This window comes from Parasteatoda tepidariorum, chromosome 4, assembly GCF_982258835.1.
Source record: "Parasteatoda tepidariorum strain Cologne lab strain chromosome 4, Ptep-v5.0, whole genome shotgun sequence".
Classification (NCBI taxonomy): Eukaryota; Metazoa; Arthropoda; class Arachnida; order Araneae; family Theridiidae; genus Parasteatoda; species Parasteatoda tepidariorum.
In genome coordinates, this window is record NC_141758.1 from 65,451,736 (window position 1) to 65,523,824 (window position 72,089).

A 72,089-nucleotide genomic window follows, 5' to 3' on the forward strand; every position below is an offset into this window, starting at 1 on the left:
AGATTTCCGTTTACGCAACATCTGCAAAAGTTGTTTAATTTCGAATTTCTTACATTTATTTTCAAAAAATATACATGAAATCGTTGGAAAGATTTACGTTTACGCAACATCAACAAAAGTTGTTTAATTTCAAATTTCTTACATTTATTTTCAAAAAATATATACATGAAATCGCTGGAAAGATTTGCGTTTACGCAACATCAACAAAAGTTGTTTAATTTTGAATTTCTTACATTTATTTTCAAATATATACATGAAATCGTTGGAAAGATTTGCGTTTACGCAACATCTACAAAAGTTGTTTAATTTCGAATTTCTTACATTTATTTTCAAAAAATATACATGAAATCGTTGGAAAGATTTGCGTTTACGCAACATCAACAAAAAATTGCATAAAAATTCATTAATTTGTCTGCGCTAACGTTGTTACACTATTCGTCCCTAAGAACTTAATAATCGGCAGCTATATGATTACGAAATACGTCTAATGCTTATAACCATAAAATTAAGAAAGGTAGCGATCTTAATTTATTTCTAGATCCATAGCTGCTAACTAGTAGCATTATACAAGTGGCAGTGAAATAGGAATTTATTCTTTTTTATCTTATAAAATGTGTTAAATTTTTCAAGCAATATCCAAAAATTTCTCTTTCGCGGAGAAAAAAGCGTAATTTTTCACTAAAATTTCAAAATTTTAAGTGCGATACAGAAACAAAAGATTTATTCCAATTAAAAAAAATATTTTATTCCTTTTCACTAAACCCCACAAAGAAGACTTTTCGAAAAATTAAAACAGTTTGGAAAGCATAATACTTTTAAAAATATTAGGTAAGTCCATAAATGCATCGTGCTTAAATTCAAATGTTTTATTTAAAAATACTGTCGAATTTCTAATTAATTTTGATATGTATGTTTAGCAATTAAAATTGTTAAATGAAAATCAAAATGAAATTTCATAACCATAACTTGAGTCGATTGGAAAAATTGAAAATAATTCTTCCATAGGAAATTTAATTCTCGCTTAAAGAGAGAAAAACAGTTTCGTAGTATTTCGGGAAAGATTGAAGATAAGCCTATAAAGAAAATCAAACAAAGATTTTGTCAAAATTCTTTTTAAAAAAGTAAAGAATTGTTGAGATTTTAAAAACAGGAGTTTTCCCAAAACTGCTAAACTTGTGTCTTAAAAAGTCAATGTAGCAACAGCAAAAATAATAATAATAGTAATAATAATTCACAGAAAGTGATTAAACTTGTGAGTAAATTGAACGAAGAAGTCTTTCCTCAAAATTAAAACACAATTGGAATCATTATACATTTCAAAACATTAGGAAAGTCCAATAAATGCAGATTGTTCAAATTTAAATGTTTTAATTCAAAACACTGTCGAATTTTCAATTAATTTTGATACGCTTGTTTAGCAATTAAATTTATTAAATGAAAATTAAAATGAAATTTTATAACCATAACTTAAGTCAATTTTGAAAATTGGAAATAATCCTTCCATTTGAAATTTAATTCCCGTTTAAAGAGAGAAAAAAATCTTGTAATATTTTGCAAAAGAATAAAGATAAATATATAAAAAAATCAAACAACGATATTGTAAATATTTTTTTAAAAAATAAAGGATTGTTAACATTTAAAAAACGTGAGTTTTCTCAAAACTGCTAAACTTGTGTCTTAAAAAGTCAATGCAGCAAAAAAAATTTTCAGAGAAAGTGATTACACTTGTGAGCGAATTGTTTTTCTTACCAAACACGAGGTCTCTTACGCGTGACTAGGCTTTACCCAACAATAGTAAGCACACGTTTAGTGCTGCATTCGACGTAACTATCTTTTACCCATCCAGCCGGAATCTGTCGCCACAGACGACATAACAATAACAGAACAGGATATTTCATAAACAATTCAATGCAGCAGACGTTTATTTACACAAACAAATGTAAATAAAATATGTAAAATGCATATTTTTAGAGAATTCTACAAAAAAAATCGTAAATAAGGATACAAAGAAAGTGTTTGATTTCTCAAAGAGGAATTGTCACCTTTCAATCAGTACACGTGAGGGCGTTTAACTTGATGACTGTAATGTTATACATGGGAGAAAGTGTTAAGAGAAGCAATTTGTGTCAAAATTATTTCATCAAGCTGCTGATAAGATCTCAAAGCAAATGACGAGGATCTATATAAAAGCGTAAATCAATACCTCATCAAGGAAAGATCTTAGATCTAATCAAACTACTTAAATTATCGCTAAATATACTCCGCAATTTACACTTCTTTAATATTCCATTTCATCGGATTCTAAAATCGAACGGAGATGATGGCTTTCAAGATCCTGATTGTTTCTTTCGTGTTTATTTTTGGAAGCGTGAATATGTCTCCGTTTGCCCCTCGAACAATAGAACCTGATGAAAATGAAATCAGGGACTTGTTTTACATGAGTAAGCAAGAAGAGCTGTTTTTGGAAGAAAATTCTGTCGATAATACCGTTGTCGAGAAAGTAAAAACACGAATTTTGAAAGGTCTCAATATGACAGAACCACCGAGAACTTTTCAACCCATTCCTCCACTTCTGCATTTTATTCCACAAAATAATTCGTGGTCTGGTTTTATCAAAAGCAAGACTGCATCTAAAACCAGTGAAAATGGGATGAGTGAGTTCTTCTTATCAGAACTTGGTGAGTTAAAACTTTCATCTGAATTTGTTTTAAAATTTTAATTTCATTTTTTTAATCCTTTGACGCAAATGGGATGCCGATGTTCCTTGCCTACATACATTAATTTTCTTAATTTCTTCGCTTTTCTCTCGTTTCATTTTGTCTTTTTTGTAGTTTATATATATATATAGCTTTATCCTAGTTGCAAGCAAAAATATATTTTAAGTAATAAAAAACAGTCTAATAGTTACTTAAAAATATGTGAGATTATCGGAATTATATTTGTGCTGAAATATAAAATACAAAAGAAGTAGTTTCAATTTTTTTTTCATCAATATTCAAATATTTATCAACAATTGATTTCTGCAAAGTCAATAAATTTCAATGATAAATAACTGTTTCTCATAGACTTAAATAAGTACAAATTTAAAAAATTATTGTTTGTAAATGTGCCGAAAAAGATTTGAGTTTTTACACAGAAAAAAAGCGCCGTTATTTCCTGCTGTATTTCAAACCCATGATTATTTTAAAATGCAAAATATAATATTTTTCATTTAGTTTGACCTAATACAAAAGAATGAAAAAAGCATGCAAAATATGCTTTATAAAATTTATGCGTCAAAGGGTTAGTTGTAAAATGATTGAAATAATTAAGCTTTTAAAATATCCAAAATTTTAACTGAGGTGTTGAAATACAAATTTTTTTATTTCTGAATGGTATTTATAGGATAGTTTATTAATTTAAGAATGCAGTTATACAATTCATAATAATCAAATATATCATATTCATTTAGGACATTCTGGCCGATGTGCCATGCAGCGGTAGCATTACCGTATCATTTTCTTACTCGGTCTTCATACTGTCCTAGTCTCCATAATATTAATTAAATTATTTTTGGAAGAACTTAAGCTACTACTACAATAAATTTGTAATAATAAATACTTACTATTAACTTGATTAATCAAATAATATGTAATTTCATGGATCACTTGAATTATAACGAAATTATTAGAGCACCGATCATCCGGACCAATCGGGACCTAACCCTATCCGGATAATTGGAAAACTTTAAGAAACGGCTATGAGAATGTTTTTAAGTAACTTAGGTTTGGCAATTGTGGTAGTGCCTATTGTAGCATATTACAAATGGCGCGTTTAAAAGCTTTATTTTTTTAAAAATTTTATAAGGAACTACATTCGACCCATCTTGAAACTTGGGACAAAAGAAGCCGTTTTTCCTCCCCTTTCTGATATTAAAAAAGGAAAATAAATAAATAAAAGAAGAAGAAGGTGGGGAAAACACAGTCCTTGAACGATCCGGACAATTAGACAATCCGGTAAATCAGCGTTCTGAAAATCGACGCTCTACTGAAAATCTTCTAAATTTTACGAAACCCAGGTGAAAACTTCTTGATTCGCAGTTAAATTAAAAAATTTTAGCGCATTTCTGGAAAAACTGAGTAATTATAAAAGCATCGAAAATGTGTTTTGTCACTTTTTGGTCTTTAACACTAGAAAGACTGAAATACCTCTATTGCCCAAAAGCAGTCAAAATGACTGCATTGTGAAAGAATAACTAATGTGTAAAGAAATTTGTTTAAAATTAATTTTTAATATTTTTTATATTATTTACAGTTTATAACAAATTATTAATAAATATTAACAATAAAAAATTTACTTCACTTGAAAAGAAAATATTAATTTATGCATTATTATTTGTGTATTTTTTGCAAATGAAAAAGCAGTTAAAAAGCAGTCAGAATGACTTCCTTTTGGCAACCTAGTGTTAAATAATTTGCAAAATATTTCCATCGTCGTTTAAATATTAAACTGGCTTTTACACTTTTTTTCATGATTAAGGAAACCTTAAACACCTCTTAGAAAATAGATACTATTATTCATGATTTTATTTGCGCACATCAGAAATAAAGTTCTTAAATCTGAGGATTTCTTATTTTATTTTCAGTAGAATATTTAATGAATTAAAATATCAGTTTACCCTCTCCCGAAAAAAAGGTTCGCTGGTATTTTCATTTAAACGACGACGTACTTTTCTCTCAATTTACAAGCTTCTAACAAACTTTTTTTCATTTTTTGATTCCAGTTCCAAACACGTGCTTTGACCAAAACGTTGTCCGTTGCATCAGATTCCAAATAGATTTGAAAGGCGTGAAAATTGTTGGTAAAACGGCTGAAATATGGCTGTACAAAAGAGAAGGCATCCGACAATTTACGATAAGCCAATTAAATAAGGATTCAACAATCAGAGAGAAATTTAAAGTCACCGATTTATCAAAATTGGCAAAATGGATAAGATTAGATGCTACAGTACTTTTAAATTCGGACGTTCTAGACCTTGAAGTTTCAGCACTAGCTCTTCCAATAGAGACAGGAAAAGACAAAAATCCTGTTTTAATAGTAAAAAATAGCAAAACGCCACAACGAAACAAACGATCGCCAAATCTCTGCGAAGACGGAGCAACACATTGCTGCTTGAAAGATTACCACATATCCTTCAAAGACATTGGATGGGATAGCTGGATTATTGAGCCAAGTGGATATAAAGCAAACATTTGCAAAGGATCGTGTGAAAATCGAATGGACATGGCGGAAAACAACCATTCTTCGATCATGATCACCCTGCTGTCCAAAGGCAAGATAAAAATACCTGATGAAATTAAAAATAGCATCCACTGTAGTCCAAAAGAGTTTAAAGCATTGCCCATTATCTATATCGCTGAATCAGGGATAAAAATTATTACTAATCTACCTAATATGACTGTAACACATTGTGCTTGTCGCTAATGCTCTTATTATCAGTATTATTTCCATGATCAGTAAGATTTAATGACAAAAACCATCGATTTTTCGAATTATTGTAATAAATCATTATCCTTCTGTTACTTTATACTAATTTAAAATAATAATTGCAGTTTTTAAAGGAAAAGAACATTAGTTTCATTTTTCCCAGAACTACTTTGTTTAGTCAATTATAGTCAGAAAAGAATCAAATTTTTCTTTAAAATAAGAAAAACACTCTTTAAAATAAGTTTATTTTAATTTTAAATGCAATATTTTCTTTTTTTTTTTAATTATTTAATTTCAGTTTTAACAAATTATTAAGCATTTTTTGTCTTATTTTTCATTTATATAATCAAATTATTATGCAACTAATCTTAAAATTTTACACATTATTTGTGCATTATAAGATCAAATTTGCTTACAAAAGGAATATTCACAATGGTTACTTTTTAATTATGTACGCGACAATAAACCAAAATGGCCTATTGTCCCGATCTCTAAATGCAATACTAATTTTTGAGTATATCTTTAAGAAAATTATCATTTATCTCAGGAGGATATTAGATAAAACTGGAAAGAATCTTAATAAGTACAATAAAATAAAGATAATTGGTCATGAAACACTATAATAACGGTATTACTAATTTGGTTTTGAATTCTATCAAACGATATCTTTCAAAATCAGTAGCAAACGATATTTTTTTCAAAGATGAAATTCGAATTCCATGAAGAATTGAAATATAAGATATTTCAACCCACCGCTCTTCAAAGAATCTATTTATGACTGTGATATTGTCTGTTTAACTATTTGTATTTCATATATATTTCTCAAGATGGTGTATATATTTAGCTATTTGTTATTCATAGGTTATTCTCAAGATGGTGTACATATTTAGCTATTTGTATTTCATAGGCCTGTCTCAATGTGGTTCATAAAGTTTAAGTATTGTTGTTATTTAAATGAGTAAACCAACTGGAGTTTTCTTTAAAAAAAATTAAAACAATTTAACAAAAAAAAAATTTTTCGAAAAATATAGACTTTATATATATGATAGACCAAATTTAAAACATGATTGCTCTAAAATTGCTTTAAGATAAGCAAAATAAACCTTATAAATGCAATTTTAAACTAAACTTTCATTGCAAAGGACAAGAAAATGTAATTATTTATTTGAATTTTTTTCTTCTTTTAACGGCCAGAAACTTTAAAATAAGTTAGAATGTGGTTTATTGTTACATAAACAAATGTTCATATTATTCTGATAACAATAATAATATAAATTAATAGTAAGTGAAGGGCCGCAAGCCTTTCACATATTATTTGTTTGATTTTATACTTTAAGACACTTTGGTTTCATAATTTTGCATAGTTTAAATCATATACTTTTTTCTCTATAAAATTAAAAAATTGGAGTATATAACTTAAAAATTATTTCATATTTTTTACATGTGAAGTTGAATATTGTACATCATTGCAAATAATTTATAATAATAAAGAAATATTCATACTAAAACTAAACTTGTTGAAACAACATAAAGATAAAAATTTTATTTTCTGTAAAATTATTCATCCAGTTTATTGGAACTATTCATTGATATGCAAAAAAATAGCGTCTCTACTTAGTGTGCAAAAACTAGTTAGTAATCTAACAGAAACAATTTAGGATTACCTATCGCATTATACATGTGTGTGTTATGATTTGTCATTTGTATTTCATCTTTATTTATGTAATTTCTTTATATTGCATTCAGACTTTATTTCTTACATTTTTAGACCCCAACAGTGTGTGTAATATTTAATTATTATAGGATAATAGTGTTTTGATTTGAAAAAATTCCTTAACTAATAAAAAGTATTAATAAATTCATGTCATTAAAAATTTAGCATTTAACATAATAATGCTCAACATAATTTTTTTTAATGAAAATATTAACATACCTAAAATTTAAGAAGATTTTTTTTCAAATTGTTGTGAAGGATATTAAATTAACAACATTTATATTTTTTATTATTATCATTTATTATAATATTTCATTAGGAAAATTTTAACATTAACATATAACGTGTAAGCACTTAGTGCGGGAGAAGTTAAAATAATTAAATAATAAATTTTAAATGTATTTCATCTTAAAGAACATATTTTTAAAAGTAGGAGAACATGGGGTTAAATCAGTATTATATGGTATTTATGTGAGAAAATTTTCATTTGCAAAATATATAATTGAAAGTGATAGTTAATGCTTGTTTTAAACTGTATAAAATTACATAGCTTTGTTGTGTGTCTTATGTATAATTAATATTGTAATCAGTAAAGCTATTTATCATCGATTGCTGAATTAACAATAAATGCTTTCAGTTTTCCTTGTCTATATCATCTTTCTTATATTTCTTCTTTTATACTTTTTTTTAGCCCTAGGAATGAATATATTACATTAAAAATCGACAATTCGAATCAAAGCCCAAATAATGAAAAATATACATAATTTTAAATTTTTGTGAGCTCTTTTAACCTAAAGATAGCTGTAGGCGACAAAGAGCTTAAATAAATTTTAAGTTGGAAAAAAAGAGAAAATAAATAAATGAAATAGTACTTATAAAGTTTCTCGAGAAATATTAATTAATTAAGCATGAGTCGTTGTGGCTCAGGGAATAGAGCGTTCGCTTCCAATAAGGTGATCCAGATTTGAAACCCGGCTGTGGCTGAATGATACGAATTCTGCTCCCGTCTCGTGCCAAACACATTGCTAACATGAAATATCCTCAGTGGTAGAAGAATCATGAGTTAGAATCTCTTTGCCGTCAGGCTAATTGTGGGAGGTTTAAGTGTTTTTTTTTTTTTTCGTGTAATGCAAATGCTGTTTAAATCCATCAAAAATTCTCCATGCAGGATAGTTTCTCCAAATTTTTGATCTAGGAGTTACTTTGCCTTCTGGGTTGGGTTGAACATCGATAGTCATAAACTCAAACTTGGGTTGGCTTTTCAACGACGGTTATAAAATAAGATTAACTATAACGAACGAAACTTAATATGAATAAAAGAATTTTTGCCGGTAAAAGTATCAAACATTTGACTCAAATCTGTATTTTGCCTGTATAGAATATGCATATTACCGCTAAAATATAAAAATTTATTATTCTACAGCTTGTGTAACTAACGTGGAGATTAACTAGGGTAATCCGTTAAAGTGCCAAAAAAAGTTATCCATTTCTAAAACTACTTCACGGTGCGCCTTAACCAAAGTTAAATAAAATGCCCTTACACCTGGAAAATTAGAAGAGATTCTGAATTTACAATGTTAACTGATAATAAAAATCAAAAGATCAAAATAATCTGTGGAGAGATTTTTAAAAAAATCCACTTTGAACATTTTTGCGCACGAAGTATGATATTTTGGAGAATCTGGCGTTGTTTTATATCAATAGAAAGGAAAAAAATGATATAATAATGATTTTTCAGTTGTAATTAAACTTTTATTATTTAAGCATTTTACTGTTGATAAAATATGAAAATGTAACATAGTTTAATTATAATTGCATCAATTTAAACATATGAAGCATTATATCTACAAACAGCGCTCGAAAGGTGTTTAGGATAATCCGGATGATTTGCAGCAACCTTATTCATTTCCCAGGAAGACTTTAAGAAATCAAAATGTACGGACTCCATCGCCTGCTCCCCAAAAAATGCTAATCCTTTACCGTTTTTGTCACAGAACTGTTCAATGTGAAAAAAAACTGCATGAACCTTTGGTGTAACGCCGACACCTAAGTCCATGTAGCTCTTTTTGAAAGCTTCTATACATGCTTTGTAATTTTGGTCAAGATTATTTCCGAAGCATGCAGAAACCACTTTTTTGAAGTCGTCAAATACTTTAACATACTTCAGTATTTCTAGATTTTTAAACTGGCGCAGAAGTTCTTTTTTATTCAAAAGTGTTTTGCATGCATTTCCCTTAAACCCAGAACATCCTCGTCTGATTTCACGCTGAACGTGACAAGCTTTTGTCCATGTCAGAGATTCATTTTTACACTCTTTCAACATATGCGTGAAAACAGTGTTAACAACACCAAGCATAAGGTGCAATTCTGGAGGTGGAATAATGTCTAGGAATGTTTTGCCTCCAACAGTTGCAATTAGCGGTGGATGAATGCAATTGAAATAATCTTTCGCTTTGATTTTTGAACCTTTTCCTTCAGTCAGTCAACTTGTATAATACGATGAAACATTTTCGGGGGATCTCAATTCGCCACAGCTGCTTAGCTCATCTTTCTTGGCATAGCAATAAGTGCATGGGTACGCGCTGTTGTGCGACATTATACCAGCTAAGATATTCGCTAACTTCAAATCGGTTGCAATTGTGCCGTAGAAAGGACTTATATTCAACGTTGAAACGAGTTGATCTACATTCTTATAAGTTTCTTGTGCACTCGGAACGGCTGCTAGAATGAATAGTCGTTTAACTCCAGAATCCCTAAATTTTCTTGCAGCTATCCCCTCATCATACTTAGCACGCTTACCGCTGCACTCGAAGCCCAACTCATTTGATTGTACAGAAAGACATATTTTTAAAAATCCACCTCCTCCGTCAATACCCATTTTTAAGTGAACATCCAGTACATCTCGACATCTCGTTTATTTTTCACATACTGAACAAAAGCAGGAACATCTTTGCAGTTAACTCCAGGCGCAGGAGCATCCAAGACTTCATTGCCTTTTATAGAAACGAAAGGAAATTCCTTAAAATCAAAATAATCGTCGACAGAATGAGCTGTGATATTAAGCTTTGATTTTTATCCTGGTTCAATTGCTTTTCTACTTCGTGTACACACACGAATGGAAACTGCCATTTTTAAAGTCACAGTGCTTGTGTCGCTGAAGTCGATTTAAGTTTTTATTATTCTTGTTTTTTAAATAGTGGTTCATCGACTATAATTAACAATTAAAAAACTTCTAATAATTATAAAATTTATTATAAACGGTTATTATGAATATTTAATACAAATATATTATATTTTATTTTATTTATAAGTATAAAATGATGCTAACATTTTTGAAATATCGTACTTCATGAGCAAAAATGTTCAAAGTGGATTTTTTTAAAAATCTCTCCACAGATTATTTTAATTTTTCGATTTTTATTATCTAGGAACATTGTAAATTCAGAATCTCTTCTAATTTTCTAGGTGTAAGAGCATTTTATTTAACTTTGGTTAAGGCGCACCGTGACTTAGGTAGTCTGCAATCCATTTCTAAAATTTCTTATGTAGTCTGCAGACTACCGAGATAATCTGCACTTTACCTGCTAGGCTCTCGTTAAAGTGAAAACAAGATCTTTGATGGAGCAACAGCAACGTTTTTTTTTTTTTTTTTTTTTTTGTACATTCAAATTAACATAACGCTTATTTATTCATTTTCAATATCAAAAAGATCAAGTTACTACAGTCAAACAAGCGACACTTAAGTTGATAGAATCAATAATGAACCACTTTAAATAGTACATATAATACAAAGAATCAAACGGTTTAAAATATTGTTACCATTAAAAAAAATGATGTCATATAGAAATCAATATCTAAAGAATCAAGTCACTAAATACAATCAAAACATCAGTAAATTTGTCGATAGAGTGAAAGACACTAACTTTTAAACTTTAACAATTCGGAAACCGTTAACGCACAGGTCACCTAGGTTAATTGCGGAAAACCCTAAATTCCGCACTTCAGATTACCCTATTAAATCTGCAGATATTATAGTAGTGACAATGTTTATCTCATTCATTTTTTTTTTTAACAACATCAGTGACTAAAACCTACGAGACTATCAAATAGCCGCCTGTCCTTTAAAACATTTCGAAACAAAACGTTGCTTAATTAAGAACTATTAGAGAATTAAGTTGCATACGTCAATTATACCATCACCATGAATCAATGTGATTTGAAAATTAAAATCAGGTATATTTGCTTCAAAGTTCTTACAAAAAGCTCACGTGTATAAAGATTATTTCTAAATGATAAAAATAAAGTTAATTTTTAATAGTATGTAACTATTTAGAAATGAGAAAGTTTTACCTCATGAATATTTAAAAAACGAAATTCGAATATGAGGCTTAACATTTTTCACAATAAATCCTTCAATTAAAAATGACAGCTCTATAAATAGCCTTAATCAAATAGAAACAAGAGTGAGAAATAAATATATCTGCAACTAACTTCTTTTGATAAAGTTTTTAAAAAATTAAAAGCAATTTCAGCAATATATTAGGATAAGAATTTCTGAGAAGAACAGAATATCTTGATTTCAATCAAAATTAGCATAATCAATATCAGAGTTCATTTTTTATTTAATTTCACCGGTTTAAAGTTTCTGCTGTTTAGGCAATTATATAGTTAAAGTGAACATCACCCTTTATAATACTGGTGCAATCATTAAAATAAAACATGAACTCATTATGATAATTTAAGTATTTTTTGTTAGAAGTACATCAGAACTTCGACTGTACATAATGTACTTGATTTGGTAGTTTGCGAGGTTATTAATTTTAGAAATTTCGCATTAACATAATGTTAATTTTGTGTTTATAAGAATGGTGTTAATTATGATTATTATTACAATATAATGTAATTACATATTGTTAATTTTTATAATCTAACATTAATTATGCCTAATTAATATTAGACGTCACTTGTCTAAATCAAGGTGCATAACCAATTTTTTCAACAAGAAATTAGTACATTTTAACCACTTCAAGAACATTTTTAAGCACTATAAGAAAATTGTGAGCAAATAAAAAGATTTTCTTTCTATTATTAAAAGTTCTAACTGTAATTAACATGATTCTTCATGTTAATTTTATGCATTTTCTTCATACATAAAACTAAACTAATTGCAAATTGTTTACATAATCATGACAAATAAAAATTTGTTTTCGGCAACAAACTCTGCTTTAGAGTTTCAGCCAGCATAAAAACATTTTAAGCATAATTTTAAATCTATTCAACACCCAGTATTAAATAAGTTAAAGGCCCCTCAATTCATACTTTTATAAAATCTTGCCTCTAAAAAATATAGAATTTCTCCATAAAATAACTCAATAGTACAGAACATTTAAATAACAAATGCAGAGCCGAGATGGCTCAAGGGATAGAGCTTTCGCCTTCTAATGAGGTGAACCGGGGTTCGAATCCCAGGTCGATACGAATTCCGCATCCGGCTTGCACAGACCACAGTGCTGACGGGAAATATCCTCAGTGGTAGACGGATCATGGGTTAGAGTCCCTGTGCCGTCAGGCTAACCGTGGGAGGTTCCTGTGGTCTTCCTCTACATGTAACGCAAATGCGGGTTAGTTCTATCAAAACGTCCTCCACGAAGGCAAAATTTCTTCAAATACTTGATCTCGGAGTTCCATTGTCTCCTGGATTTTGTTCAAAATTAGAAGGCTACGTAGTTACGACCATTAGTAGTCGTAAACCCAAAATTTGGGTCCGCCGTTCAACGGCGGTTATAAAAAAAATCCAATGATATAAGACTAATGATAATCCTATGATATAAGACTAATGATAATCCAATGATATAAGACTACAATAAAAAGTCCAAAATATTTTATACAATTAGTGGACTAGCAAATTTCTGCGATTATAAAATAGTAATTAAATCTTATCCTTATTATATCAAATGAATGAAAGGGAGATAAATTTTTTAAAGCGATGAAGTTCTGCAATTGTCGATTGCTCTGTACCCATATGAATAAATTTAATTACTGAACAACCCCCAAATCATGCTCAAAGAATGTCGTACTGATCTAAAAATAAAACAGTGCTAGAACGTCAAGGGGTTTCGAGTGACGTAAACAATATCGTTTCACCAGTGAAGAAATTATCAGGAAGAGAAAACAAAATTTTAATTTGCTAATAGGAAAAATATTTGGTAATGGTTAATCCCCGTGATTGCCCAAAATTCGTAATTATTTCGGTTAGATTTCAAAGAGCATGAGATGAACTCTGAAATCGGAAATTTCTTGTAAAATGCAGAGAGCAGCACGCGTTTGTGCTGGAATCTTTTCAAAGAATCCGATTTAGCTTACATGCTTGCTAACCCGTAAAACATCCAACATGCATAATGACGGAAAGGGTTGTTGTTGAATGACACCGTTGTGAAAACCACACTTTTTGCGTGACTCATGGTGACAATCATCATAGCAAAGAAAAAAAATCTCCTTTAGGAAAAAGAAAATTAAGCATTTTTTATTTATTTTTTAATATACCAGGGGTGATTGTGAGTCCAAGTCAAAATTCCGGAAAATTTCCTGAATTTGAAGAAAAAAAAAAAGAAACAGTTTAAATTGAAAAATATTTAAACAAGGTTTTTTTTTTTTTTTTCCTTTTTCTCAATATTTCTTAGTTTACTAAAAATATATTTAAAATTTTACTCATACTTATACCATTTACACATACCTATGATAACCTGGAGAAGTAATTAAAATTTACAAATATGCCTTTTTTTTTGAGTTAATGATTATAACAACTATTTAGTGATAAAAAATGAATATTAATCATGAATATAAGCTTATAAATTATCTCTGTGGCTCTCCCTTACATACAAATTAAATAAACTGTGTTTTTAAGTTCCACCTTTAAAAATTTGATTTCCGGAAACTTAAGTGATCAATGATTTTTTGAAACGTCTGGACTTTCGATCCCCGGAAACTTCCGGATCACTGTTAGCGAAAAATCCGGAAATCAGGATTTTTTCCGGAGCACAATCAGCCCTAATATATCAAATACTGAATGAAAGTAAGCACCTTTAAGGGTTTTTGAAGTTAACATCTTTAAGCACTTCTGAGAAACGCTATGCAAGTTTCCTCCTTTTTTTGAACTTCTTCCTCTCAGAAAATTTAAGATAACAGATAAAGGTTATCAAACTTCACCTGTCTATATACATACCTACCAACATTGGAGAAATAAAATAACGGAGATTTTACTAACTGATCCAGTTTTGGGTTTACGACTCCTGATGTTTAATTTCGTAGCCCTGTAATTTTGAACTCAATCCAGAAGACAAGGGAACTCCTGGATCAAGTATTGGGAGAAATTTGCTCTTGTGGAAGACTTTTTAATGAAAATAATCGGCACTTAAGTTACATGGAGAGGAAAACGTCCCACGGTAAGTCTGATGACGAGGGGACTCAAACCTGTGATCAGTCTAGCGCTGAGGATATTTCACGTCAGCCCTGTGGTCGGTGCAAGTCGGATGCGGAATTTTTATCGACCAGTCATAAGAGAAGTATTTTCGCCATCAGTGGATATTTTTTCACTAATTTTTTTAAATTTCTTCAACAAATACAGAGAAATTTGGGAATATACAGGTAAACAGGAGATAATTGTAAAATACAGGAGTCTTCGGTAAAAAACAGGAGACTTGGCAAGTATTTAGCCTAACCCAAAAATTTTAAAACAATTACAAGTTGTACCATAATTAATTCCGTATTCAATTACTAAAAAGTTTTTTATCATGTTAAAAGCATCATATCTCTTTATTTATTTTAAAGAATAGTTAAGGAAAATTTTTTAGCAAACACACCAAAACAAGAAAAACGTCAGTTAAGTTTCCTAGAAAGTGTAAATTAAATAATAATTATAAAACTAAAATTTATAAAATGGCTGTAACTGTTCTTAAAACTTACAAGCAGTATACTTTTGGCTTGAAATATAATTTTCCTCAGAAAAATGGAAGCTACTGAAAGTGAGGCTAAATTGTAAAACATGTTCAGAAGAATTAGAAAAGTTGAAATTGTTACTACCCAATACTGAAGAAACAAATTCAACATTCACATTTTGTATAAAAAACTTTCAAGGTAACAACTTATTGATTTAACTCAATTTATAACCAAACCCTGATCATAATTACACTTATCTAAAATTAAAAGAAGTCTTGAATTTTAAATTTTGTAAATAATGTCATTAAATAAATTAAAATTTGTTTAATGACAGCTAGCATGTTGTGCCAAATTAGAATGCTGATTCTAGCGTTATTTATAAAAGAAAATAAGATAGACAATCATCATTTAACATCATAAGTATTGTGTACTTATTTTACATTAAAAGAGATAGGTGCAGCTAAGCTACACCAAACACAAAAATGATTATATGGTTAAGACAATAAAATTAAATGGAGTTATGTTCTAAGCGTGGCACGAAAATATAAGGAGGAAAAATTAGGTTAAGAGCCCAATATTAGCGTGATGAAAGTAAATCAAATCCAATGTAAAATATTTTTATTGAGGAAACAGTGCTTTAAAAATAGCGAAGGCTCTCAGTAGCAATAGAACTTAATTTACCTCGCACTAGAGCTATACAATATGCTATTGGCCCCAGTTTTGGAAACATCTGAAGATGATAGGAAGACATTTCACCTTAATTTCGGCGAATCTGAAGAGCAAATGGCATCCTTGCTTTGGCAGCCCACTGACATGCGCACAATATTGAGCAATTTACACTAGAACAGCTTAATGAAGACTGATACCGATTGCCCTCATTCCCTTCAGAAGCTAATCAAAGTAGTCATCTAATTGCTCACTGACTACAACTAGTAATACTTGACTACGGAGATTTAATGAGAATTAGGGTTTACAATCAGCTCACTGTGAGAAAAAGTTACTGATAAAAAATAAATACAACGCATAAATTGTAAGACAGAAATAAAATTATATTTCAAAAATGAAAAGATAACCAAAACTATGAAATGATGTCTTTTATTTACAAGTATTAAAAAAACAGCAAAATTTTACAAATTTTATTCATCTACGTCTTCGATGCTTTGTCATTCGTTGCTTACCAAATTTTGCATTCTGAAAATATAAAGCAAAAAACATAAATTAAATTTGCAATAAAGTAAAACTACTGCTAATGCTAAAGAATAAAAAATATAAAAAGAGGGTATTTGAAAAGAACATTATTCAATCGAGATTATCAATTCTAAAAGTTTACATCACATAAAACATGAGTAATATAATTCAAATCATATCAATGGTCTTTTTGGGTTAAGCCTCAAAGAAAGAAAGAAAAAGCTGAATAAGTCAATTTAGGGGAAAAAAAAGCATTCTTTTTGGAATTATTTTAAATATGTTGTATAAAATGGAAAACAAATCTTAATGATAACAATGAAAATTAATGTAAAGTTAAGATTGTATCAATTTGATTTAAGACACGAAAAAAAAAATTAAAACTAACATTTGCTATAAAACTTTGATCTACACTGCTTAATAATCTATTTAAAAAAAAATGCCAGTTCCTATGGTATCCTTAAAATTCAGTAGTAGTTGTAGAGCTTGGGGTACAAAATAAAAAGAATATTTTACTCAAATGACTTTCTATGTAAAATAATAAATTTTGCATAATATTAAGACATAGTGCGTAGCCAAATTTTTCAACAAAAAATAAGCACCTTTTAAGTACTTTTTAAGCACTCGAAAACTATTTTTAAGCACTATAAACATTAACAAATGCAAAATAATTTTCGAAGGCTTTACATGATCATGATAAAATAACTAGTTTGTGACAAAGAATTCTTTTCTTGATTATATTAGTCACCATAAAAATATAGAGAGATTTTTCGGTTCAACAAGCAAAATGTAGCAGAGTTGCATATGAGAGTGCAATAATCTCACCGAGCCGAGATCAGTAGACACACATGCGAACTCTCAAGTATTTCATCAAACATGTAAAATGATTGGCTCTTTCATATGCTATGGATCGAAGGTACGCCAAAATAGATTGTGGTTGAATGAATGGGGAAAAAGTTGAATAGAACAATGTGAAATGCACGCTTCTGCATAATACGTTCCGAAAATCTATATGGTAACAGAAAATATCTCATTTTCAAAAGGGGGAAATTAAGCACTTTTCAAAAACACCTAATGAAAAAAGCACCTTTAAGGGCTTCTAAAAAACGAAAATCGAAAATAAGCACCTCAAAGCACTTTTTAAAAACGCTACGCACCATGTAACAAGGGCAGACTGGCCTGCCAAGTCAAAAGTCACATTAAAAGAAGTATTTAATCAATGCTTTGTAGTACAGGAGAGATCCTTTATAAGCACATTATCAAAAAAGGACACTGCCGAAAGAACAGTCAATGCAGCCAACCTCACGATATCTCATATCAATATTTAAATAATTTGGCTATAGCTCAATCACAAAAAGGCAGTGAAAATTAATATAACCATGAAACTGAAACATTTTTGTGGTGAGAGAAATAAAGTAGCTTAAAGAATAAAAGAGTTAAAAATAGATTTTGATGCTTGATTTAGTCGTGATAGTGAATTAATGAGTTATATATTTGTATTGAATTAAAAAGTTAGCCGTTATTGATTGTTAAGAAGAGAATATTTATATATGCTTTTTATATAAAATGCAATATAAATTAAATTATTGTTCAAATACATTAAAGTTGGATTAAGAATGATTAAAAAATAAATGTATGAAATGAAAGAAGTTTTAAAAGCTAAGAAATATGTAATTCCTATAATGGCATCACATATAGTTTTTGCTAATCTTAGTGAAAATTATAGACACCCGGTGGATGAGCGGTAGCGCTTTGCGCTGTCGCGCCACAGGTCCCTGGTTCGATCCTCGGGCCGGGCAAGGTTGACTCAGCCTTTCATCCCTTCAGTGGGTCGATAAATGAGTACCAAGCATGCTTGGGAACTAAACACTGGGGGTTCCGCGTTCGGTTGACCACCTGACCGGAACATCTGCTCCTGCACCCCAGAGCCCAAGAAAACTGAGATGGGCACAGTAGGCCTTGGCCCTCTATGGGCTGTTGCGCCGCTGAGTTTCGTTTTTAGTGAAAATTATGACTTTCCAAACTTTGACAAACACCTAAATTCAAAACTTCAAAGGGGTGCAAAAACAATAGTTAAAGGACTATGTTCCTTTTAGAACCCTTCACACAATTCATGCACCTCCAATGGTCATTGAGAGAAAACAAGAACGCGATTAGAGAGTTTTTCATGAGGCTTTATTTCTGGAATCAGACTTTAATTCTCCTTCAAGAATCATCCCAGAATCACATGCAATGAGAATGGCTCTTTAGCATTTTATCAAAGTAGGAACAGTATATAACTTCAAATTTATATGAACTCTCGATATCTCCAACTTCTAGATCTCAAAACCTTGTTATATCGAATATTTTTTAAAATAGAAAATGAATTTTTTCGGAAATTCACCATGTAAGTTTATTGTAATTTAATATTTATCTCTTTAATGCATGATTATTTTTGTCTTACTTTTAAAATTATCAATGCTCTATTTTGACTTACAGTCAACTATCATTGCATACATAATTATTAGTAGTCATTCTTATGTTTCATGACTCTACTTTTTAGAGAACCATTTTAGAATACATTATTCTATTTTTTAAAATATATTTAGCGAATCGAAAGTATACTATATATAGGTAAAGATGTGACTAATCAACTGTGTTACATTATTGTACATAAGAAAGAAAATTTAGGAAAATAATAATACACCAACAGGTTGTAATATAAGTGCTAATAAATTTGAATAATTAGTATTAGCATCAAAAAAAGAATTTTTTGTGAGAATAAAAATAAGCTATGAGTAAAATCCTCGTGTTACAATATTATTTAAATAGAAAAATTTGGAAAACAATATTTCTTTCCTTATCAGAACAGATCTTACCTTCTTAAAAGGAGCATTCTTTTTTCCCTGACTTTTAAAATTCATATCAGTACTTTCTGAAGTATTGTATTTTGAACCTTTCTTTTTACCCCCATATCCATATTTAGAATCCCGGTATTCACGTTGCTTTTTGCTAAAATAAAAAGAAAGACCCACATGTCAATGCCATACTCAAGATAAAGATTTTTTTAAACATTTAAATATTATCCATCATAAAAAAAATTATACATAATCTTGTGTTTTTCAAAAATATTAAACTAACAATTAAAGTAACGACCAAAGTGACATATATTTTTATAAAAGGTTAAGACATGATTTTTTTCCCTCTAAAATCAAATGCAAAGCTGCCAACTTGTTAAAAACAAAAACTGGAACACAAAGCAGGATAAGCCAATCAGGGGAAATAATGACACAAAGAGTAAAACAGAATATCAAAAATCATAATATCAGTAGCAAAATATCAATATATAAACCATACACGTTTCATATAACATAATTTTTGAGTTAACAGTTTTAATTAAATTATTTATTAATGAAGAATATCACAACTTTATTGCAACTAATTTTTAAAAAAAAAAAAAACTTTTCAGGAGAATAGCGATATTGGATTTTAAAAACAAGAAAATACAAATTGCAATATTGAATTTTTAGATCTCGCAAATTTTAAATCAGCTAAATACCAAAATCAATGATTGATATTAAAATCGTGTGAATAAGAATTCCGATATTAGCAGATTCTGACAGAGTTCCTAATATTTAAAATGGCGAAAAGCAGCTAAAATAAAGGAATCAAATTGGCGTAAGAATCATAAATGTCTTGTTAGCGTGATTTAGCTAAAGTTTCAAAATTTCGTCGGATTATAAATTTTTGATTCACGGGAGTCCACTAACCAATGGTCTTGAGATATGCGGCAATCTGTGAAATTCGCGGAAAATCACATGACCTGCTTTCAGGTTATTAGATCTGTCATGGGTTGAAAGAAAATTGGCACGAGAATTGAAAAGGTGCTAGAATATCGAAAAATTGGAACATTTTGATCTAAAATCGTATTTTCGGAACAAAGCTGAAAATTCGGAACAAATACGATTTCATAGGAACAGTTGGCAGCTCTGCAAATGTTAATTGAAAAGAATTTGTAGAGTGTAAAGGTTACTTTAAAAAGTTCATCATAATTAAATATACAATAACAATCAGTATTTCTACAAAAAAAATTTTTAAAAAAAAGATTCTGTTAACAATGATTCAGTAAAATAATCAGTAAGGGCTTTGTTTCTTACTTTTTTCTTCATTTTGTTAGATCATAAACCAAGACAGAATGGGAAACGTAACCCTTACTTACATGAAAAATTTATACAACATTGTAATTTTTGAGAAAAATTTACACAGTATTTTAATTTTTGCATATTTTTTGTTCATCTATATTTTTATAGCAAACGGTAACAAAAAAATAAAATAAACTTTTAAATCAATCTTTTTTTATTATAACAAGCGGTTACAAGTTAATGAAGCATAAACCAGAATTCATATTTTAAATTTGTTTCAATGACTCAATACTTTTGAGATTTATATGTTTTCAGTCTAACATATAAGATTGTATAATAAATGCAAGTATAAATTACAAAGGATGAAATGAATCTAAATTATACGCTTTTTTCTTATTTATTACTATTTTCGAAATTTCAACTGGATGACTGCATTTCAAAATGCTTGGTACAATTGCCATTTACAGCTTTAAAAAATATTTCCAACAATTGCATACCTAAACTATCATTACGTTTGTCTTTTTTAGATATATTCATTTAGATTGATATGAATACTCATTATTTTGCAGACTGCTTTCTGATCTGATAAGAGGTATTACCTTCTTCATTGTGCATGCTGTTTGATAATTTGACATGTTACCTGGGAATTCTAAAATCAAAGCAGACACTGAAAGGTTAACAGTTAACCTTCACATAGTTTAATGTTCTAAACTCAAGCACACTAGGTTGAAGTTTCACTTGATCAGTTATCAACAAGGACGAATCTAATCATTGGTTATCTAATGAAGCATGAAGTTCATTTTGGAAGGATAAGGCAAGTGTGCTAATGGCACATTCTTAATAATCAGATAGTTAGTTGCTCTCAGATTACAATTTATTTGGTGCTTGTTTTATTAAGAAGTGCACCTAAACGCCTTGATACAAATAATTAATTTTATGAGAATTTTGCTTATCTTTTTATAAAGTTATTGTTAAACTGCCAATTTTTGGGAGAATAATTGACAAAATGTTGATGTTTTGTGAGGGAGCATCTTTGGTCTGCTAATTTTGTGAAGGTACCGAGAAATGATTTCAAAATTGATCTGTATTCTTTTTCATTTGTAAATATAATTTTTTAAAAACACATATCTAAATGACTTTTTAAATCATTTTTTTTTTAAGCTATGTAAAATCTGACTTTTTATGAACAGATATTGTTTCTTGTACTAAGGAATATAAGATAAAACCCTTTAATATTTATACTTGGTCTAAAAATTACAAAAATAACAGAAGAAGACTATTCATAAACCTGTCAGTAAATTAATAGTTAATGAAAGTTAAACAACTTATGAATAATTCTCAGTCACTTTAGTCTTGAAGGTTATTGAAGCTGAAGTTTTAATGTAATAAAACTATGCTAAAAATTACACTAAAAAAGAAAAATGTTAAGACAAAAGCAATGATAAAAAATATGTACCTTTTATTGATTCGCTTAACTGCATTATTTTTGTTTTCATTTAAGAGGTTATCAGCACTCATTTTTCCTAAAAAATAGTCATGTTCATTAGAATATAAAAATGAGAAATTCAAAGCAAAAACCAAGAGCAGAAAAATCCCTTCTTTTTCAGGAAAAGAAACAACTTTATTTCATAAATACTATGCACTTGAATTAAAATGGCAAGAGAAAAAAAGTGCTTTAACGTTTTTAACTTTGTACTATATCTATATTTAATATCTTCTAATAAATGCTTTTTATTTATTAAAACTTTAATTAGACTATTTTAAATATGTTCTGCACCTAAATCTAATTAAAAAAATGTCATTAATACATGAAATATTCTTATAATTCAAAGATATAAAAATGTTGCAATTTAAATTGATGTATGTATCATAACTAAACTCAACTCAGTGGCGCAACAGCCCACAGAGGGCCAAGGCATACTGTGCCCATCTCAGTTTTCTTAACATTGGGCTCTGGGGTGCAGGAGCAGATGTTCCGATCAGGTCGTCAGCCGAAAGCGGAACCCCCAGTGTTTAGTTCCCAACCATGCTTGGTACTCATTTATTGACCCACTGAAGGGATAAAAGGCTGAGTCAACCTTGCTTGGCCAGAGGATCGAACCAGGGACTCGTGGCACGACAGCGCGAAGCGCTACCGCTCAGCCACCGGGCGTCGTATGTATCATACAAAAGCATATAATTTTTTAACTACAATAATTAAGGTACAAACTCATCATTGTAAAGGCATATGGTTTCTATACAATCCAGCCCTTCCAATTACAGATAAATGGGTATCAATTAGACTCAGAAGCAAAGCGCAACAGGTGCAATGCTGATCACATTGCCACAGCCAAGCTATTGAGACACCTAATTCTCCATCATACCATTCACCATCTGAAAGTCGCGAGAGTGCTTCATTTAAAATATTAATAAGGTAAAGCATTTAAAGGCTTCTCTGTGACATAGTCTTCTCCTTCTAATCTGAAACAGATTAGATCCATAAGTTAGTTCGCCCTCATCTCCCTCAGCACTATGTCAGGTTACTTTAAAATGTCATCCCGCACTAAGGCAACACAACTCAGTAGATGTTGTGAAATAGCTCAATCCGTATTGCAATTAGTACAAATCTCCAACTTCTGATAGGGGAATCTGATGGTCCTTAAGTGACCAGAAGTTAAATGTGTTAAAGTAGTTTGGTCTTGCCTTTTCCCCTCAAATTTTAAGACAATATCTGGATCTCCACTTCTATACCATGGATGCACTGGTTACTTTCTAAGAAATGTCAATCAGGGTATGTAGCCAAATTTTTCAACAAAAAATAAGCACCTTTTAAGCACTTTTCAAGCGATGGAAAAACATTTTTAAGTATTTTGAAAAATATCATAATTAGACAGGGTTGACAAGTTTTTGACAATCGATGGTTTTAACCAGTTTTATTTACATTGGCGAGGACGGTGGCACGTCACAAACGATGATTAACAAGAGAAATCAAATTTTCTATTGCTAATAGAGAAAAAAAATTGACAATGTTTAGTTGGTCCCCGTAATCAGCAAAAATTCTACTACAGAGGGCGGAAGATGAAGTCTGATCTCTTGTAAAATGCAGTAGGGTTGCACATGAGAGTAAAAAATCGTTATCAGTGAATCCAGCTCAGTATACCCAAGTGCGGACCCGCAAGTAATTCATCAAACATGTAAAACAAATGGTGTTTTCATTCACTACAGACAGGCGGTATGCTGAAATAGATTGGGGTTGAATTAGTTCTGAAAACGTTGAATAGGACAATGTCTTTTTGCATAATTTGTGGCGAAAATCAACATGGTAAAGAAAAATATCGCATTTCGGAAAGGGAAAATTAAGCACTTTTTAAAAACACCCATGGAAAAAACACCTTTAAGGGCTTTTAAGAAACGAAAATAAGCACCTTTAAGCACTTTTTAATAACGCTGCACACCCTGTCAATAGAGGCCTTTGTTCTAGAGTACAGTTCAATGTATGTCAAAGGTTCCGCTTTCGTCTGAGGGATAGCAGAGCTGTTTAACTGCTATATCATTATATTTCAGATTAACATGAGATGGCATCCATTGCAGGTGGAGTCTCTGACAGAGTTTTAAGTTTTTTAATTACGCCAATTCCCTTCTGATTAGTAATGTCTGCGCAATTTTCGACATATTGTAGAAAACTTTAACCATCTGAAAGTATCCATATTTCCCTGAAAAAATTTCACTCCAATACATAATCCAGAACCATATCTATAGCAATCAATTCAGAGCAGAAAACTGAGGCATAATCAGCATTTCTTTGTTTAAGAGAATCTTCTTTTCCGTGTTTTATATAAACCCCACTGCCTGCATGTTCAATTGCTGTCATCTGCGTCAATCACAATAGCCTCAGTAGGTACATTGTTAATCACCTCATGGACAGCCTGTCTTAACAATTCTGACTGTAGGGAGGATTTGTTAGTGTATGTGTTCAGATCTGTACGAAAAAACACTCCAGGCAGAAGTTATAGTGGAAACCCAACATGTTTTTATGAATTAAACCCAACAATAGACAGCAATGCTTCAACTTTCACCACATGATTGAAAAGACTCAGTCTTGTGAGAAAGTGTTGTATAGTATTAGCACTTGTATAGTATCTATAAACAATTTACAAAATGATAAATAAAAAAATCACCAGTTTTAATTTTTGCATTTAACATGCCCCTTTTCTGTACTTGTTGATTTTTAAAAACATTTTATAAGTTCAAAGACTATATTAATTAAAATTATTAAAAATATAAAAAGAGACAAAAACAAACATTAGGATATATTTTTACAATTTATTATAGCAGATAAAACACAGAAAAATAAACCTAACATAATATCACAAACCAGAATATTGTCAAAGGAAAGAGGGGCGGAGGGTGCCCTTCAAAAAAAAAATTTGCTACCTACGTTACTTTAAAAATTTTTTTTTAATTGATTTCATTATCTATATAATACTATTAATAATGAAAAAAAAATATTAATTAGGAAATAAAATACTTTTAAAGACATCACAAATAAAAAAAAAATTATGTTCATGTTAAAAATAAATTTTACCTGAACACTTACAAAAAATAAATAATATAGGAGACATTAAAAAAAAAACATCTAACAATAGAAGTTGGCACTTATTTAATTATACCTTTTTTAGTTTTTTTCAGAGCACTAATCATCTTCTTTTTTTCTTGTTTCCTTTGTTGAACTATTTCGGTTTGCATCTGGAAGATTTCAAAGAATCATTTTTTATTGAATTTACTTATTATAACTCTGCAATATATGGTGAAAATACATGCATTTTCCACCAATTTGGATGAAGCGTGTTTATCCACATAAAATTTAAATATGTGTGACAATTATTCTTTAATTTAACGGGACAAACTTGTCATATGTTTACAGGGTTTTATTATTATAAAAATTAAGAACTTTGAATGCAGATTTAGAATCTTTGAAAGACCTATTTTAAAGGGAGAAAACACTATGAAATAAATATAATAAGCTTAAGTTTATGAGAGTTGAAATTTTTCGATAATTTGACCATGGAACATGTAGTAGATTAAACAAATAAGATTTAAAGTAATTTCACTTTACCTTATGTTTACTTATGTCATAGAACTACACATTTATTTGCTTGTTTCATAACACCAAATCAATATGCATGAGCAGAAACATATGATCTAAAATCATACTATTTCAGTGTTTATTAGTGACTATATGGTTCAGCATTAAACTCAATTTTTATGTCTAGCAAGTAGCAGCAAGAGTTTCTTAGAAAGGCAAGTTTGGGGATTTTTTGCTTTGAATAAAAATATTTGAAGTGAAAGAGATTAAATGACAGAAAAATACATAAAAATGGATATTATTTATAAATACATAATAAAATGAAAATGTGTAGAATATATAACATAAATTACAGTCATTTTAACTTTTGAACTCAAAAATTAATTTTATAATCATTCAACAGCATTTAACTGGAATTAAGTTCTTTTAATTAAATAAATCTTATAAAAAAAGAATTATAGGTAATTAAATGCTATTAACATTAACAAATTATAATTCATATGGCATTTAAGCTTCACAGAATGGGTAGCATTTATTAGGTATTCAGATAATGATTTACAAAATAGCTTTATGAAAATTTAAAAATAAAACATGTGAATAAATCATGTCTGATTCGTAAAACAATCACAACAAAGGCTCAGGTGCTCATCAATTAATTTAAATTCCAATTGAATTAGCAGACATAAATTAAAAATAAAAGGATGTCAGCATGAAAATAAGAAATTCAATGAAAGAGAAAAATCTTATGACTAAATCAAGAACACATATCAATTTACTGTGACTTAAATTAACTCTTGTTTACAAAAATTACTAACTTTTTTGCCAAGTTTCTTCTGTTCTCTCATAGCTCTGACCTTCTCAGTACGTTCCACAGCTGTCTTTTTGCTCAATAGCTTCTCTCGTACCTAGAAAGGGAAACAAAAATATAAATCTTAACACAAAAAGTGCTGATTTTTTAGAATCAAAATTTAAAAAAAAAAACTATATTGAATAAATACATTTTAATTCTGCGTTAAATTGTTGAAAATATTTTTTAATACAAACAAAATAACACTTCATTTGAAAATTGTAACTAAGATGAATCGCTAATATTTAATATGGAAATAAAAAATATGCCACATGCAAATCATTTAACTTTATACAATATACATACTTTTAACATATGAGCATCAGATTTAGCCATTTCAGCAAAATAGTCATCAGGTCGTTTTGTAGGAACTCCAAGTTTCTTCAAACGCTTGAAAGCCTTTGAAACAGCAGCTAAAGCTTGATTATAACTATAAAGAAAAAAAAAGAGACTTAAATGCGTAACTCTTACATTAAAGTTTAAATAATTACATTTTATATCATTAAAATCCGCACAATGTTTAACATCATATAAATTGCATAAAAACCAAAAAAATAAATAAAATGCCAGTTATAATAATTTTTAAAGCAATTTAAAAAATTACCAAAAGAAATATTTTATTTCTGCTGATTTGGCATACTTTAGAGATATCACAACTGTAATATTTAAAAACTTGATTTATAAGAGCATTAATTTCCATTCATTCAGAATCTCAGCTCTAATTTTCACAATTCAATAAAAAAAAGGGGGGGAATGTATTTTATGATAATATTATTTAAAATTTTAATGTAGGAAAATAGACAAACTTAAACCAACTAAATCAAAATTTACCAATGCATTAAAGTTCTCAAGAAATAAATATATGGATACTTACAAAGACATTTCTCGTTGGAAATCATCGTCTGCTGATGAACCAGAGGTTTCTTTAGACTTGTCTTCATCATTGCTAACATTGTTTATAGAGATATCTAACTTTTCAGACCAATCAAAATTTAATTGTATATCAACCAACTTCTGCTTAAGACCTTTCTGTAATAAAAAAAATTTTAAAAATTTTGAAATAAAAAATGACTTCAAAATTTTAATTACGAGCCTGAAAATTAAAATTTTAAATTAGAGCTAAGACCTTAGAATACAAACAAAGATAGTTTTGAATAATGATTATCAAGATCAAAGAAGGGTAAAATCTCTAGAAACCAATATATTTATTATTACTTCAATTAAAGTAAAATTTTATTTCAGACTTTTTCTTATGTATACAATTAGTTCATTGACTTTTAAGTATAAATTATAATTGCTCAAAATAAAATTAATAATTAAATAAAATATATATGTGCAAACTTTTTCAAAACTTGTCTTTAATGAACAAAACTTTTCAATTTTCACTATAAAATATTTAGATATGGGTTCTGATTAAGTTTTTTTAGATTAATTTAAAAATATATATTATATTAAAAGATTAAATACAGTTACCAAAACAAACTTTAAAATAATAAATTATATCTGACAAATTATAAGTGATAGTGTTGAGAAATAAAAAACATAAAAAATGTCACTTTTAGTTTTTGAAAAATATAAGATAATTATTTATTTGCTTTTTGTTGAAAATTGAAACTATTGTACCAAAAATAGCGCGATAGCAAAGCTAGTTTTGAATGAACCAAAGATCAATAAATCAAAGTCAAATTATGCTTAACAGTCATAATTTTTATCTGTAGTTCGAAAATATTTTTTAAATAGGTATTTGTTTTATTGAAATCTCTCAAATTATCGTATATGTTTAAAAGATAGACTGATTAGTGAGTAATATAACAAATTCATTTTAATTATTCATCATAAATTTTATTCCATTAAAATACAAAAAAAAATTATTTATATATATAATTTTAAAAAAAATATTTAAATAACAACTTATTTTACTACATGTGTTTCGAAAAATGTAGATATAAATTTGTTAATACTAATTGTTGCACTTAAAGGCTAAGTTCGTTCACTTTGCCTTGGTCAAATACTACTGCTAGTTAAGGCTTAGTGAACAAAGACAGCTACATACTTAATAAAAATTAAATCTAACTCTAATTTTTTAGCGCTTCATTAGACATGCATACTAATATGAGAGTATTGTAATGAGATCACATATGTCGAACCTTGGATACTAAAATTCAAAAATGCCCATTTTATATATATTTTAGTCTATGAAGACAGAATCTTGCAATGATCACGATCCTGAAGGAGTTAAACAAATTTTAAAATATTATAGTTATAACAAATTAAAACCCCAAGCATAACTTTTTAAATAAAAACTTTTTTGAGCATGAAAGGTTGTTTTTTTTTTTTTTTTTTTCTTTAATAAAATTTAAGCAAATAAACTCACCACATTATTTACTGGAATTATTTGACGCTTAGGAATCTCCTGCAGTTGTTGTTGTATTACATCTGCAACAACAGCATCTTCAATGTATTCATCTGAAGAATCCTCCATCTTGATTATGAATCGAAAAAATATACACAGTAATATAAATAGTCAATGTATGTAAAATAGAAAAAGCTAATTACATTATTATTTTTAAATTATCAATAATCATGGCAAGTAAAACTTAAAATTTTATTTCCACTTAAAATCCTTTTATTCAAGTTCTCATTATTTAGCTCAAACTATAATTGTATTTAGAAAACACACACAGAAGGGCACCAATTATCTGGATGATTCAGAACTAAGGATAATGAAAAATTCAGATAATTTGACAAATTTTAATAAGTAATTATCCTTCACACTTTTTTCAGGCTTAGGATTGGCAATTGTAGTAGTGTCTATTAGAGAATATAACAAATAATGTGTTCAAAAGTTTTAAAAATTTTTAGAAACCTGTTTCCTTATTTGAAACTACTCAGCACCCATATTGAAACTGGACAGAACAAATGAGGTGCTTTTCAAGATCGCCAAGAGACAAAAGATTTGATTTTTTGACGCTTTTTAAATATTGTGAAAATAAAGAAGCATTTTCTCCAATTCGAAAAATTGGCACTCTACTGTGCATACATTAGGGGAAAAATTTTTTTAATAAGTCGTTGAAAGCAGGGTTGGGTTTTTGACGTCAAAAAGTGGTTTTTGACATGACAAGGGTATAATACTGGTTTAAACCGTCAAAAACCTGTCAAAAATGTCAAAAACTGAAGTTTGCCAAGAAAATATATAAACTTCAAAACTACCAACACTTGCCATGCATTATATTGAAAATTAATTATACTATAGGTAATCAGCAGGTTTTAAAATATTTTTTAATTAAAATTAAGGTAAAATAACAGATTTAAAATCTCAGAAATTTATATTCAAATGCATGTGCAGAAAAATTTTGCACACAAATTGTTTAAATATTTATATTTAAAAAATTTTTTCTTCTTCTTTTTGATACTTAAGAAAATTAAAAGTTTATTATTATGCATTTTTGACATATAAGGAACATATAACTAATATTTATAAGGAACTTACAAGTTATGTTGTATAAATACAAACTTGATACAAGTGTATAAAATATTTTTTTAATGTTATACCGAATATCTTTATTATCCAGTATGTTAATTTGAATTTAAAAGTAGTTATATTTATGAATAATGATAAATATAATTCATATTGTTTATTATATTTATTTATAATTATTACACTTATCATTTTAAAAAAAAAAAAAATTTCTCCACTTGTATTAAGAATACAAATAATGCATATCTTGAAAGCAAGAAGTAATTATTCAACAGCTGAATATTTAGATATTCAACAAAACTATGTATATAGTATTCAGCAAAATGAAATTCACAAGTATTTGGATAAACTAAATTTTCAGCATAGTAAATGAATAGACTGAATATACCGTAACTCAACACTAACTACTCTGTGTATTTAACAGAAAGCACTTAAATTTGTATTGTCTTATGTTAAAAAGATTATTAAGAAGATTTAAAAGAATATTAAAAAGATTTTTCTTTAAAAGAAGATGTCTAATGTACAAAACTGCTAATGTTTATCTTTAAAAATGTCTAATTTTTAGTATAATCTATACTATACACTAAATTTGGTTATAAATAAATTTCTTAATAATATCACTGCAGATTTTCAATAACACATGAAAATGAATATACATAATATTACTCTTCAAAATTTATTTTTTCTAGAACATATTTAGAAACACTATCCTTTAAAAAATATATAAATTTCATGTATTAATTAAATTTCACATATGAATATAGGTTTTTGACATTTTCGACAGTGAGGTTTTTGACGACAGTTTAAACCATGGTTTAAACTGTCAAAAACTGTCACATGTCAAAAACCTGCCAACCCTGGTTGAAAGCAAATTCTACTTTGGCCAATTACGTGGATTGTACATTCCTCTTACAGAAAATCAAAAATTTATTAGCAAATTATCATAATTTTACAAATTAAACTTCTCAATTACAATACCCTATGGTTTCTACAAAAATGCTTGTAATATTAATGAACCCTGAACTAAGAAACCTTGACACTAGCAAATTAAATATTTATCATGACAAATTTATAGCGTTTCTAGACGAGAAAAATTTCATTTTAACCTTTTAATTCATACAAACTCTTTGGGCTCTACAAAGTTGTTTCTTTACCAATTAACTAAAAGAAATTAATAGGCACGGTATAAAAACAGTTTAGGATAGATTCGCTGGTGATAAATTTTTAATGCAATGGGATACCTTTGTTTTACGTGTAAACAAATTGTACTATAAATTAATCTTTTTTCAACTTCGTCCTAAAAATTCAGTTTTGAAAAAAACATAATTGAGGTTGCATGATGACGGTAATTAATTATAGAAATATCTTTGATTCAGTACATCAGTCTAAATCTCAAACTCTAAGCATCTTTCAAAAAATTACATCGAAAAAGAACTTGATAAACGAAAATGAAATAAGTTATCATTTAATAATTAGACTAACGAAGAAATGAGACAAGCCTATAAAACAGAACGGTTTTTAAATAAGTATTAATTATATTTATGAAACAAGATAATTATATAATTATAAAAATCAGCATTTACCATGTGTTTGTTAGTATTTATTTTGTTTGTGTTTCAAAACATTGAATAGCAATTGTTTGTCTATTTCTGTGAGCAATTCACTATACGATTTGATTTTAAATATTATCGTAAAATTAATTAGTTACAGATTCGAATACATTTTTAATGAAATTATTATTTTTTTAAAAAAATTAATAGAAATGTTTTCTTTCTGATACTTCTATTAACTAATTTATTTATTTAAAACAATTTCCAAGTCTGCCTTAACTTTGACCACGGTTTCAGCTCTGACTAAGTTGTTTTGGTGTTTATGTTAAGAAAAGTTGGATCGTTTTTGTTGTTGAATTAACTTATAAAATTTATTAAGATGCCTGATTACTTAGGAGATGATATGCGAAAAGGAAAGGAAGATAAAGAGGAGAAAGAAAAAGACGTTAAAGGTATTTAAAATTGTAAATTTATGTTACGTTCCAAATTATTGTATTGTCCTGTGTTACTTCTTTTTTTCGTATGTCTTTTATGAACACTTTTAAATGGTGATAAAGTGTTTTAAAAAGCATTTTGTTTATCAAATCGATGCACTTGTTTGTATATTTAGTAGCAACTGTTATTATATCACCCGTTTTGAGTCTTAATATTGACAATGCTGCTTATTTTTAATTGTGTAGAAGCCTGTGTATACTGTATTGTGAGAAAAGATATTAAAAAATACTAAAAAATTTGGTTTAAAATTTGAAAGAGGTTTATTTAGTTCGGGAAATTTAACGAAGCTAAAAATATCTGTAGTATGCAACGATATTTAAAAGAATTTTACAGGATTGTATGCCTTTGTTACGTTACATATAATATCCGTAAACGATGTGGTTTATAAGTGCGATTGACAATCACTTAAAAAAGCTTTATTTTAAGTGAGAAGGAGAAAGGAAAGAGTTCTATATTGTAATTTGCAGCAGAATAATCACTAAGTCTTGGCAGCTTCCAACCCAGGAGAATAGCCCATTGTGCAGCTCTAGTGCGACGTAAATGAGCAACAACAACACCCAACCCAGAAGAAATTTAAAAAGAAAACAAAACATTACTGAAGAGGACGAACTTAAAGGGTGTAACTTACCCATCCCCTTTGTAAACTTCCACATATTTTTATTTTCAAAAAATTGCAAGTTTTAAAACCAATTGTTGACTCTGCAATTGGGGAGAGTTCCGTAGGATCTGTGGCAGAATAATCGCCAAGTCTTGGAAACTTCCGGGCAGTGGCCCACAAGAAACTAAAAAAAGCATCACAGAAAGGGAACAACTCGAAAGGTATAACTCGTAGCCTCCCCCAGGCAAACATCTATGTGTTTTTTTTTTTTTTTTATTGGACGTTTTAAATCCATTTGGCACCTTGGCGAGTGTAGTTGGCATGACAGATCATGATAGTACAGAGTGTACCAGTGTCTGTCCACACCAATTGCAAAAGCCAAGGATTCGAAAGGGGAATTTACCACGTTTATATCAACTTGCCTTCGTGTATTTCTGTTTGGGTAGAATTTTGTAATCATTTTAAACTAACTTCCCGACTAGCTACAGACTTCAAATTTGGCACATAACTTAGAATTGGATGACAATTCATGAAAATGAAGAGAAAAAAGACATATAAAGTAAAATAAAATTAAAGAAAAACTAATATTTTCGCTATTGTCTTTTGTTGTCGATTCGATTATTTCAAATTAGTGTCAGTTGAAAAGGTTTGTGTACAGTTAGTGAAAATAATAGGTTCAAAAGTTGTCGATTATTTTTAACATACTGTGTATTATTTATTTTGGTACAGGTACCAATACAGAGATTCTCCTCGGTAGAAAGTCCCTCTCTGATTTCCGTAATCCTAATGTGTGAGAAGTTTAAAGTTGTCTGTCTGTTTCATGTACATTTATTTGTTATATATATATATATTTATTTGTTATATATATATATATATATATAATTATGATTATAGTGTTTATTTCATTTATTTACAGCTCTGGATGAAGGTGACATTGCTCTCTTGAAAACTTATGTAAGTATAATTGCAGTGGTTTTTGTAATTTTATCATATTATTGTATTAACTTTTGTTTTAAGACCAGATATGTTGTTTACAGGGTGTTGGCCAATACAGTAAAGCTATAAAACAAGTTGAAGATGATATTCAAGGAATTCTTAAAAAAGTGAATGAGCTGACAGGTAATTCTTCTGATTTAATATTTTCTGCGCTGTATTTGCTGAAATATTTCTTATTAATATTATAGTTATTTATTTTAGCTTGTTTTTACAATATTTGTCTTAGCAAGTTTATTTTCATTACATGTTTGTTTATATTTGCTTCTAAACCTAACATATAACCCCAAAAACAGAAAATTTTCAAATATTCTACAACAGGACTTATTAATTTATACAAATGTTCTGCATGCATTTCACAGCGAAAAAAAAGCCAACTTTACGTTAAAATACTTTATTTTCATTTATTAAAATACAGGATTGTACACAGATACACTACATTATTTTTTACACCAAAGCAAACATTCTTAATTTGTTACTTTTTGAATCACTTTTGAAGTACAAAATTTTGTTGATGATGATGATGAATTATTAATAAAATGCCTACAATGTTAAGGTCCGATCATTAAAATAAGGGCTGCCTAAAATATCTTTAGAAGGGACAAGTGCCCAGATAGTGCACCATTTGCAAACACAAACATTCGCTGGTCTGTTGTTCCAACAACTTCTTCATTGACATCGAAAGCATTTGGTCTTTTAGAAACAATTCTGTCAATCGTGGATCCCCAGGATTCACAAATTGCTTATGAAATGGGAATGGAAAATATTAAAGTCATAAACTTTATGATATTGGAAATCTCGGAATTTAATTCTTTTACAGCTTGCTTTAGAAGCTCTCTTGATAAAAATTTTGATCGATTTCTCCTGCTGTCTGCTAAAGACTGATACACCGATTTTATAAAAATGTTATAGCCAAAAGCTAATTCATTAATTTCCTCCTCAGAATGGCAAAGATATGGGAGAGGGAGATTACTGATAAATGTGCTGAAATTTGTGCAGGGTGTCAAATGTTCCTCTTCTAAAGCAGCATCATTCCTATGAAACAGCAAGTGGTCAAAGCTAAAGATAATTTTATTCAAGATACAAATTGTTCTGCAGGACTTTGTTTGATGAGTAAAAATTAGATTTGTTGCAGGACTCTAACCAACACTTATAATTTAGAAAATATTAGAGTTAATGCTCAGAAGGTTATTGCACGGTGATAGATATTAAACTATATGAAATTTTAAAAAAATATAATTTTTAAAAACTATTGAGTTAGGAGTCATTAGTTTTTAAAAATCTAATTATAATTATTCATATTACATTCACATTTTAAAAGTTGAACAAGTATTCAGTTTTTGATGTCTTATACTTGCCCATACTTGCTATGAGAGGGTGGGGAGACAACTAATGAAATTCTGCTTAACTTTTTAAATTGTCAAAACATTGAAGCTTTCAGTAACCTCTTGAATGATAGTGTTGCATTCAGAGATGAATTTGGAATTATTTGCGTAAAAGAGTCCCCAAGGTTAAGATTTGAAGCCTATGTTAGCCACAATATAGATATACACTCAGAATCACTGTATTGAAACATTTTCACTAAAAAACGGGCAGCAACAATGTGCATGATTAAAAAATCCCAATATGCCTTGCATTCCTCCAATGTTTCAAATGTTATCAAAGTTTATTTATTCATTATCAATATTATATCTGGATGTATTCAATTCATGCAATTAATTTACAGATGTCTGAATATAAATTTATTTATAGGTATCAAAGAATCTGACACGGGTCTTGCTCCTCCAGCACTTTGGGATCTTGCTGCTGACAAACAAACCCTTCAAAATGAGCAACCTTTGCAGGTTGCACGCTGCACCAAAATTATCACCACAGACTCTGATGATCCTAAATATATCATTAATGTAAAACAATTTGCAAAATTTGTGGTTGATCTTGCAGATTCTGTTGCACCTACTGATATTGAAGAAGGAATGAGAGTTGGGTAGGGCTTGTTGTTTTTTTCACTTGGTATTTGTTATTTTACTATCTTAAATTAATTGAGTGTAATGATATTGTGATATTTAATGATATTAATAATGATATTGTGATATATAATTATGATATTTTAATTATTCTAAACACTATATTTTCCGTAGTTTGTATTTCTGTTCAAAGTAGTGTATATCCATTTAATTTGTGCAAATATTATGTTGTTTTTGAAGGGGAATTAAGTTTTTATTTTATTGAGGAATTAAGTTTTATTTCTATCCTTTTGTTAAGAGTTAAATGCTTTTAAATTCTTCTATTTGAAGCTGCATTCATTGTTGTCAAAACTTTCAGCATAATATGTTATGAATCAAAATTAAAATAAGTTGTTGAACATGGAAATTTAAAAATTTCAACACATTAAACAAAGCAGCTGCCCAAACCATAATACTTCTGCTAAAAATTAGCATGGTTTCTTACTTTTTTATTTTTATCTGTTCAAAATTATTGTTGTTGTCCTCTGTATTTCATTGGTCATATGTAGTAGAAATCATTACAGGTTTACATTTATAGGTTTAGGCCCTTTAAAAAGCAAAAAAAAAAAAAATGTGTTTGCTTATTTTTTTCACCTTGAACAATTCAAATAATTCATTGCACTGCTCTTGCTTTTTTTTTTTTTTTTTTTTAAATATTTAATGGCATGCGTATAGATTTGAATCAAAACAGTTATTCATGTTTAAGGCCCAGCTAAGTAATTACATCTTTTAGCCTCCATAACTTATATGGATTACATGCCCAAAAGTGAAGATTCTTCTAAGCTGAATTGTTATTTTTTTTTTTTTCATGAAAAATTCTTACATTTTTAAAAATTTATAAATACACAATAACCAAAGAACAGGAAATTTTTTCAATCCGTAAAAATCAGTCCTAAATTTAAAGAAAATGATTTAACTTAAAAGTACCTAAGAAAGCAAAAAAAAATTTTTTAAACAATAGCGAAAGATATTTTGTTATAGATTTCATGTGCATATATAAAACAAATCTAAATTTAAAAAAAAAAAATCTTTCTATTTTAGAGTTGATCGAAATAAATACCAAATTCATATTCCTCTTCCACCTAAGATAGATCCTACTGTAACCATGATGCAGGTTGAAGAGAAGCCTGATGTAACTTACAGTGACGTTGGTGGTTGTAAAGAACAAATCGAAAAGTTGAGGGAAGTTGTTGAAACTCCTCTTCTCCATGTAAGATGATATTTCCTGAATTAACAATGCATGCAGTGATCTTATCATATATTGATATTGATCTTATGCAGTATTGATCTTACTAAATAACTCACTGTATAATGTAATTTTTTTATGTATTAGTATGCAAATGCTTAATTACGAGTTGAGTATACAAATAATTAATAAATTAAAGTTAATTGATATTGTATAAATTGTAAAATCATAATTTTTTGTTAGATTTGGATTTTCAATCCTCAAAACATCAGGGTTGGCAATTTGTAAAAATCCTGTTGTTGGTGCAAAACAAATTTAATTAAGAGAGGGATCAAAAGTTTGATGGCCTCGATGTAATTTTTTGCGTTTCTGCATTCATAATGTGTACTTTTGAATAAGAGTACTTTTATATGAGTTAAATAAATTCACATGCTATATAGGGTTGCACCAAATAGTTAGTATTCGGCTGCTCTGGACAAATGTTGTGCTTGTCCCAATAATTTTCTCTTTCTATATTAATTTATTTACCAAATAATTCACCCATAAGTAGTTAATATAAATAGTGTTAAAATGTGCTCTAACAACTACATTATATTTTGCAAGAAAGCATTAAGTAATAATATTATGTTAATATGGAACCATTACATTTATTCAAATGTTAAATTTTTGTTTGTAAAGAAATATCTCCCGTATGTAAAATAACAAGTTAAATGTGAAAATTATCAAGTTCTCGATAATTTTTGAATATTTAAATAAAAGTTACATTTCTTTAAAATTTAGACTTTATTATATCCTGACATCAAATGTAAGGTAGCCATATAATAACAAAATAAATATTAAAGCAGAAATACTTTGAAAGTCATGAAAAAGTATGTAGGGGAGAGTTGGATAAAACGGGATAGTCGGACAAAACGGGAAACGTCGCCTAGGGACCAGACTATTGTAGCTATCTAGTGGACAACGACAAAAACGTGTTATTCGACCGTGATTATATTATTCTCGGTGTGTCCCACCTCGAGCTCACTATTTGATAGAAAATTGTAAGTCTCTGAACTTTTTTACTCTATTTTTTTGCCATTTTCTACATTTACGTGCGTTGTTTTTTTACATTGTACTGTGTACATATATGGGAATAAAATTGTGGTGAGTATTAAATTTGATTAACCATTTATTTACCAATATTTTTATGTGCAGTCTTTTTAATTTTCTTTTCACATTTAGGCAGCAGCCATGTTTGTTTCAAAAAGTGTCGGAGTTGGACAAAACGGGACACTTATGAGTTGGATAAAATGGGATAGAGTTTTTTATGTCCCGTTTTATCCGTCTATTAATTTGTTAGATTATTACATTTTAAAATAGCCATATATTAATGTAGGCCTAGGCTTTTAGAAAAACTTATTTATAATAGCTACATATATTTTTGAAAAATTTAGTTTCTTTATATAGTAAAGCAAATTTTGTTTATTAGCCTTCATTATTATGTATTTTATTTTCGACTCTAAGATTTCACATTTTTCTTTAGAACTAATTGTAATGTATTTCTCTGATGAAGACTTGAGCTTCTTTACATATAAACTTCTTAATTTTCTGGATATCTCAATTCAATCTACATTCAATTCTAAAAAGAATTTCTTCTCTTTGTTTACTGAAAAATTTAAATACTTGATTATTAAAGAGTCTTTCATGGATGTTGCGACATCAATGGAGAGTTAGTTTTAATAATTGTTTTAACACGGCTGGACACACATCTTCGAGGGACATCGTAGGAGAAGACCAATCTGCAACATTTTCAGGGGAGAAAGGATTAGAACCCTCCTATTATCCCCCTAAGTTACCCTTTTCAATCCTGTACCTCAAGTAAAAGGACCTAGCCCAGAAAAAATGGCTGATAAAAGAAAGAAAAAAACTGTAGTAATAACATCGTCTCCATATGAAAGTGAATTAGAAATGGAAGAAAAGGAAAGGATGATTAAACTATAAAAAATAGCTAAGAAAATTGAAGAAAAGGCTGCTAAGAAATTTCTCTTAAAAGCACAAGGCACATTTCGGCAACGAAAATAAGCCTTCATGTTTGAAAACTCAGTCTTTAAAAGCAAATGTAGCATAATATTTTTTTGTGTACTTACTTATAAAATAACAATCTATATAAAAGTGTTAGAACAGTAAAATCCCATAAATATAATTTATAGACATTTTGCTTTGCAGTTCTCTGTCAGTTAATTATGCTTTTCACTAAGTTTTATGCAAAAAATTAAACATTGTAAACCCTATCCCATTTTATCCAACCCAGGTATGCTAAAACGGGATATGTAAGAGTTTGGATATTAATTTTTTTTTAACACACGGTCATTAAAATTAGTTGAAAATATGTTTTTTGTGTGCTTCAATAAATGTTGTAGCTACAAAAAAAATTATGTATGGTTTTTCTTAACAGATATTCAGCAGTAAATAAAAACAATAATGGTATCCCGTTTTGTCCAACTCTCCCCTATATTTAAAATTCATCCTCTCGCAAGGGAGTTTTGCTTTTTAAAAATGCTAAGATTTTACATTCGAAGTATAAGTCTTGTGTTTTACTTGTTAATTTAGATACGCCGAGTGTACATAGTGTTGTTACTCATAAATATAATTAATTATGTGTTAGTGCTTTGAATAAAATGTGTATTAAGATTTTATATTTCTGTATTACTATATATAGCCAGAGAAATTTGTTAACTTGGGTATTGAGCCTCCCAAAGGAGTTTTACTCTTTGGACCACCTGGAACTGGAAAAACTCTTTGTGCTAGAGCTGTAGCTAATAGAACTGATGCTTGTTTCATAAGAGTTATTGGATCTGAACTTGTACAAAAATATGTTGGAGAAGTATGTTGCTAACCTTATTTTTATTGCATTTATATCATGCTTGTTATTCATTTTTTAAAAATATTATCTTCGTTTTTTGTACCGTCATAGTAAACAGATAAAAAATTTTGTTTATGCCAGTTATTTTATTGGTTTAAAAATGTCAACAAGGATTTCCAGAATTAGGAAGAAGAAAAAGGTGCATTGTATGTGAAACAAAAAGCATTATTATTGTTTTTTAGGACAGATAATTACTTCTTTATGCTAAAATAAATGTCTTTTGTTTGCATTTTGCAGAATTCATAAACCACTTATCGATTATTATCTACTTCTTCAAAGATTTTTGGAGAAAAAACAAACACTTTACTCATATACTAGACTGATATCTTTATAATAGTTAATACAATAAGTTATAATAGTTCAAAATCATTAAGGGGTATTTCCTGTGTCAAATGTATTGTTTAAAAGTAATATCAAAAGGTAAACAACTTTTCACAGTGATTACTAGTATTTTAATTTTAGTCAGAAAAATTGGTATACTAGTAAGATCTTGATGTTGTAAATACTTGTGATAAATTTAATATTTTAGTAATGAAATAAAAATTCAACGAAAGGGCAAATATATGTACATATACAGAGAGGATTGTGATCTGGATATCCGAGGTCCAGAAGTTCCAAGAAATCGTCGATCACATTTATGTGTAAATGTCTATATTATATAAAACGCTAATACGTACGTATGTATGTATCAATAAAACCGATATTTCTTTTCTCGCGCTGGCAACAGTTTTCATTTTTAATTGATTGGATAACCAGAGTGAGCATTATCAGGTTGTTCAATTCAGATTCATGCACTAAAAACATGATAATATTTAATTTAAACTCAATTAGGAATTAATTAATTAATTGAAGTGAGAATGCTTTAAAAGGCCGCTGTTGAATTGATATTTTTCTACTGGGAGCTACCTAAACGCCTAAAAAACGTTTAAGTGTTTGTATTGAATGCATTTAATTTTTTTATATTTCGCGTTTATTTATGCATTGAATTTTCACGCTTTAAAATGCAGAATATTAGTGAAGCAATATTTGATAATTTATTTTGCTAATATGTTTCTTATTTAGCTAATGTTTTGATTTTTTCACCATGTACAATCTAATTTTTAGAAGCCAATAAGAACATTGGTAGAATTCTTCTACATAAGTACAATACTATGTCTTTGATGATAAAATACTATGTCTTTGATGATAATATATTATGTCTTTGTGCTAGAGCATTGTGTTCATTGGCGAGCGAGCGCAGCGAGCCATGGTTCACTGCGTGAACCACATAGGATTGCGTAGCAATTCTCGGAGGTTGGCGAGCGTTAGCGAGCAGGGGGCGGAGCCTCCTAGTTCTTATATATTTTATTTAAAATATTAGAACTAGAATTTATACTTGGCATCTCTTTCATTTGTAAATATTTTTTCTGGTAGAATAATAAATGTGATTAGAGATAAAAGTAAACTTATGCATAATTATTCATTTACATTATGCTGCATAGAATTTATTTAAAAATTCATGTTGTGAAAAATATAACTGATTTAAATTTATAAAGTCATTAATTTTTTTGAATTGCGTAATTGATGATTTTAGTCAAAAAAATTTCAGGATTTTTGAGTTGGGCTAACAACTACCCCTGCATATATAAAGTACAATTTAATATAAAAGAGTTAAAAAAAAATAGTTAAAACTCTATTTAGAGTTAAGAAATCAAAGTAATAATCTTTCAAATATATAAATCTTTTTATTGAAAAAAATCTATCAAAGCGTAATTATATAAAAAAAATTTTAAGTATTGGTATAAGCTGTAGTTTACACTTTTTTTAACCAACTTTTATAAAATTTGGCCGGTTTTTTCTTGTGCAATGTTAATTTCAACAATTACTATAAAAAACGTTTTTTGATCTTTTAGTTGTTAAACAATATGAGAATGTTAGAATTTATTTGCATCGTGTGGTAATGGAATAATTTAGTGTGTAACGTTAAAAAACGTTGGCCTATCTCCTAGTTTACAGCTCATTATCTTGCAGTTTTCACAAAAAATTCTATCAATTGAATTCTTGTTTTGATAAGGGTTGAAAGACTGATGTTCGAACTTATTTGACCAGTTGGATGGTTCTGATGGCTACTAATAGGCCTGATATTTTAGATCCTGCTCTAATACATCCTGGTAAATTAGGTCGGAAGATCCAGTTCCAGAAATAATAAAATATTTTCAGGAACTGAAAGTTATTGCTTTTTGTCTACATGTCTTTCTTGTATATTGACTGTCTAAATTAAGTCAAATTCGTTTAAGATTGTTTTTGCATGCTATTCTAAATCCTACAGAAATTAACCAGAAAAAAAAAAGTTTGTCAGGAAATTTACTTTGCTATATTGTTATGTATTGAAACTTCACGGAAGTGGGCAAATAGTGTTTCAAGGTAACCTAAACTCCTTTGTTTAATGTCCATAAAAATCTGTTATAAATTAAACCTAATTCATTCCCCTTTATTAGTTAACCACTAAATCAATGCACCGCAAATGGTCAACTCTTACAGGTTTCTCTGTATTTGGTACTTTTTATATCATACTTGTATTTTATATTTCTAGCCCTTGGTGCTTTTACCTTAGATAAAATTACTTAAAATTTTTTAATAATAAGCTTTTATGTTGTTTATGAGCCTGCTGACTTTATTTTTCTCTTCAAGGGTGCTCGAATGGTTCGCGAGCTGTTTGAGATGGCAAGGAATAAAAAGGCCTGTCTAATATTTTTTGATGAAATAGATGCAATTGGAGGTAAGGCATTATAATGAACTCATGCTCTAAATTAGCAGCAATAATAGCTGAAGAATAAATTTAAAATCTTTGTTAAGTGAAATTTTCTTTTGCCTTCATTCATAATTTTTTTTCCTAGGGGCGAGGTTCGATGATGGTGCTGGAGGTGATAATGAAGTTCAAAGAACAATGTTAGAACTCATTAACCAGTTGGATGGTTTTGATCCTCGAGGCAATATCAAGGTTTTGATGGCTACTAATAGACCTGATATTTTAGATCCTGCTCTAATGCGTCCTGGTAGATTAGATAGGAAGATTGAGTTTGGCTTGCCTGATCTAGAGGTGAGCTGTTTATTTTTCTATTCATATTTGAATGATTTTTCGTACATGTTTTTACTGCAGATTTCAATTACATGCAATCGTTTATTCATTAATTTATTTCAATCTTTGAATAAGCATTATGAAATGTCAAATAGCTAAAATACTAAATATACAGTTTATCAATTGCTCAATGATATGCAGGATAATTTTTTAGTTACACTAAAATATGTGTTTTGATATTTCATTTTTGATTTTATAAAAATTGTGATTTATAATTATTCCTTTAATATTGAGATAAATATTTGACTATAATTTTTTTAGCAGCCATTAATAAGCAGTTAAAATTAAAGCGATTGTTTTTATTTATTATACATGCACATACGTATAACTAATTGCTAACTTGCACAAATTTTACTGTAGCAAAATGCTAAATAAAGCTGTAATTTGCTTTTTAAAATAATCGTCTGCTATTAGTAATAAATAGTTGTATGCTTAAATTAAAAAACAATCTTCTCCTTTATTATTTTTATAAATGCTGACAATTTTTAACAAAAGCAAACGTGATTCCACATCAAGCAAAACTTGCAAATGATACCGATTTTCTATAGAATCAGAATTTATTCAATTGAAAAATATTGTTTTGTTAATCTTTGTCAAATAGATAAATATAGGTCAATAAAAAAACGTTTTGTTCATATTAATTAATCAATCGCAATAATAATGTATTATCCAAAATTAAAAAACAATTTGTCATAATAAATAGAGAACAGCCAAAACTGAGTAACTAAAGAGGATTTTAAAAAAATCTAACATCTCAATACTCTTGAGGCAGAAGTTTCAAGTTCCTTTACTCGGACATCCAATAGACAGTATAGAATCTTAAAGATGTACCTAATGATAGCCGGATCGGGAAAAAGTGTTTTTTTTTTTTTTAATCACCTATTGTGCAAGCACAAATTAAGAAAAATGGAAGAGTGAAAACCAGCAAGTTGATTGAGTGTCAAATACTCTGACTTTTCCTGGTTTTTAATTTATATAGACAGAGGAGCGTATTAATATTAAAGCGGACAAAGGGCAAAAATGTGATAAAAATCTAACGATAATCACCGTGAAAAGCGGAAGTATACAAAACTTGATTAATTGCAGGAAGAAATAGAGAGAAAGGTGATAGAAGCAGGTCTAAGTTTCATTAGATAATCAATTTAACTTGTAATTTGATCTTTTTTGCCCCATTAGATTTTTATTTCATTAAATTTCATCATGTTTTCTGTTTTCCTTGGCTAAAATATTAATTTGAGACCTTAATTATGCATAATTTTTTTTACTTCAATTTTGACAAGGATTCTATTAAGATACATTATTGGTGATCTTTGTGAAACTCCATCTATATATATTTCTCTTACACGGCGACAAAAAAAAGCCTCATTTCAACTCCCCGAATGGCAACGCTAGAAAATCGACCAATGATTGCTGCTAAAAATTTCACATGCCAAATCTAGCTGAGGTGGCTCAGCATATAACGCTTTTAAAAACGGAAGCTGAAATAACCAGACAGAGCATTCTCACCAAATATGATCTCTTCCGAAATTCACCCTATCAGCTGCGGCAATCTCATACTATTAAGCTAGGCAGGTGTGAGTAGTCTTTGTCGATAGATCTCTATTTTAGTATTTTGTCGAATGCGCTTTTTTTCACGAATTTATATGTTACGAATTTATTTGACGATTTTTTATTTATATTACGAATTTATTTGATTTATTATTGTTATTAGTTATTCATTGAAAAATGAGTCTCAGTCATGCTGTTACGCTTTAAGATTTTATACTATAGCGCATTTCTAATAGGTTTAACGAATTACATGTCATTTATTTGAATTCAAATTTATTTTAATGACTTAGTATTTACTAAAAAGATTTAGTTTTTTTTTTTTTTGAAGTTGTTTTATGGATTTGAATGATTGTTTTGAATTCTTAGAATTTTGTGCATTTGCAATGTAACTAAGTTAGTAGCGAGCTTGGTTTGCGTAGCAATTTTCGGGGGTTGGCGAGCAGGGGGCGCAGCCGACTGGTTTATTTTAATGTTTGTCATTATCTGCAGCACAATGATAATCCTATGTTCTATAGAAGCATATTGTGCTTTGCTATATATTTTATTAAAATCATAATAGTTTTTCTTTAAAAAAAAAAAAAAACCTTTATACAATTTTCGTTTATTTAACAATCCTTGCCTTTTATTTTCACATAAAGCATTATTCATAAAAACTCTATTTTGTTTTCCCTCTAGGGTCGTACACACATTTTTAGAATCCATGCCCGATCAATGAGTGTAGAAAGAGACATTAGATATGATCTGTTAGCTCGCTTATGCCCAAACAGCACAGGTATGTATTTAGTGCATATAAACTTCAAATTTACATTCTTATTTATTATTCAGTGTTTCAACCTCTATCTTTTCCGTGTAGGTGCTGAAATTCGTAGTGTTTGTACAGAAGCTGGAATGTTTGCCATTAGGGCAAGGCGTAAAATTGCCACTGAAAAAGACTTTTTGGAAGCCATTAACAAAGTTATTAAATCTTATGCAAAATTCAGTTCAACTCCACGTTATATGACTTATAATTAAATTGTGTTTTCTGTGATTTATAAATATTTGCATTCATTAATAAAAATGCTCATGTGGTTTAGTAATTACTTTGTTCATATTTCAAGTTACATATACAGTCAAACCCCGCTATAGTGAATTCGGCCCCGTGCCTTGCTATACAAGCATGTTATTTTTTGTGGATATAGTGATGCAAAAAAGTGAGGGAGTTGGATATAATGAACTTTTTTTCTGTCTTCGGCAGATTTTTTTCCATATTTTTTGTAATAATTTTGAAATTTCTACTTTGAAATAAATACATATACCGATTTTTAAAACCATTTATTGAGGGGAATGTAGCGATAAGCATATTTTCTTGTTTGCTTCTTTTATCTCACTTTCCCATCCTTAAACAAACCAAGCAGATGTTTCCAACCCCCGGCAGATGATGAACCTGTAAGGTGTAAGTTGCATCAATATGCATTTTCTGTCGGAGGGACTGAGTAATTATTCATAATTGCTCAAAGGGTTGGACACTAATATGTGCTGATAAGACCCTCATTTCAACTCCTTTTTGCTCTCAGTTGAGTTAAACAAAATCCTGCAAACAAGTGTCTCAAATTTAACTATGGCGAGCAGTAAATGTAAAACGTTCTCCATTGATGATAAAATGGCATAATCAGAAAAATTGAAAATGGATGCAATCGAGCTGATATTCGCAGGGAATATAAACGATCCAAATCTGCAGTTTGTAGCATATGGGAAAATAGGCAATTAATAATTTCTGCTCGTGAAAAAAATTTAAAATCTAAAAAATTTAAATAAAAGAGCAGATCACAAGGATGTTGAAGAAGTGGTTCGCCATTCCAAGAAGCCGCAATCTTCCAGTATTTGGACAAAAGTCGATGAATTCGCTAAGCGATTTTATGAGACTACTTTTATGTGCCCGAATAGCAGGTTTAAAAAACTGAATAAAAGAAATTCAAGAAAAATTATCAGAGATACGGGAAATGTTTTCATATCTGATGTTGAGGATTGCTCATCAGCTAAAGATTACTATTTTTTTTTTGTATGCAAGACAAAGATTAGGAAAAATAACACTTTTTTGATACTACATATTTTTCAGTTATTTATTTGAATAATGTGTAATAAAAGGGAGGAGTTTGGGAACCATTAGTTAAATTGCCTACGCAACGGTTATAGCACTATATATTGACTGTATTAATAATTTATGAAAGATTTTTCAAGTTGACAAGGTTTCCATGATCCCACAGCAACCTAGTTTGTAGTTGACAATTTTGTCATTTTCCTTTAGAATCAAGAACTTTATTAATACCTATAAATATATAATTGCCTTTTTACAACAGGTAAAATATTTGAATCAGATTTATAGCATATAATTTTGTTTTTGTGTTAACATTTTAATGTCACGGGAAAGTTTACATTGTATGCAATAGATTTAATATACTTTATTCAAAATATTTTTATTAATTGAAATAAATTCCTCTGTTTAAAATATATTTGGAGGGGGGAGGGGAGGTTAAGCGATTCATTTGAATTAAGTGGAGGATGCAAGTTACCTTGTCCTGTTAAAATGGTCATTGCATTAGAGATAATTATGAACTATCATAAGTTCAACCTCTATCTTCAACTTTTAAGGCATTTTATGAGTCAGCTTCCTATAGGGTTGCTCAATTGCCCGAATGGTTGTTCCTCACAGGTTACCATTTTTAATAATTTATTTCTGTTTTTCTTTTATTATCTCAAGCTAAATTTTTATCTCAGTGCTTTTCTACACTATTTGTTAACAGGGTTCCCACTCTATGATGAGATTGAAATTCAAGGACCTCAACAAAATTTTCAAGGACCTTAATCTAAGACCAATTTTAAAAATTATTCTCTTCTATTTTACTAGAAGCAACAATGCTTGTTGTGGCAATAATTAATTTTAAATATAATACCTAAATGCTTTGCCTATATAGAGAGAAGAGAGTATATGTATTATGGACTTAAATTTATATTTTTTTAAAAACCCTACTGGTTTTACATATTAATTCACAAAATCATTTTCAGCACAATCTATAACTAATGGTAATAAGGTGTAAATGGTGAAATCCTTTAATCCTGTGTATTTCCATGTGAAGGCTGCATGAAAGGCAGAGCTAAATCTTAGGTATTCCATATTCCATGACTATTCCATAACCCTCTCCTCTATTAAACATCGTTTCTGAAATTATTCATCCATAATTTACACAACCTTCTCTAAATGTTATGCAGCAAAAATTCTTTCTGAAAATAAAAATTAGAAGGAACATATCCCATTTTCACCATGTTTAAAAGCATTATTCGTTATGTGTAATCCACAATTGCCAATGAATATGACCTGGTGGGAATATTTCTCTTTTAATTCACACTGAAGCTTCTAATAGAATTTCCAATTGAAGTATTTTAGATAGCTTTTAACCATCATCCATGCATTTGTAAAAAGAGGACAAAATACTTTCTGCAGTTCCATGACCCATAAATTGGGAGGTAAGATACTTAGTGCAAACTTTATTATCAATTCCTTACCATAATGCCCATCTGCTTAGATTGTAGAGACTGATTTAACGTCTCATCAAAGAGTACAGTGTAGCAATCAACATTCTTCAGCTCATTTATAAGAATCCCTTTGAAGTATAGTGCCAATTCAAAGGAGCCCAAATAGGCTCACTTTGTGGCACTACAAAAAAATTGTCTCGCTATACAGCTATCAGCAAACATTTTGGAGAACAATTTACTAATGCCTTCACAGGAGTTACATGAATAATTACTAGTGATGCACTTCAGACTCCAGAGAATTTCAGCATCAAGCACATTCCTTTTGACCAGATAAGAAGACAATGTTACCTCGGCCACTAAAGTTTCTGTTTCACATGGGGCACACGATGTTGATGTCTGGAAAAAGAGAACTCAGGGCATGAGACTGCTGTTTTGTTTTACCTTTCTTTCATGTGTGATTTCAGAGCAGATTCTTCCATTTTCGCGATGTCGATCTCCTTCATATTTAATCGGCACTTGGCTTTGAACTTCTTTTCGGGCATGGATAAAATCCATTCTTTATAAGCTTGATTATCCATCCATTGGGGATTAAAATAGCACTTCCCAGGCATAACAAGTCTAAACTACATAACGCAAATACGAAGTCGTGCCTTTGCGAATATGCTTTACAATAAAGTTTAGAAATGACGCAAACGTAAGGACAAGTGCGGATGGTAAAACGACAAATTTATTGAAAACTACAAGGTACATATTGTTACGAAATTTGAGAGTATTCCAGTTTCAATTAAAAAAAAAAAAGAAGATCTAAGCATATGCGACAGAAGATGAAGTGGAGTCGCGCCCCGAACGCATTGATTGTCTGCTGTGCTCCGTGCGCTTGGCAGACACCAAGACGCTAGGCCCGGTAGAAACGGTGGCGTTAAAAACCACGTGAGAGAGCTCAGGAACAACAGAAAGAACAAGAAAGATCCGCGGGAGTTTTATAAAAAGGGCCGCCGGCAGTATTGGACAAATTCAAGGACCTTTCCAGTTTTTCAAGGACCTAAGACGTTTTTCAAGCACTTTCAAGGACCTAAATTTAGCAAAAAAAAATTCAAGGACCGTGGGAACCCTGGTTAAGGAGGAAATATCAAAAGAGGAAAAAACCAAATTGTCTGACTTTAATAGTTTCGGCAGTTACAAGGGTTTCTTTGTGCAGATTACAACTTTTGACTTATACCTACTGTTTGTCTACGATAGGTACTCTGACTGCCACTAAGTCTACGGCAGTCTGGTGCTATGGAAACAAGAGGGCATTTTAGGGAGGGTAGCTTCGATGATAGCTTGTATGGGGAATATACCAGATTGGCTGACTCAGCCACCAGTAGGCGACTTATTTAATCTGATTCAAGAATTTTTTTAAGATTCGCATGAATATTTCTTTCTTACTTAAAATAATTCTCTCTATGCAATCGGTTATTTTTTAAATACAAAGGAAAAAAAGTGAACAAATTCTGACATTAAGGTTTTTTTAATTTTACGATATTTATTATGAATGTTCATTGATTGTTAGATGGTTTAATTTCTAAACTTGCACATTTTTTAAAGCAGTTAATTGCTTTTATAACTTGAATTTTCTGGAAAAAGTGAAGAGCTTAAACTTAATAACTCTGATTTTAAAAGGAGATAAAACTTTTGTTGAAAATAAAAATAGTTGACGTTATCTGTGCCGGAGAAATATTAAATATCTTTGTTTTTATTATTAATTTTTAAATATTTAGTTTTTATATTTTTTTGCTTAAATTAAGTTTTCTTATTCATATTTTATTGTAACCTGTATAGTTTTTTTCACTATTTATTAAAAAAGTTTTTATTAGCAAATTTCTTTCTTTCTTAATGACCAATTTACTATGTATGATAAATTTATAGATGAGTTATTTATGAATAAAACATTGAGCTGCTTTAAACAATTTTATACAATTTCCATACATATTCTATTTATCGTTATTCATAGAAATAACAATTCCAATTCGTCATTGTATTTGGACAAACAGTATCGATGAAAATCAGAAGAGAGCATTTGTCGAAATCATCCAGATAAGCAAGTCCACCAGATTTCCTTTTCCTGCTTTTTCCGGGAGTGCACAACACAGTCTTCTCCTAAACAAGAAACTTCTCTTTTTATTTTTCTAAGTGTGAAGTCTGACACTCCAGTAGCCAGACATGCTCTTTGAGTTGGTTGTTGGAGAGGTAATTTAAGAGCATTTTCCTTAGCTTCATTAGCAAAAAACTCAAACACATTGTGCACAATTTTACGTGCTTGTGATTTCAAAACTTCGCCTTTTTTAAATTTAAAAGGCATTTCTCAATATTCAAAAAAGTTAAAAGGAAAAATAAATAAAAATTAATTAAAAAAATTTATAACAAATAAATTTGTTGAATTTTTTTTCTAAAACAGAAGCTTTTGAAAAAGAGAAAAGATTAAAAAAAGGAATCGAACGCTGTAAACGATGTTTCAGGCGCGAATGCTCATTTCTGTTCACTCTAGGGCTAATACAATAGACCGAAGAAAGAAGTCTCCTTTTCTCCCACCGAAACCAGTCCTAAAGAGGGACCCCGCACCCCTACTTGAAATAATCATACCTCGTTACCATAGTCACCGACACCCTTCCAGACGAATGTCTTTCGGAGTACCTATCGTAGACAAACAGTATTTATGCATCTGACTTTGCTATATAGACAAGTGAGGCATTACTTCGCCTGTTATTTTTTTAAACCAATAGTTCAGAAGAAATGAGGAATTCATGTATGAAATATATAATTTTTGGCTTACCCTTAACTTATTAAATACCAGGGTTGGCAAGTTTTTGACACATGACGGTTTTTACCGGTTTATACCATGGTTTTTACAGTCATGTCAAAAACCCCTCTGTCAAAAACTCATAGTTTTGGTAAAACTGTATTTTTATTTGAGTTTAACTGCTTGTAATTTAAAATTGATTTTAGGCAATAAAATTAGAAAAAAAGTTGTTAAAAGATATTTAAGAACAGATTCTTGCATTTTCTCAACATTATTATATCAAAACATTCTATTTGAAGTAAAATATTAAGATACTAAAAAATTTCAACGTTTCCAAGCATCATTTTGTTTGGCATAATACATTACTGAAGAATGTCAAGTCATTCTTGACTTAGAGCTTGTTAGTAGTTACAAGTTTTGAAAGTTTTGTTTAGCTTATTTCTAATATTTAAGAAATGCCAAATTTTAAATTCTTTTTAGTTCTTGAATTTATTAATAGTTCCAAGCTTTTTTGTTTATTTCTAACAATTAAGAGCAAAATTTTGAATCCTTTGCAAATCAAGCTACATGCATTAGTTGCAAAATCAATAGCAATCATTTACAACATTCATTTATTCAATGTGAAAATAATATATCGTCTGCTATATGCCATAAATGAAAGAAAACAGTAGGTTTTTAACAGTTTTTACCACTATCATGTCAAAAACCCAACCCTGTTAAATACTTATATCAAAACTAATAAATCTGTTAAATTTTACCTTTCTTTTAATTAAGTCTAAAAGATACCTAAGAATTAATGTTTGGCTTGTCTACAACAATGTCATAAAACGCAATTACTTTTAGTATTGGTAATTTTGAAATATTCATTATTGGTATATTAAAAATTACAAGTCTTATTTTAACACAAATTTATTGCAACATAAAATTCAAATTAAATAAGAATATTAAGAGCACGCATTTCATGTGACCTATTTTCGATTTGAAGCTTTAATTGCATACCTGCCAACATTGGAGAAATAAAATAATAGGGATTTTACTAGACATTTTTTAGGCTACGAGTTAAGTTTTAAAACATTCAAAATCATTTACAAAGTCAAAGAAATTCAAAATATATGCACGATATAATATAATTTAGTGAAGTAAAAAGAAAAGAAAAAAACTAAAGAAAAAAATTTAACCATTATTTAAACTACTAACACTCCATACACTGCAGTACTGGTATTTTACCACCAGCTAATATTTTATAGTTTTTTTTAAATTTTTTACAATACCTAATAACAAATACAGTGAAATTCTAGAATATACAGGTAAACAGTAGATAGACATAAAAGTCTCACCTTGTATTTTAAATCATATGTGAATCAATTTGAAAATAAAACATTTAAAATTAAGTGTAATGTTTATAAAAACAGTAACAATAGTGAAACATTTTTCAAAAAATTTTTATTTGTATTTCAAGCATAAAAACAATATTGCATCAACAAACAATATCCTTTTACACCACTGACAGTAAGGAATTTTACGAAATATCTAAAATAAATTTTTAAAAATTTCTATCATGACAAAACATTACCATCACATTAATTAGAACAAACATTAAATACAATTAATGCAACACTTTCAGATATCCCTTAAAAACTTCAGATATCTGATTTTGATTATAATTAAGATTTGTAATTTTTATGATTGGACTGATTCTTATCTGTTTTGAAAAACACACAATATTTCTGAAACATTCTTTATTTCAATGAAAAAATAGTGAGATAAAAAAAATTACTAGAAAAGTAAAATATCAAATAACTTATGAAAATAGCAAAATATTATGCAAATCATAATACATTAAAACAAAGGGGAAATGTAGAAATAAATAGAAAGGGCCAATAGAGAAGTTAGGATTGTGGAATACAATTAAGTTTTGATTTGGTGATTCACATCACTGAATTGATTCACTGATTAACAATATAATACAATAAATTGATTCCAACCAGTTTACTATCAAAATAGATTTAAATTATAATGAATTATTTCTTGAATTTCTGTCACTTGCCTCACAATGATGAACTGTATTCATTATTAAGGAATTAAGATTTTCCATTTAAAGAATCCAAATTATATAAAAAGTAAATAAGCAATATAAAAGTATTTATTTCAACTAGCAGCATAAGTTATCCGAATCACACGATTGGAATATCCGAAACAAATTGCATGACGAGATGAATCTTCTAATTCGAACCATTTGAATTGAATCACTTATCCAAATAGCTAGACGCGTTACTCGTCCAGAATTATTTGATTTGTATTAGGGAGGTTAAGGGTCCATAAATGCGAGGCAAGCGGCATTAGCCCTACATGGAGAAGAAAAACAAAACCTCATTTCATTCAGAGGGTGTTAAAACTCCTAAGCCAATGCAGCTATTGATGATAGAGATGCTGGTTACGATAAACTGATATAGGCAATAAACCATAGTTTTTTTTTTACAGCCACCCTTTATCCCAAGTGCTAAAAGTGTTCATTTTAATATGCATAGCCTTTTAAGAATATGTCAGCATTTTGCATGTTAATTAGGACTAAGACAATTGAAAATTAAAAGATACTTAAATTCATATCAACTCAATAGACACAACTTAATTCAATTAAATATCACATTTCAGTAAAAAAAATAATAACAGATAGGAACCAGAAACAATTCTAACCTGCTAGCACACATCCTGCTACACCTTAGACCTGAAAAGCGCAGATTCTAGGAGGCCACTAATCAGTCAACAGGTCTATAAACAGATTCAGTTGGAGGTGATGTTAACATTGAGCCTAAAAGCTGCCATTCAGTGAAAGCTAAAACTAACATCCCAGACTAACACTGAACAGAACCATCAGGCTATTTCACAACCTAAAACAGTCCATCAATGCAGTTAAAAATAAAATTTAAGACAAAGGTTATAAATTTAGTAATCTGTTATCTTTAAAGCCAAAAATTGTATGTAATATTTAATTTCGGCTTAATAAATTAGAATTAAAGCTATTTTCTAATAGATACACAAAATCATACAAAGGAAAAACCACGTGTGAATACAAATAGTAATTTTTTCCCCAGTACAAGAAAGAAACTGTGATAAGTGTATCTGCAACCAGGATATTGCCTGAAAATAAATTAACAGGTAATGTTTTATTTGCAGAAAATCCATTTATCCCTTAAATGAGAAAAACCACAGCTAAAAAGCAAATTTAGGTGGCAGCGTTGCTAGGGAAACTTTTCTATATGGTGAAAATCTATCATTAAATGTCTAGAATTTTATTATGTAGAAATCAGGTATAATAAATGGTTGATCATGGAAACTTAGCATAAACAAGGAATTTAAAAAAAAGATTCAGAAACGAACACTCACATCAAAGACATTCAGTTCGCCCTAGTTCGTAATAACAGACGTGCCAACTCTCCCGCATTTTGCGGGAGTCTCCCGAATTTTGAGTTATTCTCCCGCCCTCCGGAATTGATTTGAAAAACTCCCGAATTTTACTGCGATCGACGGCCAAACTCAAAATTACCTAATTTTTCCGCGAGTGCGAAGGTAAGTTTTTCTTTCAGCTTGAATTCCATCCCCTCTTATCAAACTACCATCTGCCTGAAGCGTAGCTGAACATGCTTTATTTTCCCCCCTCTTCAACGTTACCTCTAAAAACACTCCTCTTCTTTCGTGTGGAGTTGAATGCAATGACGTCACATGTCGTTATCGAGTGACGTCCGTTCAGGAGTCGGGAAACTCGTACTCTCGATAGTTGGAATTGATATTGTATCTTGCTGTTTTTATAGTTTTTAATGCGTATTTTTCCACGGTTGGCAACAAGCTCGTAAACTAGCAACGTGATATCAATTATTCGTTTAGTCTTCGTATATTTAAAAAAAAAAAAAAAATTCAAGGATGTCTTAAGTCGAAACGGAAGTATGGATCAATTTCAACAAATCATGTACCAATGACTTTAGCAAGACTTAATTGCGGAGAGCTAAGTCTGCAACCCTTTTTTTCATGCATACAGTAGAGAACCATTTATCTGGTATCCAGATAATCCGGAAAAAAAATTTGCTCGGTTCTCCCGCCATTTTGAACAAAAACGATATGAAAAAAAAAAAAGCGGAAACTGGACTAATCCTTGAAGTTGAGTAGAGGAAAATGTGAGGAAGGGAAGAATTTTTTTCCCCGTTTACCCAGAGAAACGTCATTTCTTCCGCGACCTTGAAGATTTTAGATCTTTATTCTCTTTTAGGTCGTTAAACTCAAAGGAGTGGCATGATGATTTCGTTTGCTAGTTTGATTTACGAGGGGGTGGGGAAAATGCATTGCACATGCATATCAGTGAACAGAAGATGAAAGAGAAAAATATATTTATCTATTTGACATCGATTAATAAAAATAAAATGTTTTTCTTTTGAATAAATTCTGATTCTTTGGAAGTGCGGTATCATTCGCAAGTTTTTCTTGATGTGGAATCACACCTGCTTTAATTAAAAATCGCGTTTTTATAAAAAAAAAAAAGGAGAATTGTTTATTAATTTAAGCATACAATTATTTTATGAAGCAGATTGCAGTTTCGTTTTTCTGATTCCACTACGTTTTTTTTTTCTTTTTCATGATAAATTTTGCACTCAATAAAATTATTTGTATTACCAAATTTTTTCATTAGTTTTTTTTTTTTTTTTTTTTAAAGTCCGTTGATCTTGCCTTGTTCTAGGTTTTAATATTTATGCTAGTGCCGTTTTTTAACTATCGTTTCGGTTCGATAATTTTCAAGTGTTGTTTTTATTTAGATTAATAGGTTTTCCTTTTATTTTCGCCCCCCCCCCCATGAAATATATTGCGTTATTTAATCATTGGTTTTGTTTATTAGTTGATTTAGGAATCGTAATTATTTTTTAAACTTGTTTTTCTTGTCTAAACTTGCAAATTTTTTTATTCTTTTAAATTTTATTTTTCTACAATTTTTTTCCTTTTTAGATTTAGGAGTGCTTTTCTTTTTTCTCTTACTTTAAAATGTGTTTACATTTTTTCCTTGTAATTTGGGTTTGATAAAACATCGATTAACGACACTTTTTTGTCGATCCAGGAAACCGGGAAATTAAGACATCCGGGATAGCGATGGTCCCGAGCATCCCGGATAATTGGTTCTTTATTGTACAGACATTAGTATTGAATTGGTTTTTTAAAATAAAATACTTATTCAATTTGTTTATTTTTTAAAAGTTTTTGTGTATTTTTATTACAGTGTCGGGTTTTTGAATAATGTTTTATTATGGAAATGGTATTTATTTAAAGAGCATCTACCTAATATAGTTTTGTGTTGCTAAATCTGTGTTTAATTATTTTATTTCCATTTAATATTTTTAAACAATTATTGCTCTATTAGTGTGTAAAATTTCTTGCATTCTTATATTTAATAAATTTTTTACTTAAAATTCCTTAGAAGTGCCAAATGTTGCATACCATGCACCTTTTTTTACCCCTCCTGAATTCTTGTTAGGGAAACTCCTGAATGTTAATTTTGCTAGGTTGGCACGTCTGGTAATAATAATCCTTTATCATATAGAAGGCTAAAAACAAGGCAATCAACATCAATTGATAAACAAAAAAGATTACAGCAAGTAAACAATGCATCTGCAAAGAAGATATTGCATATCAACAATATATCAGCAGACAACCCTATATCACTCAAATGATAAAACCACACCTAAATAGTTCTATGGTAGTGTTGGAAAGAAAAATACCATAATGAACAGATTAAGTTTTACTTCTAGGAAGACAAGTGTTTACAGAATGAATCAGCAACACAAAAGAATTAGATATATGCAAGCAGATTAGATATAAATATTGTGTAATAGATATAATATTGACTATCTAGTAGCTTACCACCATTAATATCTGGAGCATAATGTATCATCACTACTAACTGCAAGAATTGCTAAGTGTTTTGTTCAGTTTTAAAGTAACTTATCATAATTATAAGAAATATAATTTTTATCACATTTTACCATACTTTTTTAAAACTAGATTTGGTGACATTTTCTACCTAAATGAAAATGATCAGAATCACTGCAGTGTTCTCAGTTTTTGAAATTTTATATGAGTTCAAGTAATGGTAGCATTAGAGTAAGCCTTTAAATTAGAAACTACAAAAACGCTTTTCATTGCAACTAAGTGGCTTTTATGCATATTGAAACTTTGAACCAAAATTAGCAGACAGCACTAGCGACGTTTAAGCTAAACTTTTTCAAACAGACAGGAGTAACAGTTGCAAACAATTACGAAAATAGGATATTATTCGTAAAAAAAGGCCCTTCGAAAAACAACCTTAACTAATTTTAAACATCCAAGCTTCCAAGGCTATACGTTTTTTTTTTTGTAAACCACAATGATTAAGACAGTTTCAGCTGACATTCAGATTTACGAAGTCTCATCAGGCATCAGTAGACCGTCGTACAGTCATCATTAAGATTAAATAGCAGTTAAAATATTAAACCATAAGCAAAGATAATAGTTCAGAAACGAACATTCACATCATAGGCATTCAGTTCGCCCTAGTTCGTAGTACTCATCCTATCAAACTATAAGGCACCATAGTACAAAAAATATATATTTTGAACACAAATAATGAACTTGGTATATCAGATTTACAAAAAGTAGAAACAGCATATGACACACTTTTCCGTGGAGCTCAATCTTTTTAGTCTAGCACCATACTTAGAAAGAAAAGCTCACAGCACCAGCTCTCTAGAAATAAGTTAGGTGCATCATCCTTAAGGCGGCACGGTACTAAAAAATAAATAACTGTTATTTTAAATTAAATAGTTTAAAATACAAAAGATAATGAAAGAAATAACATGAAATAAAACTTTTTGAGGAGAAATTCTTTTTAAAAATCAGTAGTTTGTTCAATATTTCAAAAAAATTGAATTTTTTTAAACTTTTTAAAAACCCTAAGGCTTTTTTAAAAATACTTATTTAAAAAATTTTTTTTTGAAAATGTTAATTAAACATTTTAACATAAAAATTTGCATGGAATAGTAAATATATGTGATAGTTATTTAATTAGAATTTTTTTTTCAATTTAGTTCCAAAAAAACGCCAAAAAGTAACATTTTTTGACTTTAAGAATCATTTAAGAAAATTCTTTTAATCACAAAGCTTATTCCATGCAAATTTTTAAACAACATATATCTCAAAACACTCACAAAAAATTTTAGAGCTCTGAGTCGCTTTTTAAAAAAGCCTTAGCATTTTGAATGCATTGAAATACCCCAAAATAGAAAGCTGAGAAAAAGTCATTTAAAGTTCTGAAACTAGAAAAAAATTTATTTAGAGAAATCACATGCACAACTTGTATGCAAATAATTATTTACCATATATTTATGAGTACCAAAAACAAATTTGAAAGCTTAGAGTCTATTTATAATAAAGTTTTAGTAGTTTTTGCATACAATATAGTACCATAAAATTAAGAGTCGAAAAAATGATATTACTTCATTACAAACACGAAAACTATTTAACATATTTTTTCTCAAATTTTTATAGATTATACTTGATATCAGTTGTGAGCAAAAATTCAATGTTTTAAATCAAATATAATAAAACTAAAAATTTTAATTTTTAAATAAGTTTAATGTGTCTGAAAAATAATACTAAAATAAAATCAGATATTCACACAATTCACATAAATATCTATGTTGCTTTATCCAGAAAAAAATATGAACTAGCAATGAAAATTTTATATAATCTAATTATTAAAAAATATTTTTAGATTTGTCAACAATTAAAGTATGTTATTATTTTTAATTCCATTCATAAAAATGAATAAATAAAACACAAATTGGTGAATAGATCCCGACAGTTTTTCTAAAAAAAAAAAAGTTAACAAAATTATTTTCAGCATTATATATTACAAATAATCTTTTTTTTTAATAAATTGTTCAGAATTGGCCCGCTTTGTAAGAAACTCCTTCTGTTTTCCTTATGGTCTTTTCTCTTTGAATGCGGGCACGTTTTATTTTTTGTTGCGCCATCACATATGCTGCACTTCTTTTCTTTTTTCGGAAATAAGACCGTCTATAGTCTTTAAAATTTGCCAAAGATATGGCAGACTTATTCATTGGTACATTGTTGACATTAGATAACTCTTTGTAAGTGTTTAAAGTCCCAACATTAAATTCGCAAATCGCTTCACACACTGCTATTCTTACACGTTCAAGGGAGGCTGAATAGTCCTTTGAACATTTCTTCCATATCATGCTATGGAAAGTTTCATTTTGATTTTGCGTAGAGCATCTAATGCATCTTTTTAAGAGTTCATCAGATGCCAAGCGCTGATATATTGGCACTATTTTCTCCAAATGTATCGGGCTGATAGGTGTTTTTATGTATTGTGCATGAGATCCTGGCGTTTTACCTTTAGCAAGTGCTGCCTGGTAAAAACACCAAGAATTTTCTCCTTTTGGACATTTTTGATGTTGTGGCTTATTGTCTGTTGATGAGTTATGAAAAAGAGTAGCATATATTGCTGTTTTCATCTCGGGCAAATTTCCCTTATTGCTTCGAATGGCATTACTATAATAGCGAGTAAGTTTTTTAATAGTTTCCTCCTTCAAGCTTCCGTATTTCTTCCCTCCTAAGGTCACTCCTTTTGCCCGTCATTCCTTAACTGCATTTCTCAAAGCTGTGCCAAGTCTTTTGCTTACGTGATTAATGCATTCTTCTTTAATTATTGGAATGCTATCACCATATATATTGTTGCTACACAGCTCCTTGTATGCTTTTGAATCACCATCGGATAAGACTGACGTATACCGGAAACCTCTCTCCTCAGAACGCTGCCATATTTTTAAAGCTGCTGCTACCTCCATCGAGCCAGATGATCCACGGTGATTAATGCTACAAGTGGCTTTGTGCCCAATGTACCACATGTGGAACCACATGTACCACACGGAATTCTCTCCCAAAGTTGTCTTTGAATGTTCACACTGATAGCATTTTTTGGACATGACTTCAAAGTCTATGTAAGAAGGTCTATCACACATCCAACTCCAATTTGAGATGAGTGACCTCTGGTCAACCAACTTCCATCATATGAGACAGCGATATCCACAATATCATCAGTATTTTCACATCCATACTCATTTCGTACATCAATGTGTATATTTTTCAACAAACTATTTGTAAAATTACAAATAATATTACCCAGTTGTGTTTTAATTACACAAAATGCTCTGCTAGACATTATATTCATATGCATGCAAAGAGTTTCTAGAGCAGAAAATCCAAGTCCAAGGCTCAAAATTCCTTGCACAATTCTAATATTGATATCATAGGAATTGGCTGAGTTTTTGGCAACTTGTTTGATGTGAGTGTTCTCACAGACTTTTTTAGAGCTGTTGATTCTGTTTACATTATTGCAAGCTTCACAAACTACTCTCAGTTCATGTGAAAATCCACTTTGTTTACCCAAAACAAGCTTCAAAGAGGATTTGTGGCACATATCACACAAAAGGGTATCAAATAATCCACTAACTTGATTTATGTCAACAAGTATATAATGAGGAGAATTTGGAATATTCTCATCATAATTTGCAGAACGTACCACACTATCTGCATTTGAAACTCTCAGGGAAGTATTTTTTTCAGCATTTACAGCAGCAGAATTCAACAAATCATCGCTTTGCCCTTTGCTCCAACGTTTCAGAGCACTCTGTTGATGTGCAGTGCATGCTCGCTTTCTGCGTGGCATTTTAAAAAAATATATAACAAAAAGCAACAAATAAAAATATAACTAACTATTCAACAAAAAAAATAACGAAACGACAACAAAAAGTATTTAAATATGGCCTTGAAAAAGACCGTTGTTGTAAAAAAACGTTGATAACCAGCTAGAAGCACTCAAAAAAACAAAATAATCAATTAGATGTGAACACAGCATATGAAAAATATCACTTGGTAACTTGCTTTAGCTTACAGCTTTTATCTACTAAAATAAAAATTGATTCATGGCATATTTTTGTTGCTAAAAACGCACGCATTGAATGTTTGTTTACATTGAGCCACGCCCCCTTTGACAGCTGATTAGTGACAATAACAATTAAAAAATGTCATAACTTCTTTTAAAATCAAAGTATCGCTCTGAAATTTTGTACACATACTTAAAAATGTTCAATCTTTCAAAAAATGCAATAAAAAAAATATCGAAATTTTGGTCGAAAATTAAGTACTGTGCCGCCTTAAAAAACCAAACAACCAACTCAATGGTCTGATAAGATAAGACTTACCTTTAAGAAGTACAAATAAATGCTGTTAATCTATTAAAAAAATGTAAGCAGTAAAAATTTCTTGGCATTGTTTTAGCACATTAGTTTCTAGCACTGAAGTTGAACAAGTCTATTTATGTTTCGACATAATGCAGAAATAATACTCAACTTAATAAATAATGCATCAAATTTAGTAGCAATGAAACAATCAGACCATGGATAGAATCAATAGCATCATTGGATTGGCTCTATTTGATCATCATTTAAAGGGTATTATCAAAAAGAATTCAAAGCAATTAGAACACTTATCAAAAGCACTAAGGTGCAAAATACATACTTTCTTTTAAGCACACTCCATATTACAGTTTTCACTAAGAATAAAAAAAGGTAGGATGCTTCCGCGCAGAAAAGGGAACCCATTCAACACAGCAACATTCACAATATTTTGTATTAAATGAATTTGATTCATAGCAATTTTTCAATTATCCTAATTACTAATTTATGTGCTGTGCATATACTTCAATAGGTAATTCTCTATCAAAATAAGAGAATTTATTTTAACAAAAAAATTAAAGGCACTCTAAAAGATGCATAATTTTATTTCAAAAAAACCAATAAAAAATACTAAATGATGAACAGCTTGAAAACTTTCTATAATTTTTAAAAAAAAGAGAAACTCAAAAATTTAACTGAATGAGAATAATCATGAAAGTAATTGTATTTAATAGTTATCAAAATTAAACATATAAAATTATAATTTTACAAGTAGAAAATTATTAATAAAAGAGTAAATCAACTTTCTCTAAAAATGAAGCTACAGAAGAGAAACGAGGGTGCAAATATAAGAGTTTAAGGACAGGGTGGATTGATTATCAAAAAATGATTTAGGCTTATATTGGACGAAGGAATAGGAATAATTTTTGTTCGAAATAGGTTCCTTGAACTAATAGCATAGTAAAGCCTGTTGATTATTTTCCCAGACTACCAAGCCCAAGCAAAACATTGATGTTCAATGCAATGAAGCTTATCAGATTTTATCAATTACTTAAAGTGTCCCCATTTGTAAGAAAAAATTTTTTTTGCCTTAGCTTTAGAATTTGGAGTGTCTTTCTCCACTTAGTTTAGTGTTCAAAGCAAAAGCAAATTGGGAAAAATATAGAATCTGGTTTGATTTACTTAAGTAACAAACAAGAATCCTTGACGTTGATACCAGAAACAGGGACTGAAGTGTTAAGCATAAAATAGCAATTAGCTTTTATGTTCCTGTTCAATAAAATAGAAGCTGCACATTAGGTCAGATAGGAGCGAAAGATAATAAAATTCATCCAAGATCTCAGAATTTTAAAAGCATCATCATGAAAATGTGCTACATGATACTAAGATTTTACTTTAGTTATACAATACTTCAGAAACTGGTTAGTAATCATAACAATCATTAGAGGTGCCAGTGATATCATATTGCTGCATTTTAGATATCTATGCAAAAAAAAAGACTCAAGGCAAGAAATAATAAGCGCAGACTCTAAACTAATTTTAGCATGCCATCACCATAACTTCTATTATATATAAAAAATTTAATTTATTTTCATACAATCTTAGCAGGATTGTAAATATAATCTGCATATAAACAGAAGTTTTCTGCTGTGCAAATTTAAAAAAAAAAAAAAAAAAAACAATGTAAGTAGCTCACAGCAATTTCAAGAAAAGCAGTTTGACAACTATTATATTTCTATTGCTAATGCTATGAATGCAAAAATAGAATTTCAACTGATAAAACAAAATTTAATTTTAAAAAAAAATTATTTTTTTGTCACCCACGTTGATTTTCCTTTCGCACGGCAGTTCTCACATTGCACTGTTGAAGAGTTAAAATGCTGTAGATTTGTGTCAAATTGAAAAAAAAAACATGCTAACAACTTGAAACGTGATATTCCATACTTCCACTGAAATATAACTAAAGTTGTAAAAGTATATTTTAGCCTCAGATAAAGAAAGATCAGCAATAAACTTCAGACAAGAGGTACCTAGGAAAATCATCACAGGCAATCTAGATTCATAATGAGCTAATCTATAGGGGTGAGCCTTTGGCAGAAGTTTGAATCCGCCAAACCTTAGACTTTCAATTCATGAGTAACCTTAAATGAACCTGAAAAAATTATAGTAACTCCAAAATTTAAATTGTGAGACAAATATTTATTATTGATTGAATTTAAAAGGTAACTAATTCAGAGAGTAACTAATCAAGGAATTTTCAAATGTACAAAAATATATATTTAATTCAAATTATTTTTAATCAAATCACCATACTCCTTCCCCATAAATCTAATTTATTCATAATTTTAAGTTAACTCAGCATTATTACCAGAACATACATTTGAATGAAAACAATTAACATGCATTTATAGTATTGAATGTGTGCGAGAACAACGGAACAAAATGACTAAAGAGCCAAAATGTACGAGGAACTCTTACTTATCTATCTGCCTTAATCAGTCCCTCGACTTAAAAGAAATCGATGGTCAAGTGAAGCAGAATTTACTTTGTATTTCTCAGCTAATGTACATTATTCAATGTACTATGGTTAAAATATTCATCCATCTTAGAAAAACGTAATAGTTAGGACAGTAATTGAATAAGCATAATGATGCACCTTAAAATACACCACTAGAACTTACTTCAGAGAAACAACCACTCATCAGGATTCTCACCATAAAAAGTTCTTTTTTCTAACTTCATACCTGCCAACTTTTCCGGCTTTACCCGGAAGAGTTTTTTTTTTTTCATATTTAAAGCGCTAGCAAAAGTCATGTTATTTCACTAAACTTTTTGAATGATATTAATAATTATAAATGAGTTTGACCACCACTACATATAAATAATTACAACAAATATATAAAAAGCATATTAGTCATCATTAGAGCGAATTTCAACCTGGTTAAAATATAAATATCATTTTGAGTAAAACTGTTTTACGGTAATTGTTTTACTACCACTTGGAAAATCCATTCTCGAAAAAAAAAAATGAATGTTGGTTGGTATGTAACTAGATACTTAGTCTGAATTACTTCAGAGAAATATCATTTCTACAGTATCTTTCAGTCTGGGGCGATACAATTATCATCACGGTAAGACAGACATATTTAACTTCTAACCAGCACATTTAATTTTAAAACATCTGAGTATATAAAACTAAAAAAAAATAAAAAATCAGAAAATACTAAGCATCATTGATCAGAAACACGGACCAAAGTATTAATCATCATTAAAAAAGTATAAACAAAAATTAAGAGATACTTAAATGAACTATGCTGTTTTCAGAGATCTTGGTGGTAAATATAATCACTTCTTCAGAAGAAATTATTAATCATCACTATAGCAGCACAGACTAATGTTCCTCTCATGTCAAATTAGAGCTTGCAATTGAATACACCACCTTTGAATTTTAAGAACTAAATATTTTTGGAATTTTCTATGCAAGCTGAAATTCATAATTCTAAAAATCAATATCATCCTGGAAGAAAATTTTACTTCTTAAGCCGCGCATATGAAATGAAGAAAAAAATATTTATCACTATACCAGTAATTTATATCAAAAAATATAATTAGTCACCTTGTAATAGCACACTACAAAATATTTTAAATATTAGTGTTTTGAACTCAAACAATTCTTTAGTAAAATACAGTAACCAAAAATATGCAAATCACTATGCAGAGAAAGAAACTAAGAGCGGATGCTTGAATTGATGTACGCTCAGAGAAACTAAAGAATACATGTTAAGGTAAGATTAAAACTGATAATTTCTTTCTTCAGTGATAGCTTTTTAACTTCAGTATCTGGATGTCATTACGATAGCAGTAAGTCCAAAAAATGGATTAAACATGTGAGATTTCTTCTTATTCTAATACAGATTATGATAAAACAATATTTATAAAATACTAATTGAAACATACAATTAAAAAAACTTCCAATCAGTATAAGCAGCCTAAAGCATTCAGCACTATTAACATGCACCTGTACAAAACTTCCAATAAAGAATATAACAAAACAATATGTATCACATACTAAATGAAGTTTATCAGAATTAAATATATTTAATCTAATCAGTATAAATAAGTATAATCAAATTTTCAGCGCCTAGCCAATTATCATCATGATATGCATTACCCAATATTTATATATTATATAATATTATATACTAATATTTATTATCAGTAACTCAACACCAGTAACTTAAATCTAAAAATTTTTACAAGTCAGACTATTAAATTTGATTTTTCAAATAAAAAAATATTCAGTAAAATACAGTCAGCATGTATTTCAGACATATGCTTGTTAGACATCATGAAGCAGAAATATGTAAACCACTTTAGCTACGTTCAAAGCAGAGAACACATGTTAACATTAAGTCAGAATTTAATTACCATGCATCACTAATAAAAAAAAATAACTTCAGAAACTGAGCAAGAATCACTAAGTATTCATAAGAGGTGCCAGTGATGTCATCATGATAGCGTTAAATCCAAATTGGTTTTTTCTGTTATAAAAACTTTGTCACATCACAAGATCTTATAATTTAATCATATTGTTAAAACACTTGTTCAAAACTTCTGATAAAGAATACCATGACAAAGTATGTATCATACTAAATGAAATGTATCAAGCTTCCAGCCAATTACCATTATAGTGTGCATTACTTACGACATTAATGCAAAGAAAAAAATTAGAAAAACCACAGCAAATTTAGGTGGCGGTGATGCTGGGGAGACTTTACTAGTCTATGAAATAACTATTGTGGCGTAACTACCACTATAAATATTAAATACCAAATCACTAGTATATAAGAGATGTTAACATGATTCTATCATGAGGTACCTTTTGATAGATGAAGGTTGACATAGTCTATAATTAAATCCCCACATTGGTGACCCAGATTTTTGACATGACTACAAAAAACAGTGAAAAGATCGAAGCAACGATCGTCATGGACGTCGAAGCTAATAAAGTAAGCATTAAAATTCCACCTTTTTGGAGAGAGAAACCCGACATTTGGTTTTACCAAGTAGAAGCACAGTTTCAAATAAATAAGATCACAACTGAAGAAACCAAATTTAATTATTTGATATCCCAACTGGAACCGAAGTATGTAGAAAATATTTGGGACATTATTAAAGACACTAAGCCTAACAAATATACCTTGGCGAAAGAAAGACTTTGAAATACGTTTAAGGAAAGCGAAAACAAGAGAATTCAGCGCTTAGTTACAGGATTAGAACTTGGAGATCTTTTGCAAAAAATGAAAAATTTAGGAGCAGACGATTTTTCAGAAAAAGTGTTAAAATCTTTATGGCTTGATAAAATGCCGAATTTTATACGAAATATTCTGCTTGTCAGTGAAGAAAGTTTAGATAAACTGTCTACGATGGCGGATAAAATTTACGAAATGAAAACTGGGGAAGAAATATGTACTGTTTCACCAAATGTTACCTACAATGATGCTTTAATTGCACGAATAGCAGCATTAGAACAGAAAATTGATTCACTGCAAATGAATGACCGCAGTAGATCTAAATTTAGAAATAATTACCGAAATACATCTCGAAGTTGCAGTCATTCAATAAAAGCATTCAATAGGAATGGTAAATATTGTTTCTACCATTTTAAATTTGGTTCAAAATGTTTACCTGGTAAATGTCGCCAACCATGTTCTTATGATTCTGATGCGGAAAACAGGGAAAAGCAGTAGACTTGGCGGCAGATTCTGCTACTGAAATAAATGATTGCCGTAAATTTCGATTGTATGTTCGAGATAGGAATACCGGAATAAACTTCCTTATCGACAGTGGTGCCAATGTCAGTTTATTACCATTACCCACCAATAAAAGTTATCAAAGTGCAAGCGATTATAAACTATATGCAGCAAATGGATCCGCGATTACAACCTATGGAATCAAAATATTAACTGTTGATTTAGGACTTCGCCGCTCATTTAATTTCCCATTTATTATCGCCAAAATTAATAAAGGAATAATAGGGGCCGATTTCCTTAATAAGTTTAATTTATTAATTGACATTAAAGAAAAACGATTAATTGATGGAGTATAATATTAAATACCGAATCACTAGTATACAGGGGTGCCACTCTAAAAAAATCACAGGACTGAAAGTTTTATATATTTTAACGGTGTAGCGCAATGTGAACAAATATCCCTCTTGAACATTTTAATTAGTATAATATCAATAATATTTGCATTATTAATCTTAAAAATAACACATAACATTAATTCAGAACAGAAATATAACAATAAATTAAAAATTTAATGTGATTTTAAAGATTGAGAAGTAGTTTTAATTTTCCGATAACATTAAGTAATTACTAACAACTAAGATTATTATAGATAAACAAAGCACAAAAAACAATATAAATTCTTAATTTCTCAATAAAATACTACAAAATGTTCTATAAATAAGGATCCACTACATAGAAACTGCTATCCGAGTCTAATTTTATTGCTTCATAAAAAAACTTGTTATTTTCTTTGAAATAAATTTAGTTTGATTATCAGCTTTCTTAATTCCTTTCTCTTTTAAGGGAGATGAAGCTTTTCTTTTGTTCTGGCAATCAGTTTTTACATTAACACTTTTTGAGCTTATGTGAATAATTTGACTTTACTTCTAAATTTTAGGAAGAAATAAACGGGAAAAGATATTGTCCTGAAATAATTATCGAAAAAAAAAAAATTTTAGCAATGTATACATATATTTTATTTTTAAAATGTTTTTTTTTTTAAATTTAAAATTGAATTTCTGAATTTGATATTTTTTAACAGGACGGAATTCCGTCCCCAAGACGGAAGAGTGGCACCCCTGCTAGTATATAAGAGATGTTAACATGATTCTATCATGAGGTACCTTTTGATAGATGAAGGTTGACATAACATAAATGGTTTAAATTTTATTCAGTCAAACATAATTGGAATGAAATGAGAAACTATAAAATTACATATTTATGCCTTCATAATTGCAGGATTGATTTCATAGGAACTCATCTTGGTAAATGTAATCATCAAGCAAATGTAATCATTCAAACTGCAAGTATTTGCACATGCTTGCACAAGCAATTTATCGAACCTATAGTTCCTAAACATACATACTGTTCAACTTGTAAAATAAAAAAAAAACCTGCTTTAACAAGATATTTAAAACAAAAACTAAAATTCAGAACGAACGCTCACATCAAAGGCATTCAGTTCGCCCTAGTTCGTAATACTCATCCTTTTAGCATTCCAAAGGCCTAATGCAAGACATTCAACATTAAAATAAAGCCTATTGTAATAAATGTAACTGCAACCAGGATATTGCATATTAATTACTAATGAACAATGTTTTATTTGCAGACTTTTCTATATCCCTCAAATGATAAAAACCACATCTAAACAATACTTTTAGGTGGCAGCGTTGAAAGGGAAAATAACATAATGGGCAGGTTCAGTTTATTTCTAGCAAGATTTAAGAGTTTAAACAAATTAGAGCAACAGGAACTATTTCAGAAAATATAAATTAAGTCAAAATTTAAAACTGACTAGATACATAAATAATGAAATTCAGACCATCTAGTAGCTAACCATCATTAATATCTGGAGCATAGTTTATCATCATTACTATAAAGAGCTAGGCATATCAGATTTACAAAAAGTAGAAACAGTATATGACATACTTTTCCGTGGAGCTCAATCTCTTCAGTCTAGCACCATACTTAGAAAGAAAAGCTCACAGCACTAGCTCTCTTGAAAAAAGGTAGGTGCATCATTCTTACAATCGAAGTTTAGTTTTGTCAGATGAGGAAAAAACACTTACCAAAAAATACAGACAAATGCTGTTACAATCCAGTTTCCTTCCGATCAATAAAAAAATTTTAAAAAAATAAAATTTGTCAACATTACTTAGGCACATTATAATCCAGCACTGAAACAAACCTACTGAGTTTAACAAAATAAGATAATTAAAAAATTACTACATAGTGCACAGAATTATTTGACCCAGTTAAAAGAAGCACCTAATTAATATGCAATGCAACAATCAGATCATTGGTAGAATCATCAACATCATTGGATTGGCTCTACTTAATCATCATTTAAAGGATGTTAGAAAAATCAATGCAATTAGAGGATACTCATCACCAGTGCTATGGTTTTGCATTTTGTGTCAGTCAAACACACACCATATTCTACTATGAAATGAGAATAATTTTTGTCCAGAATAGAATTCTGGAACAAATTTTACAAAACCTCTAGAACCTTTCCCCTTGCTACCAAGTCTAACAGAACCACTAATGTTGAATGTGATGAAGATAAAAACTGATAAGACTGTCTATAATTGAAAGTTTTCCATTTGAAAAATGTTACATTATTAGCTTTAAACGAGGTTAAGTCTTTTCTGTCCGGTTTAGCATTCATAGCAAAACCAATGGGAAAAAAAATTCGACCTTATCAACATTCTCGCATAATTTCAGATGCGAGCAACATGGACCTAAGTGTCGATCAACACAAATACTAATTAGCCTTTTCGGTTCATGTTCAATAAAAATGGAAGCTGCACATATGGTCAGATAGGAGCGAAAGACAAATATAAAATTCATCAAAGCTTCAGAATTTAAAAGCATCATCATGAAAATGCACAGCATACTAAAATTCTGCTTAAGTTTCACAATATTTCGATAAAAAATTAAGCACTTTTTACAAACCCAATAAAAAAAGCACATTTAAGGGCTTTTAAAAAACATAATTCAAACATCAACACCTTTGAGCACTTTTTAAAAACATTAAGCACTCAGTTACATAAACTGCATGAAGTTTCCGTATTGCACCTTTGTGAGCTAAAAGAACAAAAGTCTAGCAGCTGTAGATCAGTGCCCAATTGAAGAATATATTTTTTATCTCTATTATAATCAATTTGTTAAAAAGTTGATTTTAGCCTCAGATAAAGAAAGATCAGCAATGAACTTCAGACAAGAGGTACCTAGGTAAATCATCATAGGCAATAATAATGAGCAAAAACTTCATGCATAAGTATAAAACGTTGATTCTACTTTTGGAATCCTCTCCAAATGTCAGCATTTTCAGAAAAGTTTAGCATATGTGGATTAGCAGTTGTTAATCATTAACAATTGACTTTAGATTCAATTCATAACTTTTACATGCATCAACATTTTTGTCAGAAACTATCATTCTACTTTAATACACCAATTTCACTAGCATATTTCATCAGATGAATTTTTACTTAAACGAAAAGTTAAGTCATTTAATTGGTATACATTTATAGTATTGAAAGTGTGTGAGAACAACGGAACAAAATAGCTAAAGAGCCATAATGTACGAGGAACTCTTACTTTATCTATCTGCTTTAATCAGCCCCTCGACCTAAAAAAGAAATCGATGGTCAAGTGAAGCAGAATTTACTTTGTATTTCTCAGCTAATGTACATTATTCAATGTATTATGGTTAAAATATTCATTCACCTCAGAAGAAAGTAATAGTTAAGATTGAACAAGCCTCAATGATACACCTTTAAATATACTACTAGAACTTACATCAGAGAAACTACCACTCATCAGGATCTTTCAGTCTGGGGCGATACTCTTCTCATCATAATAAGTTCTTCATTTCTAACTTAGTGATACAATATGAACTTAGTCTAAATTACTTCAGAGAAATATCATTTCTACAGTATCTTTCAGTCTGGGGCGATACAATTCTCATCACAGTAAGACCAGTATACCCATTCATTTGAGATTTTAAAATAGCCCCCAAAAAAATTATATTTTTAAATATAAGGCTATAAGCAGAGAATTTTGACAAAATGCTGACAAACATATTAAATGGAACTAAGAGAAAACAGTGCTGACAGTTAAAATTCACATTTGTGAAAATCTAAAAACTAAACGTATAGAAAACAATACCATCCCATATATCTGAGAAGGAAGGTATTAAGACACTCAACCAGCATACCTTCCACATTAAATTGAAGCAGTGCAATCTTGATTAAGTGCAATTTCAAGAATCCTAAATATATTTGAAATTTACCATACAGACAAGCAAATTATTCTTGATAAAAATTACTTTTTAAATACATTTAATTTTAAAAAATTTTAATCTGGCATATAATATTCAAAAAATAACACTTCTTAGCAACACAGACCAAAGTATTTATCATAATTCTGATGCAGATTATGACAAAACAATACGAGGCACACTAAATGAAATATACCAGAATTAAAATTAAGTACACTTATCTAAAGGGTATTATTAAGTATCTAACTTTCAGCACTTTAGCCTAAAATGTTACTTCGTTAATAAAATTTGAAAACATTTCAATCTGGTAAATAAAATCTAAAAAAATCAGATAATACTAAGCATCATTGATCAGTAACACGGACCAAAGTATTAATCATCATCAGAAATGCAGAAACTAGCAATAAATGATACTTCAATGAACAATGCTGGTTTTAGAGATCTAGGTGGTAAATATAATCACTATCAGAAGAAAATAGTAATCAATATACCAGTAGCTTAAATCTAAATATCTCACAAAAATCACCTACATTAATTCCAGACAAATTAATTCAATAAAGCATAGGTGGGAAACAGACAATTCCTTAAAATTCACACCAACATTTAAAATAAAATATATAGTATATAGAAGTAATATACCTATTGTGAACCAAAGAACTAAAGACTTGATAAATTCAAGGAGGCCACTAAATATTCAACAGGTTCACTTGGTAACAGGTCCAGAAATACCAACAGATTCAGTTGGAGGTGATGTTAACATTGAGCCTAAAAGCTGCCATTCAGTGAAAGCTAAAACTAACATCTCAGACTAACACTGAACAGAACCATCAGGCTATTATTTCACAACCTAAAATTTATAATATAGTTTAGGAACCCAAGAATAGCCATACAATTAAATATTAAATACTATGTAAAATATAAGAAGGTTCAAAATAAATGTATCTTGTAACAGTGCAATAAAATTCTAGACAGAATGCTTCACACTTGAATATCTACAAATTAATCTTTCTATTGAGTAAAAATGCATGCACTATTTAACTCTGGTTTAATAAATGAGTTAAAAACACTTCATAATACAAAAATCTTGAGAGGAAACACTTCATTCAAAAACAAGAGAGCAATATTTCCTTTAGTACAAGATCTTTATATGGTTTAAATTGTATTGTGAACCATAATTTGATTTAAATGCTAAACAATAAATTTTCCAATTCATATTTATGCCTTCATAATTGCAGGATTGATTTCATA

General features: G+C 29.4%; 3 protein-coding genes across 6 annotated transcripts; 2 read left to right on the forward strand and 1 right to left on the reverse strand.

Moving 5' to 3' along the window:
• The first annotated feature begins 2,209 nt into the window (after positions 1-2,209).
• Positions 2,210-7,242, forward strand: LOC107441106 (protein dawdle). Its single transcript, XM_016054258.4, has 2 exons — positions 2,210-2,678; positions 4,763-7,242. The coding sequence occupies exons 1-2, from the start codon at positions 2,318-2,320 to the stop codon at positions 5,461-5,463; spliced, it is 1,062 nt and encodes a 353-aa protein (XP_015909744.1). The 5' UTR covers positions 2,210-2,317; the 3' UTR covers positions 5,464-7,242.
• Positions 7,243-16,194: 8,952 nt separating this feature from the next.
• On the reverse strand, positions 16,195-31,509 carry LOC107441094 (putative rRNA-processing protein EBP2 homolog). Of its 4 annotated transcripts, none has more exons than XM_071182375.1 (9): positions 31,395-31,509; positions 28,708-28,815; positions 27,208-27,362; positions 26,640-26,763; positions 26,302-26,391; positions 25,071-25,146; positions 21,878-21,944; positions 19,159-19,291; positions 16,195-16,306 (listed from the first exon to the last, which is right to left on the reverse strand). In XM_071182375.1, the coding sequence occupies exons 1-9, from the start codon at positions 31,395-31,397 to the stop codon at positions 16,256-16,258; spliced, it is 807 nt and encodes a 268-aa protein (XP_071038476.1). In that variant the 5' UTR covers positions 31,398-31,509; the 3' UTR covers positions 16,195-16,255. The 4 variants fall into 4 exon arrangements, with proteins under 4 accessions (XP_071038476.1, XP_087017384.1, XP_015909727.1 ...); XM_087161258.1 differs by having other exon boundaries at positions 31,053-31,403; XM_016054241.2 differs by having other exon boundaries at positions 31,294-31,399.
• Positions 31,510-31,671: 162 nt separating this feature from the next.
• On the forward strand, positions 31,672-45,280 carry Rpt1 (26S proteasome regulatory subunit Rpt1). The gene is made up of 10 exons (XM_016054240.4): positions 31,672-31,813; positions 33,371-33,408; positions 33,492-33,573; positions 35,200-35,431; positions 36,492-36,660; positions 39,335-39,499; positions 42,209-42,296; positions 42,415-42,617; positions 44,880-44,976; positions 45,058-45,280. Exons 1-10 carry the CDS (start codon positions 31,741-31,743, stop codon positions 45,213-45,215), a joined length of 1,305 nt encoding a protein of 434 aa, XP_015909726.1. The 5' UTR covers positions 31,672-31,740; the 3' UTR covers positions 45,216-45,280.
• Positions 45,281-72,089: the final 26,809 nt, after the last annotated feature.

Excerpts from the sequence above, each read along its gene's own strand:
- Rpt1 (XM_016054240.4), top strand. The coding sequence starts at position 31,741 with ATGCCTGATTACTTAGGAGATGATATGCGAAAAGGAAAGGAAGATAAA. Across the intron at positions 31,814-33,370 it reads GAAAGAAAAAGACGTTAAAG|CTCTGGATGAAGGTGACATT; the intron begins GTATTTAAAATT and ends ATTTATTTACAG. Across the intron at positions 42,297-42,414 it reads TGAAATAGATGCAATTGGAG|GGGCGAGGTTCGATGATGGT; the intron begins GTAAGGCATTAT and ends TTTTTTTCCTAG.
- LOC107441106 (XM_016054258.4), top strand. The coding sequence starts at position 2,318 with ATGATGGCTTTCAAGATCCTGATTGTTTCTTTCGTGTTTATTTTTGGA. Across the intron at positions 2,679-4,762 it reads GTTCTTCTTATCAGAACTTG|TTCCAAACACGTGCTTTGAC; the intron begins GTGAGTTAAAAC and ends TTTTGATTCCAG.
- LOC107441094 (XM_071182375.1), bottom strand. Across the intron at positions 26,392-26,639 it reads CTGATGCTCATATGTTAAAA|GTACGAGAGAAGCTATTGAG; the intron begins GTATGTATATTG and ends TTCCCTTTCTAG. Across the intron at positions 21,945-25,070 it reads TCTGAAAAAAACTAAAAAAG|GAAAAATGAGTGCTGATAAC; the intron begins GTATAATTAAAT and ends ACTATTTTTTAG.